The 72,089-nt window shown below is 33.3% G+C and overlaps 3 protein-coding genes and 1 pseudogene across 8 annotated transcripts; all 4 read right to left on the reverse strand.

Annotated features, from left to right (window-relative positions):
• Positions 1-8,086: 8,086 nt before the first annotated feature.
• On the reverse strand, positions 8,087-8,864 carry LOC143626129 (abscisic acid receptor PYL2 pseudogene; annotated as a pseudogene).
• A 4,288-nt stretch (positions 8,865-13,152) lies between these two features.
• LOC143626130 (calcineurin B-like protein 10) lies at positions 13,153-16,845 on the reverse strand. Of its 2 annotated transcripts, none has more exons than XM_077096289.1 (10): positions 16,819-16,845; positions 16,548-16,731; positions 15,683-15,765; positions 15,452-15,511; positions 15,307-15,374; positions 14,260-14,300; positions 14,116-14,168; positions 13,952-14,032; positions 13,748-13,860; positions 13,153-13,213 (listed from the first exon to the last, which is right to left on the reverse strand). In XM_077096289.1, exons 1-10 carry the CDS (start codon positions 16,840-16,842, stop codon positions 13,153-13,155), a joined length of 768 nt encoding a protein of 255 aa, XP_076952404.1. In that variant the 5' UTR covers positions 16,843-16,845. The 2 variants fall into 2 exon arrangements, with proteins under 2 accessions (XP_076952404.1, XP_076952403.1); XM_077096288.1 differs by having other exon boundaries at positions 15,683-15,761; positions 16,544-16,731.
• An 8,176-nt stretch (positions 16,846-25,021) lies between these two features.
• LOC143626132 (protein REVERSION-TO-ETHYLENE SENSITIVITY1-like) lies at positions 25,022-28,285 on the reverse strand. Of its 4 annotated transcripts, none has more exons than XM_077096294.1 (4): positions 28,095-28,208; positions 27,133-27,252; positions 26,681-26,976; positions 25,022-25,589 (listed from the first exon to the last, which is right to left on the reverse strand). In XM_077096294.1, the coding sequence occupies exons 3-4, from the start codon at positions 26,963-26,965 to the stop codon at positions 25,167-25,169; spliced, it is 708 nt and encodes a 235-aa protein (XP_076952409.1). In that variant the 5' UTR covers positions 26,966-26,976; positions 27,133-27,252; positions 28,095-28,208; the 3' UTR covers positions 25,022-25,166. The 4 variants fall into 4 exon arrangements, with proteins under 4 accessions (XP_076952409.1, XP_076952406.1, XP_076952405.1 ...); XM_077096291.1 differs by having other exon boundaries at positions 26,681-26,991; positions 28,095-28,205; XM_077096290.1 differs by lacking the exon at positions 27,133-27,252 and having other exon boundaries at positions 26,681-26,991; positions 28,095-28,285.
• A 3,793-nt stretch (positions 28,286-32,078) lies between these two features.
• LOC143626196 (putative serine/threonine-protein kinase SIS8) lies at positions 32,079-41,125 on the reverse strand. 2 transcript variants are annotated; one of them, XM_077096343.1, is made up of 13 exons: positions 40,754-41,125; positions 38,481-38,921; positions 36,370-36,473; positions 35,290-36,131; positions 34,715-34,755; positions 34,531-34,599; positions 34,331-34,431; positions 34,177-34,255; positions 34,004-34,102; positions 33,818-33,886; positions 33,636-33,685; positions 32,618-32,794; positions 32,079-32,536 (listed from the first exon to the last, which is right to left on the reverse strand). In XM_077096343.1, the coding sequence occupies exons 1-13, from the start codon at positions 41,123-41,125 to the stop codon at positions 32,446-32,448; spliced, it is 2,535 nt and encodes an 844-aa protein (XP_076952458.1). In that variant the 3' UTR covers positions 32,079-32,445. The 2 variants fall into 2 exon arrangements, with proteins under 2 accessions (XP_076952458.1, XP_076952459.1); XM_077096344.1 differs by having other exon boundaries at positions 40,761-40,975.
• Between the last annotated feature and the right edge of the window lie 30,964 nt (positions 41,126-72,089).

Below are 72,089 nucleotides of genomic sequence, written 5' to 3' on the forward strand. Positions count from 1 at the left end.
GCCACAGGTAGAAATATAGAAATCGTCTAATAAACACATATAATTTCAAACGACAATATTTCCCATCCTCGAAAGTAAGTTAATAGAACTTGTCTAAATTCGAAGGATAAACAAAGTCTATTAAATCATATATTGGATATAATGAATTGTTAATTAGAAGATCATCGGAATTTGTACATTCATCTGTCGTCATTTGAAACCCCCCCCCCCCCCCCCCAACATTCCCTTCACATATATCCAATAGTCAATTCGTAAATTATTTTATCTCTTCAACATGTGAGGATTGACATTTAATTGTGAGCCTCGTGTTTTTTTATAGTTTAAGTACCTTGTGCTTTTACAAGGTGTAGGAAGAACTACTTGAAGTGTAATTTAAAATAAACATGAAGAAAATTCTATACAATTTAACTATTTATTTAACAAAAGTATCATAAATTTAGTATCTACAACTTCCTAAATGCTTCCTTGTATATAAGGTTTATACTTTAATTTGTAGTTAATCAATTTAAAGGTCAAAATTAAATTAACTATGCAATTGATGAATATAAAGTAAGAAATTACCTTGTATTCAAATTCCACTGTCAAGCTCCTGATATGTAATTATAATAAAAAAATAGTTTATAAAGCTTTCGATAAATAAAGTAAAAAGCCTTATACAACAAACACCAAATAAATTAAGGTTTTTACCTAACACCCGATTAGAGATTGAGCATGAGATGATAGTTTATATAGCCTTTTGATATCTTATTTTCCATTAGTAAGATACAAATAATTTTTAGCGGTTCTTAAATATTTATTAGTAATTAAAGCTTACTATTGTTTAATAGTATTATTTCTCCTAATCATTATACCTCCACATGGGGCGTCATCACCATAAAACTGCCTAAAAAAAGCTTTTAATAATTCCTATAAAAGTCAGTGATATAAATTTAAGTAAATATAATAAGTAAATTAAATATGAAAATATGTATTAAGCTTGGTACCAAATGTTGTGAAACTGAATCTCTTAATTTCTTAAAATTAAAAAAGTCAACACATTTTCCCATTTGTATAGAAAATAATTAAATATTTTAATTACAATTAATTCATAAACTGATGATTTTGCATAATTATGGTAAATTGAATGATATGTGGTTTTGGTAATTGAATGTGATTTTAATCCGTTTATCAAATGATTTTGAATTTTGGGATATTTAATGATATTAGAAAAGTTAGTCTCACAATTTTTATTATAGAAAGTAATTAATTTTGATAAATGACTATCATAAAAGTAAATTAAGAAAACTATTAAATGATTTATCATAAAGTAAATTATCCCTTCTTTAGTAAATATCATTTTAATAAAGAAATATAGTATATACATAGGCTTAATTAATTGTATCATATCCTGTATAATAAACATCCTTTTGAAGTTAGTTTATACATTTTTTTTAATTAGTTGACTCAATTAAAATTTTCAATTTCATATCCCGTCTCTAGTAAAATTTATTTTAATATATAGGCTTAATTAGTATACATTATTTTTTTATAAAGCTAAACAAAGTTATATTCTAGGCTTAATTATTTATGTTATTGTTAACTGGGTCTAATTTTAGATGTATGGGAATTGACAATTCATACCAGTTACCAAAATTCGTTTAATTGATATGATTAATTATATTAATGATAATAAATATCAATTATTAATTTTATGCTCTAGCTTGAAATATGGTGTAGAGTTAAACATATCAATTTTAGTTATATTGTAATTAATCGTGTTTAAAACATTATATCACCTAAACTAACTAAAACACGTATTATAACAATCTTTATAAAAACGTAAATACATTAATTAATTAACAATAATAATTTATTGGTTACCTTAATTAAAACAAGGTAATTAAAAAATTACAATAAAGACATATTAAATTGGTTAAATGTATTAAAGATTCTATAATGTACGTGAGCACCGGATTATTAACTATATAACCTATTTTTGTAAGTGGTCAAGAATTCGAATTTCAAAATGTTTCAAATAAATAATTTTTATTATTCACTTAAAAAATTTAGTTGAAATTGACATTAAATTCACAATAACTTGAAATATTTAAAAGAAACTAATATTTTTTTTATTTAATGCATGAATATTGAATAATTATGAAGTGAGTTTATATTTATGGATGGTATAAAAAAATAAAAATGGTTGAAAAAAATTAGTCAAATTAGGAATGAGAATTATGTTTAAATATGTAAATTTTATTTAAACTTATTCAATATAAATGGTCAAATTGAGTCAAATCGTTAACTTATTCAAATTGTTGTTATTTAAACCTATATATATATATAAATATAAATATATATATATATAGGGTTGGTATCATTTAAGAACTCTAAAAAAAGTTAAGAACTCTTAGAAACTCTTAAAGACCAAACATTTTTTTAATTTTTTCTATATATTAACATTATTTAAGAGTAGTTTTATCATATTTTATATAAAAAAAATTATTACATATATTAATCACAAGTTTACATATGTGTAAGAAAAAACATAAATACTAATTTTCAAAATTGTAATCGTAAATATAGATATAAAAATGATTAAACTACACTCAAATAATATGTTTTGTTGTTGGAATGTAGAAATTAAATGGAAAATAAGGTAGAGAGTGAGTGGATCATGTTGTAAGTTATTTGAAGCCTGTGGTAGTGTTGTCAATTTTATTTCTAGCATATGCTATATGATGTGTATTTCTAATGTTTTTGTAATATAATAAACTAGTGTTTTCCCTGACGCGTTGCGTCAGAGCAGGTTGGTAAAACTCGGTCGGTAAAACCCAAGCATTGAGGCGGCAAGTCGACGCGACTCGGTTACCTGCGTTATTGTACCGGAACTAAAGCCAAAAATAACTCGGCACGTTGCGCCGGTGCAGCTGGCAAAACCCCATCGTTAAAACCCGGACGTTGGTTAAACTCAAGCGTTACTACGATGAGTTACACGAATTCGGCCAATACCAGCTGCATTCGTTACGAGATAGACACTGTTGGTAAAATTTGAGCGTTAAAACCCAATAAAAACAAATTCGCCAAATTAACATATAAAAACATTAACATATAAAAAACAACATATTGAAAATGATGTTTATTTGGTTGGCAAATCTTGTCGGTGGTAAAACCCAAGCAATGTCAGTCTCGAGCATTTGAAGGCATTTAGAAGGTAACTTGCCACGAATTCGATCGCTTTTAATTACGTACGTTACGATACCAGAACTAAAAAATGAAAAAAAATAAATATAAATTGAGGTGAACCAATAACCAAACAATTTTTAATTTTTTTTTTTTGGGGGGGGGGGGTCGGTAGGTAAACTTGTGCATTGGTAAAACCCGAGGGTCATAGGCTTTAAATAAGGTCGCGAGTCTGAGCGAACTCGGTATGTTTCTTTCAGGTTTGCTATGGTACCGAAACTAAAACAAAAAAAAATAACGTTTGGTCGGTTTCCATTACTATTATTACGGTTATTAAATTAAAAATTAAAAAAATAAAAAACTAAACTCACCGACCAATACGGTGCCGCCAAGCGGCTCATTGAGCAACTTGCGACACCAAAGTTTCTATTTATATATATTAGTAATATGTAAATGTTATTTAAACCTATTCAATATAATTGGATTTTGACCAACAACAATATAAGATTGATTATCTTACTATAGATAATTTAATGTATTATAGAATAATCAACTAAATTTCATTTCGAGATTATATAATAATCAATTAAATTACATAAATTGTGAAAAATAAATAAATACATGAATACTAACATAAATATAAATCAATATTAAACAAAAATAAAAGACAACTTATCAAACAATTCTCAATCCATGAAATTAGCTATACCAAGTTGGGGACAATAACCTGAAATGATAAAATTAAATATTAATATTAATATCACATAATAAATATATTACAAATTATGGAAGATTTGAATCATGTGAACAAATATAAAATTGATGTTATAACTTACAACCAGAAAATTTGAATCACGTTACCGGAAAAACGAAATAGTGAAGATCTCTATTGAATCTTCGTTTTTGATATATAACCTAAAAAGATTATAAGAAAAAATCATATAAATATTAATATAAATACAAACAAAAACGGATAATTATCAGTTTAATCTTGGATTTTGATATAGAAACTAAAGATATTATAATAAAGTTATATAAAAATTAATATAAATATAAAACCTTACCGAAAAACCTTACCGGAAAACCGTAATAACTTCAACATTTTTATTCAATCTTGGATTTTGATTTACAATCTAAAGAGATTATAAAAAAAATTATATAGCAATTAAAATAAATATAAAACATTACCGGAAATCTTACCTGAAACAATAGAACCTTACCGGAACTTATAACAAAATTGGCCATTACCGGAATATAGGAGATTATTGAGGAATAAGCAGAGGGAGAGAGAGAGAGAGAGAGATTAAAATGGTTAGGGATTTGTTAGTGTAAGAATTACCGAATGAATGTTAGATATTTATACACGAATTTCATATTGTAATATGAAACAAAAAATTAGGGAAACTCAATTAACTTAAAATAAGGACGAAAATTAGGGAATTAGGATTAATTATTTTTTAAAATTTCGATTACTAAAATGTAATGTTCATAAATTAAATCTATACTATATTTAAATACATAATTAAACTTATTAATGTAGAAATATAAATTACTAATTCAAAAATTGAGATCTTCTTTCTAAAGGTGAAAAATTCAAAAACAAAAAACAAAAAATTCATTTAGGAACAATAACACTTTTAAACCAAAAAAAGAATACAAAAATGGACGATATAAAAACAACACAAAATAAAAACCTTAGACACAAAGCTAATGGTGTTTGCTAAAGAGAGTTTGAAGGTGTAAGAATTATCGTATGAAACTTAACTATTTATACGGATTGAATTATGATTGACTAAATTGTAGAAGGAAGGTATACATGAAATTGATTAGAAACAAATAATTAGGGAATTTCAAAAAATTTAAAAAAACTTAAAGTAAGAACGATAAGTAAGGAATTAGGATTAATGGATTTTCAAATTTTAAATTTATTAAAATGTAATGTTCCAAATTTAGATTATTATAAATATAATATTATTTAATTTAAATTTAAATGTTGACTATATTTAAACAAACGAAAATAAACTTATTAATGTAAAAAATATAAATTAGTAATTTATTTATTTAGAAAAAAAAATATAATTAATCATCAATTATAACACCGTATATGTAATTAATAAAATAACAATGTCTATAATATATAAAATTACAATAAATTTTTATATAATGAAGTACTGAATCATATGATTGAAAGTTATAAAAATAATCAACATTTAATTATAAATGTAATTCATATAAGGTGTGAAAAAAGAAATTACTAATTTTGTTTTTATTAGTTTTAATTTTATATTCATGTAAAATTTATTAGTTCTAATTTTATATTTATGTAAAATTTATGTAAAATAATTATTAGTTAACCGATTGACTGATCATCCGTAATTATAGTAAAAATTAATGATGCTAAATCATATACTTAATCAAATAAGCTACAATAATTAATTCAAATTTAGAAATTCCGTAATTATACAATTTCCTTAACCACTTTCCTTAACCAAAGGGGTGATTCTTTCCTAAATTTTACGATAATGGTACAAACCGGTCAATTTGATAATTTTTTTTAAATAAAATAGTAGAACCATTTATACTAAAGTTAAATTCATATTCTCTCTATATTGAATCTTATTGATGAAATATATATTAATTATCTAAATTATATATATTATCTAAAAACCATTAAACCTGCTGAGAAGAAACAAAGAGTGTGAATAAAATCAATCATCTATCAAAAATAATAACATAAAATTAGTTTCAAAACATATTTATACTTATAGTATACATAATAAATAAATCGTAATTAATTATTAATTATAATTATTAAGTAGAAACATAATTAAAAAAGATTCAAAATTCAAAATCAAAATTAAACATTAAATAAAAGATGAAAGAGAATACTTTAAGAGAATTGATTAATCTTATTTTAATTTATTATTGATTTATTTAATTAAGATGAAAAATAGAGAAACTATTGATATACATGGAAACTCTAGTAAACAGGAAGGGAGAATTTTGACATAAAGCCTATTGCTTTAATAGTATAGTTAGATTGTTGAGTTGGATTTTTTTCTAAATAAAATAACTTATTACTGGTTCATTTGATAAGCCAATTTAGTTCTACTCATATTATGCAACTTTGTGACTTTATAAAAATGGGCTTAAAAGGGCAAGCGACACCTACTAGTCGTTGTCACCATTTCTAAATTGACTAGTTTTGACGGGAAATCTAGCCAATTTAAGGCGTTTTGACCGGACCAAACTAATACTTTTTTAATCATAATATGATTTGAAATGAACCAAATTCTACTTGAACCTATTTTGATTCAAACTCCATTTGACTAAAACTTTATGATTCGTTAAACCCGCCCATTTTGCTAGGCTTAACATACTCATAGACATTTCATTCCTTTCCATGTAACAACTCAAAAAGTTGAAAATATATTAATATATTCATATTAAATGCAAACTCATATGTATAAACATATGTGGAGGGGTATTGGATCATTTCAGAAGTTTTTTAAAGTGAGGAGTGCGAGAAGTGAAGATGTAACTACATTAATCTCTAATTTCACTTACTTTCTTATGTGTAGGTGTGTTGTGTAGGTGCATATGTATGTGTGTAGGTACATATGTTTGTATATGTGTATATATGTTTGTATGTGTGTAGGTACATAGGTTTGAATGTGGCTCGGTACATTTATATGTTTGTAGGTTGGTTTGAATGTGTAATTAAGACATAAATACAACCAACCTATATATGTGTATGTAACATCATATGAAATGGAGTGAAATTAGGGATTAATGGAGTTATACATTCACTTCTCGCTGTAATATTACTTCTCGCAAGATTCATCCCCTATGTGAAGGGTGTTAAAGCTTCTCTTATCGAATCATAGGAAGTGAAAAAAACTCCATATTCACATGTCTCTTGTGGTCTTGTACTTGTTCACAAGCTCCTCAATATGAGATCAACCGTTTCGTTTTCAACATGGAATATAATATTATATAATTTATGTAAATTGATGGATATCATTAAAATTTATGGATATCAAAATAGCAGCATATATTATTGAATTTTGTTTCAGTTTATAATAAAAAATTATCTATTGGTGTTTTGTATATTTGTATCACAATTCACAATCTCACATGAAAATAATTATTTACTTCGTGATCATAAATTGATAATAGTTCCGGTTCTCTCTTAATCAGGACAATCGAAGAGAATCATAAGATTACGACATCGTTAGATACCCTTACCAATAGAAAGCTTGGTTGGTTGTAGCCTTGTAGGGCTTAGGGATCCGTAGATTTGCCAAACTTGAATGGTCTATCTAGTTAAGGTTGGCTTTAACCAAAAAATAATAATAATAACAAAGAAAGAAAGAAAAATAATACACACATTGCGTTTACATTGAAATAACGTCTATTGGAGTTATAATTAATTGTTTTATATATTGACCCCAACAGGAAGTGTTGAGAGATGTTTGAATTACGTGAAGTTCAATTTACATAATTAAATTGATGATAAGTAATTAAGTACTTTAACATAGTTTAACATATATATAGTTGTATTTGTTATATTAAAACGTTGTTATTTAAAATGTTTGTACTACAAAATGTAAAAGATCAGTCCATAGACTGAAATTGTATTGAAATTATTATGTATTTTATGAGCCATGTAAGAGAACTCACATTTACAAATTAATGCATTTATTTTAAATAAAATTAGTATTTTATGCATGATAACACAACTAACCAAAGTACAAATTGCCAGTTTCATAATATATTGACCCCAAATGATTTATTTGAAATTACACCATCTTCAACAAAAGATAAAACAAACAACAATACCAATCAAAGATCATGCATGCACCCCTATCAAAATCTTGATTTATTTAACTTTAGATGTTAATGTAACCAACCCACAGCCACTGTCACCGTCGCCGTCGCCACCACCGCCATCGTCTCATTCATTTCCATTCTGAGAAGACATTGCCACAAGCCCCAACTTCTGTAGATTCAACTTCACAACCGTATCCGTAAACATCTTCGTATCCTCAACCGTATTCCCAGCAGGTATATCCACAATGTACGACTCCAACACAACCGTATAAACCTTCCCATCTTTCGCAAACTCATTAACCAAAGTAACCGAAAGATAGTTATTCAACCTATGCTCACCACCCACAACTCTAAAGCTCAAAATATGCTTCTCATCATCCAAAAGCTCGAGCCTCTCGGTGCTCGTGGAAGCAGGAAGACCAGAAATAACCGTAACCTCACGAATGCTACCCACACCACAGTCCCCAAACATGTTACAACTTTTTATAAAATGCTTGTAACGTTGTGGGTTGTCGAAACTGCGTACTAGAGGCCACACTACGTTAGTGGGCGCGTCGATGCGTTGGGTTATTAGGGATGTGCATGTGTTGGGGATCTTGTCGAACATGTGGTATGCATTGATCAGGAGTTGGAGTTCGGCGTATTCGTCGGCGGTGAGGCCTTGTGGGATTGGATTTCTTTCCATTTTAGGAGGATGATGGATTGATTGAAGGGTTACATATCAATAGAAAGTGTGATAGTTAATTATGAAAGTGAGATGGAGTTGTGTTTGAAAGAAGATCACATGGAAATGGTCGTGTGGGTAGAAAAAAAAGGTTTGTTATAATGAAGTTCTTGTGAATAATGAAAAGGACAGTCTTTTTAGAAAAAAAAAAATAATACCATTTGCCTTTGATACATTTGGTTTTCTGGCTCTAGAGGCTGTGAAATTTTTGAGTAGGGTTCAGCGCGTCGTACACAGAACATCTTCAGCTTCTAGGTCCCAAAGCTTCGTTTTTAGCAGGATTGGCTTTGCTGTTCAAAAGGGGGTTGCGGCGCAGCTTGTTGCCTGCCACTTTATTGTAATCGTTTTATAATAGTAAATTATATAAAACTTCGATTGTGATGGATTCAGAAAGAAAAAAAATGATACTTTAATTAGTGTTTGGTTTATTTTTATGATTAATGTTTTCTTGATCATTTTTACTGAAAGAGTTATTGAACTTTGAAGAATATACATAAAATCATTTTAAATATATATTAAATCACTCCTCACTAGTGTTAAGTGTGTTAAAAAGGCTCATGGATTATACTTTTCACGAGTTAAAAGGAACAATATGTAATAATTATGTATTAATTACTAATTGATTTGTTATTTTAATTATGGGTTAAATGGGTTAAACCATTTTCTTTTGATGACATAGAATGAAAGAGAAAAAAATGAGTTGACATATAAGCTACTTAGGCATAATTAGACATCACGTGCTCTAGCACGGAATGTAAAAAATCCTTAGCAAAACGAAATTCTGACATGTGTCATGATAGGGCTGCATGAACGCTTAAACGGCAATAAAAAGGCTATGAATGTGTCGGGTCTATGATGGCTACACGTTAGCCTGTTTTTAAACGTGTGTAATCCACAATGAGCCTAACCACACGATGTTTTTTGTTGGACTTAATTGGATCGAGCAACACGAACAACACCGATATTTTGTGAGAACTTCTCACGACTCTTTCAATATTATTAAGAATGAAAACCACACAAAATACAATAACCCTAAACCATCTATTTATACTAAAACTATGACTTACTCATCAAGAAACCTAATTAGACTCAAACTAGGAAACTAAATAAATTAATAATAATAACCAAAACTTATTCCTAATTTAATAAACTAAACCGACTCAAACTCAAACTCTTTAAACTTTAAACTTTTATCAAGATTAATCCTTCATTCACCCTCTTAATCTTGATATGGACTCGTTACTCTTCAAAATAGTGTTGGATCCAAATCTTCACGAACCAAATTAGTAGCCTCTTCTTTCGGTTTTGGACCCGGGCACTCATATGCAAAATGGCCATACTCAAGACAATTATAGCATCTGATATGAGCTTTACCTCGACCCATACTTTTCTCCTTTTGATTTTCACTGGGTTGGAACCGACCTCCTCTACCTCGTCCAACGCCACGTCCTCTACCTCGTCCACGTCCATCACTTTTCCCTTGTCCACAACATTCACAAACATCCTCTTCTTTCTTCGAACTTTCCTGTCCATCAGTTTTATTCAGCAACAACTTACCTTGTCCGCTATCACCCGTCTCATCTTTCTTTCTAATTCGTTCCTCATAGGCCTTCAACCTGCCTATTGCTTCTTCGAATGGCATGGTGTCAAGATCTGAATACTGCTCAATAGAAGCAACAATCTGAAGATACTTCTTTGGCACCGAATCTAACAGCTTTCGCACTAACACTTCATTTTCGAGATTTGAACCTAGACTAGTATATCTTGAAACAAATCCGGCTAACTTTCCAACAAACTCTTCAATCGTATCTGTCTCCTTCATTCGGAGTTGCTCAAATTCTCTTCTTAAACTTGCTAAACGTGCCCTTTGGACTCTGTCAGCACCAAGAAACCTTACACGTAAAGCTTCTCATATGTCTTTCGCACTCCGGTTCCTAGCAACTTGAAGGAGTATATCCTCTGGTAAAGCTTGATAGAGAATTGCTCTTGCAATCTTATTCTTCTTTTCATCAACGGCCCCACCGGTGACCAGTTTAATTGTCTCCCACAACCCTTGTGCATCCAAAACTGACTCCATTAGAATTGTCCAAGTGTTGTAGTTCGTTGTTGTCAACCTTGGTACTTGAAACGAGGTGTTGTTGTTTTCTCGAACCGGGATATTCCCTGCATTGTTTGCATTATCACCCATTCTTTTCTTCAAATCTTCTTAACGTCACACAGATCGTTTTCTTTGATCGCTCACACAGATACGATCACAGCGAATCGCACAGATTTACGTTGCTTCTTCTTCTTTCAACGAATCACACAGATTGACGTTGATTCTTCTTCTCGGTCGTTCACACAGATACGACCGTCTTCGTCTTCTACTTGATCGTTCACACAGATACGATCGTCTTCTTCAATGTTTGATTGCTACACTATTGCAATCCGTCTTCTCAGGTGGGTTCGTTCTTCTTCCTTGTTGATCTCTAGTGATGATACGAGATTTATAAACAAAACTCCAAATCACGAGACATACGAGACGTCATATTAATATACCCAAACTAGTTTTATCTAATTAATTCCTTCTGGTTCATAATTTTTTTTCTTCCACCCACGTGACTTTTCTTTAATTCCAAGCTTAAGTATATTGTGGTGTATGCTTGTTATTCCACTAACTAAGTTGCCTGCCTTCTTTTCTTTATTATACCTTCTCGATCCTTCTGTAGGCGCCAACTCTCTTGCTTTCTTTTTTTTTTCTCTCGATCGACCCACTTGTTGTCTTCTCTAATTAGATCAACTCTATTGTGGCTTCTTTCCTTCCCCCCAAGCTAGCCAAGCTCTGATACCAATTGTTGGACTTAATTGGATCGAGCAACATGAACAACACCCTCACGACTCTTTCAATATTATTAAGAATGAAAACCACATAAAATACAATGACCATAAACCATCTATTTATACTAAAACTATGACTTACTCATCAAGAAACCTAATTAGACTCAAACTAGGAAACTAAATAAATTAATAATAATAACCAAAACTTATTCCTAATTTAATAAACTAAACCGACTCAAACTTAAACTCTTTAAACTTTAAACTTTTATCAAGATTAATCCTTCATTTTTTGCGTCTTTGGAAATTGTCAAAGCTAAGAGAGCAACATATCGTCAGTGTACGGGATCCAAAGGAGCCTAACCGTGTAAACGTTTAGGCATCTTTGGAAACTATCTAGGCTAAGCATGTGCACAATCATCGGAGTGTTAATTGGATCCAGCTAATCAGGCATCTGTTTAGGTGTCTTTAGAAAATCTCTCGACACCTTCTTAGCCTTTCTCATTGTCATTTAGGCTCCTATGTAGCCCATCGTGACACATTTTAGAATATCATTTTGCTAAGTCATGTTTAAATGATATTCCCTGCCATGTTAAGACATAATGCCTTTTTTTAAAAGGGAAATAATTCCATGCCTTTTTAAAGAATCTTACTGATCAATTTACCTATTTTTTGGTACTAAACATAAGCATTGATTTTCATAACTACTTAAAAAGGTGACACTTTTACTAAATGAGTAAGTTCAACCCCTTTTGAAACCAATTAAAAACTGAGCGCTTCAACCGAAAATTACGCCCAATTTCTGCTTTTGGTATCACATGTTATTTATAAATTGGCCTTGTGTTGTGGGCAAACATTTTTTTTTATTTGGTTGCAAAACACATGTTAAGTCAAATTTCATTTTGATAGATTATGACCAACATGTCAATTTTGGCTATTTTCCCATGGTCAGTTACCATAAATCAAGATTGCATTATTTAAAACAAGCTAGAATACCTTGTATGGTTTTTTTTAAGTTGGAGTTGGCATTTAACTTTGCTTGTTGTCAAGTAGGTTTTACACATAAGGATTTGAGAAATGATCGGCGAGTTTAATCGTTGGAGTCTAAGTTGTTCAAAAAAATCATGTGTTGCTATATCACTTTGGATGGATCACAATCTGAGTAGGTTGCTGCTAATTAATAAGCTTGAATTATCTTCACATTATAAAGGTATTTGTTTTTTTAATCAATTTCTGTGTTATGGTGCTTGTATTTTGGAGATTGCTAAGCCTACATATACTGGTATTCATATTAACAAGGTCTCAAGTCTCAACATTTCACTAACCGGATTCATATTACATTCTAAACAACTAACATGTCACAACGAAAAACAGCGTCCATCTCTTGTCAAGTGCTTAGGACTTCTGAAACAAAATCACCGTTGAGCAAAATTTTCTATTTACAAGAATTTTGAAAGCTATTCAGGGTAATCCAAATATAAAAATCCAAAGTCGTTTTTTTTATGCGATAGGTTTTTATAGACGAGCCAAGGTGCTTCTAAACTTGCCTGTTGGAATATTCATCTCATTGTGATCAACACTTAGATGGTTTTTCCACTATGAAGAAATAAGTGAGCAGTTTAACTTGGATCCTCAACTGATGTATGGAAAACAAAACTTGGAAATGCTGTGGTGATGTCCCTGAATAATCATCAAAAGGTTAACAACAAAATCAGATCAATGTGATTTGCTGCGGAAATGGTGTTATATAGATGGCAAGATGGATTGAAGCATTTCTATTTCCCAATTTTCAGAATACTTACAAATAAATAAAAACCCAAAAATATTTGAATGGCGTTTAACATGTTCTACATATTTGACCCAATTAAGATAAAACATAACCTGAATCAACTCATGTATAAGTAAACGAGTATAGATTGCCATCTCTAAGTATTAATAATACGAGACAATCACATAAATGGTCCCCGTGGTTTGACAAGAATAACAGATTTGGGGTCAAACTTTGAAAAATAACATGCTTGCCTGTTTGGCATATGTGTGGTTTGGCAAGAATAACATGTTTTGGGTCTAACACTAACTTTTTTAAAAGTTCTGTTCTTTTTTTTTAAAAAATTGAAACCTTCATTAATACTGAACAAAAGTTCTGTTAAATTTTTAAAAATGACAATTTTGCCCTTTTAACGGTTTTTGTCAAACTTAACAGAATTTACATACACGAGATAAGGAAGCGTCATGCTCTTCAAAAGGTTAGGACAACGGAGGACAAACTCTTTCCATTCCTCTTTACTGATTTTACCATCTCCATCAGCATCTGCATCAATAAATGTCTGCAATGAACGCCACCATCGTCATTGTCATCATTATGACATCATATTGGCTACTAATGTAAAATACAGAACAAGTTACAGAAGCTCTTACTTTGTCTATAATAACCTCAACAAGATCGTCTGATAAGTTCATCTCGGATTCTTTTAATAGTGCTATCAGGATCTGCTTCACCTATTCAGTACATGATATTATTACCATAGTAATATAAAATCGAAATATAACAACTTGGAAGGTTAATATAATAATATACTCACTTCTTCTCGCTCAATATAACCGGTCTGTCTCAGATCATAGAGCCTAAAAGCAACTGCACGCAAACAAACAAGCAAATAAACTCAAGTCCTTTTAAGAAATATTATTTTATTATTTATATGCATTCGTTCAGTTTAACGGCTTACAGTCTATTTTATCTTCTACAGGTGCATAGGGGTGAAAGACACTGAGGGGGTGTTTGTTTTTTCTTCAAACATCTTCAAGGGAGCTAATGTCTGCAGGCGCGCAGACATTACCCTTGAAGACTGTTTGTTTTTTTTCTTAAAACAGATCTGAAGTTATCTTCTTTCATCTTAAAAGAAAAGCAAGGAAATCTTGCTTAAAACATCTTCACAAAAAAACCCTACTCTTCTCCCTTTGCAGCCACCCTCTCATCCACTGCTCCTACCACCGTCCGCCAACACCACCACCCACCGTACGCCGCCACCACCACCCCCGTACCCCGCCGCCACCGTCCACCACCATCCACCGCCACCACCACCGTCCACCACCCACCATCCATCACCACCACCGTCCACCACCCACCATCCATCACCACCACCGTCCGCCACCACCACCACCATCCATCACCGCCACCACCACCATCCATCACCGCCACCACCACCACCATCCATCACCGCCACCACCACCGTCCACCACCCACCATCCATCACCACCACCGTCCACCACCCACCATCCATCACCACCACCGTCCGCCGCCACCACCACCACCATCCATCACCACCACCGTCCACCACCCACCATCCATCACCACCACCACCATCCATCACCGCCACCACCACCATCCATCACCCACCACCACCACCATCCATCACCACCACCGTCCACCACCAACCAAAACCATCCATCACCACCACCCATTGCCCACCACCACCATCCACCGCCACTACCCACCGTCCGCCGCCACTACCACCATCCACCACCACCACCTTCCACCACCCACCAAAACCAAATCGGCATGGCAAGCAAAGACTAAAAACTAGATGTAACTTGAATAAATGACTTCTATCTTGTGAGATAAGTTTGACAGTTATGCAGACAGTATCAGCTTATAAAAACAAACAGTCTTATATTTTCAGCTTGCAGATCTTCAGACCACATCTTCAGTTGCAGACATGAAAACAGATGAAATCAGCTTGCAGACAGTTTATGTCTGCAAAAACAAACAGCACCTGAGAGAATGAACAAATTCTTCAAATTCAATTACACCATTTTTCTTTTCATCAAAAAGATCAAAAACCTACAAGTCAAAATGCCCATCTGTTAATTGTAAAATGTGGGATTACCTAAATTATAACAGACAGAATTAGCGTTTACCCGATCCAAAAATAAGTTCTCGGCCTGAGGGGTATTGAATAGTGCTAGTCTGAGCTCTTCCTACACAAAAGTAAAAATCAAATTGTAAGCAACTTCTTTCTAGACAATGGTGCAATAGGCAAACAAGTAACCATCATATCAAATATTATTGTTAAAATATTAGTTAACTTTTTTCTTTTCTAAAGGCATTTATATTTACTCTTAGATTTATATAGCAATTAGAACGTATACCTTGTGTATTAATCCATCATCAATGATGGAGGAACTCAAGCTCTTAAACAGTTCAAAAAGCGCCTCTACCTCGTTCACACTAACTGCAAAAGGTCACAAATTAAAGATAGTCCGTGAAACCTTCTTAACTCATGCACATAACTAACTTTAACTTAATAACATGGCCACATAACTTGCCAAAGCTGGAACCAATGTTGAGTGGCGGTTGAACCAGTGACCTGATTCAATAGTTGATCGGCTTTGAGTAATAAAAATTGATTGTTTGGTGTCTTATATTATTCAATTTTGAATAGCCCGTATCAATTTTGAAGGTAATGCTGCTATGCTAGTTCAGTTGACTTTTAAGTCAAACAAAATGTCTTTGGCATGAATCCTGACTGTTCAGCATGAGAAAGAAACTCAATACTCGGTTTTAGGTATCTAGGTGTTCAATATTCGAATCGTACTAAAAACTCTATATTCAAATTTGAACGTAATTTTGAATTTTCTTATTAAATGCAAATTCGATTCGAACTTAGATTTAGAATTTCACATTTTTAAGTTTTGATATGATTTCGACTCGAAATTTGAATTCGAATTATATATATATTTTCATTTTAATACATATAGTTCTAACTATAGGACCTTTTTTATTTAATTATATCTTTGTTTTATTAATTGAAATTGAATCAACTCGAATTCAAATCACTTTTTTCCAATCTAATTCAAATTCGAGTCAAAATTCTAACAACTCGATTTGATTAACTCGAGCAACTGGAAATCCAGGTCGGGAAATAACAGGTACACCGCCAGGTAAGTCAAGAAGATTAAAGTTAAAAGCTATATGATTAGACTAGTTCAAATCAAGCCAAGCAAACAAACTCGCAATTAGATCCAGCAGCAAGGCTAGAAAGCTGTTGATGATCAAACCGAAAGTTGTTACTAACACAACTTTTTGTCGGCTGGTAATCGAAGCATCCAGAGACAGCAAACACTATCATTTCAGCAATGGCCATTAATGGAACAAATGCAGCACAAAGCTTGTCTCCAATGGTTAATGAACACCATCTCTGCTCCAAACAAACATTTATATAATATTTAAAATACAAAGTGTATAAAACTATATATAAAAGTGAATTTAGAAAGAATCACTATACCGATGAATCATTTGCTGCGCTCATCGTGCACTAATGTAAAATCTTGAAACTGTTTAAAACTATAAAAGTGAGTTTATAAAGAAATAAGAAAGGTGATAGGAATGGCTGGCTGGCTGGCTGATCAGGTGAACCTCTTTACACCTCAGCTACCATGTTGGGTTCAATTTATATAAATCATTAAACATACAATTAATACGTACACATGATGATTTATACATGTATAACTTTTATACTTGTATATGAAAATGAAATTTGTTTATATATATATATATATATATATCTGGAACGCTGGAATAAATTAAGGCTTTGGTTATTTACGCACTCTTTGACCTTTTCACACGCCCTTGACTTCATACGAGTCGTATGAAGTCCATACTATCATATAAGATTCAGAACTCGTCAGACTAGAAGTACATACGTTGATATTATACCTATACAATCGTATGGGTGTCATATGATTGTATGTTTTGTTTTTCCTTTTTTTGTTTATGAAGTTTCTAATGTTTTTTTAAGTGTGAAAGTATGTAAAAAACTGTATATTTAAATTTTAAGTTCTTTTTTAATTGTTTTTACATGTCCTAATTTTAATTATACTTATTTAGTTTTTAATTCTTTTTTATGGAAATTAGACATGGAGCCAACCTATTTCGATATATATCTATCACCGTAACCTTTTGATCATGGGTAAATCTCAATAGTATACAACGAGTTCATGGTTGTGTGCATCATGAGACACAAGTAACAGCCAACGATTATAATTTTGGAGATACTTGCCTACTAATTGAAAAGTACAACCGGTTTTATTCGTACCCAAACGCCAGACTGTTGCCGTTCTCTTGTGTCGATTCAAATAATTGACGAAATATTATATCGTGTCAAAATACGGAAAATAGTATATATCGTATCCGGAATATTGTATAGTGCAATTGTGTAAACAGAAGATAAATGTGTACGAGTGAAAATTGGGTGCTTCTTGCTGGATCTTATGATACTTATATAATGGTTATATGACCAGATTTTCGTACGATCGTATGAGACACCAATCAACAACAAAATTGCAATATTCCTAGTATGGTCTCGGAGGGTTTTGTACAAAAAAAAAAAGTTGTCGGGTTGTATAGAGGGGGTGTGAAAATTTTCAAATTTGTGTGCAAGATGTACCAATATAACAGTTGAGATTACCATATGTTTAAAACTTATCACGTTATTAATTCCACATTAAATTTGCTCCTTAAAAGTTAATATTTTTTTATGATTAACTTGTTGAATTAGGAGTTCCTTAAACATCATTACCTAGTACTGTGATTAAGATGTTGAATTTGGAGGTTTCTCTTCAAATTATTACTCTTTATGATTTAAATGTTTATTATTATTGTTGTTGTTGTAAGTACAACAACTTTTATTTAATAGACACCAAAACAAAATATTTATACTTTTTTACAAAACAAGAAAATATAAGTTAATAAAAACAAATCTCATAAAAGTTATATATCTTAAAACTGTTCAAAGTGCGTTAAAAGAGTCTAGGTACATTTTAGATATTTTTGTTCTTATTTTGGTTTGATCATGTTGTTTCAACTACGTACCGGTTAATAGTTCTTTATCCATTGTTATAATGAGGTTAGACAAGTAGTTGTAATCAACATTGCATTTAACCATGTAAAAAAATGGTTTTTCAACTTATTGCATGTCAATCTTCCCTTATCCTAACTTGGTGACAGCCACAATAACATGGACACAAATCCTACATCTTAAAACGTAATCATTATTTTAAGAATCTAACGTCCCACATGAGACAGGACTCATTCCTAACTCATAGTTGGATAAGACCTCCATATTCGTTTTATATAGGAGTAATATATAATCTACTATTTCATGGAAGTGTCATAACATAAAAATGATAATACTAGATTTTCTTCATTTAATTATGTTTTTGTTATTTCATGATACTTTAAAAAGACAAGTTTGCTGATAATTTATGGTTTTAAACTTTTAATCAGTGGGAGGCATCAAATTATATAGAAGATTTTAAAAATAACTATAAAATTAGTTCATAAACTAATCATGTTAGCGGCTGGAAAAAAAAACTAATAATCATGTCATTTTGTAACATGAGTACGATTAAAAACTACGTTATGTCGTTTTGATTGAATACGATTAAAAATTAATTTTTGACAAAACCATTTGGTAAGCTGTCAAATGTTACTTCCTAAATAATCTCATTTTCTTCCTCAATTGGAACTTGCAGTCAATTTCTTATCTTTCCTTTTTGCAAATCTATCATTGCCCAAGTAAGCATCTATCGACGGTACCAAATAATAGGCCTTTGGCCTAGCGACTAGCGGTATCAAGGAGTTGGATAATATCTTTCCAATGGGGTAGGTTCTAATCCCTTGTTTGTTGATAATAAAAGTGTAATTTAAAAGTAGATTAGAGCGTGAGTGAATTGTCATTTAAAAAAAGGATCCTAACTGTGGTACTATATGAGAATTTGCTCAACATATATATTTACTCAATGAAATCATATGGCTTCGCATGTTAACTTAATGTGAGTATTTATATGGGAGAGTGAGTATGATGTTTAATACAATTAAAACTACATTATGTCATTTTGATTGAATGCTATTGTGATTATTAATATGCCAAGAAGCTTTTTTATACATGAATCTATCATATTATAATCATCATATTCATATAAATTAAGTTTTAAAATTTATATTTGAGTATCACCTCTACTGTATTATATATTATTATTAGCGCATGGTTTACGATTCATAAGCTTGTTTTTATCTTCTATATATACACGTTCACGATATCAACATATACGAGTTACATCTATCATTCATCAAACACTACACGTCCACAACTATATATACATACACTTCAAAACATCATAGGTTGTTCACTTGTCTTAAACCATTACATCACAACCAGTCACTGATGTCCATATGAACCTAATCCTCAAAACCTTAAAATCTAATCAGATTCCATGTCAAAACCACCTAAAAACCAATCACCCTAATATTCCAATAAACTTTTAAGACAATAAGTACCAACCACAAACCAGGTAACCAGAACAAAACAAAACATCAAGCCAATTTTAAGTATAATGGATAACACAAACCGACTTGGCTCAGGCTTGTATGTTTTTTTTAGTTTAAAATTATTACTTGGTTGCATAGATCGACGCCTTTTATATGAGCATTTGTTTTTATTTAATTTTATGGTGTTTCAAACTATTCCCAAACTACATGAACTAGTTCTGTCAAATTTTAAAAAATCACATCACCGTTTTTCTTCCGGCTACCCTACCGGAGCCGTTTTATATATCAATGAAATCGTTCCATTCATAGTTCATGAAGATGCTTGTAACCGATGCTTCAAACCGAAAACAATTAAGACACGTTATTATCATTGAAATCGTTCCGTTTAAATATGTATACATTGTTTGTTTTTTTATTAAAACAACTTCATTCATTAACATTTGCTTAGAATTAAAACGATGTATTAATTGCTAATGTCAATTAATGGAATTGTTTTAATAAAAAAACAAACAATGTATACATATATAAACATAACGATTTCAATGATAATAACGTGTCTTATTTGCTTTCGGTTTGAAGCATCGGTTACAAGCATCGTCATGAACTATGAATGAAACGATTTCAATGATATATAAAACGGCTCCGGTAGGGTAGCCGGAAGAAAAACGGTGATGTATAAAAGCGTTTAATTTGATGTTTTAGAATTTGACTGAACTAGCCCCTGTACTTTGAGAATAGTTTGAAACACCATAAAAATTAAAAAAACAAATGCTCATGTAAAAGGCATCGATTTATGCAACTAAGTAATAATTATAAACAAAAAAAACATACAAGACCGAGCCATGTCCGTTTGTGTTATCCATATTACTTAAAATAGGTTGATGAAAGATACCTTGCGGTATCTTGTATTAGTAATTTTGCACCATCTCTACACTTTATTCTTGAGGACGCTAGGTGAATATAAATTGAAATCCTTGACAATATAAGTATCCTTTAGTATGACACAAGGGCTTGTGCTTTCAAGTGTCACGCCCCACTCTCCCGGTGCACCTATTGGCTCTTGACGTATGGTGAGGTTGTAATCTTGACCGTAAACATCTATACGAATGCACACAATATATCAATGAATATACATGATCAATACATAAGATATAAACACAACGTTAGTAGTACTCATAAGTATACCTCTACACATGAGGCACACAAAGATAAGTAAACAGATTCGTTTCATGATGGATTTCATAGGTTAGTGGTATAGTCTTTGACACTTATTGATGATAAAAACGAACAACAAACTCATCTATATATAGACAAATAAAGTCTACTTTCTGTTTTAGAAAATGAATTAAATATTTTTATGGTTTCATATAAACTATTGTCCGTTTTAAATTATGTATTAAATGTTTTTATGGTACATATAATAACGTATAAAACTTTAATTGGGTTGGATAAACGTAACGTGCTTTGAAGATGGAAGAAAAATATCATTTTATTAATTAAATTTATTTTTTTAGTATCCAGGGTAGTTTGGTTATTTCATACCTTATTCACATATAAAATCTAATGTACGTTAGTGTATACAACTTTTCAACTAAATGATATTAATTTTGCAATTACAATAGGTAAATGACAACCTATAATTTGGGGTAAAAACGATGAAGAGTGTAGTTTACTCTTAAAAATACTGATGTAAGTTGCTTTGAATCAGTGGCGTCCTAAGGTTTTCGGAGGCCTCAATCGAACTAAAAAGTTGGGGCCCTTACTCAAAAACAATTTTGAAATAAACCCTTGGTCTTTCCTCAAGCTTAATACTTACAACATAGTTATTAGTATTCATTTTAACTATTCAACAAAGTTCTAATTTATAATGTTGAAGTTTTCTATTAAAAAGCAAAGATAAAATTAATAATGTTCTAATCACCAAGTAGCAAATAGAAAGTAATTCAAATTATTGAATAGATAATTAGATTTAGACACATTAACCTTAGAAAGGTTGACATAATTAGCTTTGAGGGTTGTAAATACCTTGGCAATTTTGGCAAGTGGACGGTTGATCCACACAACACAATAACTATAATTTGATTTGAAGGCTATTCATATTTCATAGTGAGAGTTTCCAATTCCAAATTAATTGCAACTTAATTTTGGATGATTAAATGCAATTTCCATTTCAGCCAACCGTATCATATAAAAAAAAACTGTTAATTATCTATATCTATACTATATATAAAGCATGAGTTAGTATCTCTTAAATTTTAAGATGTACTAAACTCATTGCTTTATATACAACATATCATATCATCAAAAATTTAAAAATTAGGGGTAGTAAGGTCTTTATTCACAATATATTAACTTTCATTCTTTTAAAATATATTTAAAACTTTAGTCCCTCAATTTCACTACCTTTTTGTAAAGTTTAATAATAGTTACACATATGGCCCCTAATTCAAAACTAACTACCCCATGACTTTTTTAACGGTCATAATTTTTTCACACGTTAATATTTTTTTTTAAAAAAAATACATCATAAAAACGAGCATTTTATTCTCTTTAATTTGATTATGATATTGTTATAGTTTTTTTTTTAGTTTTAAAAAGTTAGCATGTTGCGCGCTTACCATTTAGAACCGGGTAATAGGTCGAGTCAGGCGAGCTTGGGTCATTTGTAAAAGTACATTAGGGTCGGAATGAGTCGATACAAAAAATGGTTAATTTGGTTCGGGTTCGAGTAGAAAGGGGCCATGTCAGAACGTTGTCGAATCAGAATGGGTTTGGGCCAAAACGGGTTGGTTTAAAAAAATGATTTATTCCAAATTACTGTATATTTCAGGTTTTCCTTGTTATTTTCGTTACAAGTTACGCGGATACCATTGTTTACATGTACCGGGGCCAATGAAGTCCAGCACCACGTAACGCACATAACCCAATCTTGGTAAACGATCAACCCAGCACCCTACACCGTTAATCGCCATGAGTTACACGCGTGTTGTTAGTTATGCATGTTTTAATGTTGATAACGTGCATTCCCGTGTGGTTACGTGTGTTCAATCTTCGATTACACGCAACTGGCTTTGCACGAGTTACACGCCCAATTTCAGCCTACGTGCGCACTGTTATCAGGTGACGTATGTACCGACATGGAGTATTCATTCAATGTAAAGTTGCACGTGCGCCCCGCTGCATTGCGCGGGCACCTTACTTCTCAACAATGTCAGGCTAAACGTACCCCCTTCCTTGCTAATCATACACCCATCCTGAACTTTCATTTCCCCTTAACATTTGTAATTAACATTATAGTCCCTCTTATTTTATTTTATAATTATTTCAAAATAACAAATAAAAAACTATTAAGTTTTAATTTTTGTTCTACAGTTTTTTTAAAATATTTTTGTTATTGATTTTATTATTATATTTCATTAAGATCTTATTAAAAGTTTGTTTATTTTTTTACATGTATTAAAAAGTTTTGTATGTTTTATCTATCTAGTTTTTTTATTATTTTTTTTATGAAATGTATTCAAAACAATTTGATTTTTTTTTTGTTAAGTTTAGATACATGAGTTAATTTTACTTGAGAAAAGAGCCAAATTTTTTTATCAAGTTGTATGTTATTTAACCTTTTATTTATAAATATAATATGATTTTTTATAAAAGAATGTAAACTCTCTTAATTTAAAAAGAATGCTCTTCAAAAAGATTAAAACAAGTATAGAAAAAAAAACATTTTTTTAAAACAAGAAAAACAATGTTTGTTAGATAAGAAAAAAAAAATTTTTCTAAGTAAGAAAAAAATATGTTTTTTTAAAGAATTTTAAATATACATAAAAAGATAAATAGAAAAAAAAGTTCTTAAATAAAAATAGAATAAAAATGCTTTAATAAAAATAATAATGCTAATAAAAGATAACAAAATGACAAAAAAACAACAAAAAGGTCTAAATCGTATTAATGTAAAACCTAAGGGAGGGGGTATGTTTAGTAAAAATGGATGGGGGTGGGGTACGTTTAGCATCACCCTTTAAAAATCGGTATTTTACTTGCACCGGATTGGGTTAAAAAATGGTACAACCGGTTGACCGGTTGAATAATTTACCTTATAATTTCCTATAATTGTAACTTCAATCCAAAAATAACCCAAAACAAAATGATTCTTATAATAAAAAAATAATCCAAAAGTTAATCTATATTATAAAATAATGCAAAAGCAATCAATTTTAGAAAAATAGTCCTAAAGTTTACTCGTTTGAATGTTAATTGTTGGGTTAAAAATATTTTTGAAAAAATATAGGCCGGAAATATCAAAAATTTCTCGGGCTTAAAACCGGTATTTTAGACAAAAACCACCGATACGATATTCTAGCAAACCGGTCATAAATACCAGACTCAAAATATCTGGGTTTATGTTTTTTGTTAGTTTTTGCTTTTTTTCTTTTTGGGTTTATATTTGGCCCATGGCCTTTTTTGGGCTCATTTCGTATTGAAAACTCTATTTATATTCAGTACATGTAATGTGAAAGATCAGACTTCAATTTTAGATAATAAAGATTTTTCACTTCATTTTCCCATTGACCTTTTGGTGGGATTTGGGAGTTTTGGAAAGTTCTTCACGGGTATTCTTAAATCAACATGAATCGATGTTCGTTTCCGTTTTACCGCTGCATCAGGTAGGTTCTAATCCCTTGTTTGTTGATAATAAAAGTGTAATTTAAAAGTAGATTAGAGCGTGAGTGAATTGTCATTTAAAAAAAGGATCCTAACTGTGGTACTATATGAGAGTTTGCTCAACATATATATTTACTCAATGAAATCATATGGCTTCGCATGTTAACTTAATGTGAGTATTTATATGGGAGAGTGAGTATGATGTTTAATACAATTAAAACTACATTATGTCATTTTGATTGAATGCTATTGTGATTATTAATATGCCAAGAAGCTTTTTTATACATGAATCTATCATATTATAATCATCATATTCATATAAATTAAGTTTTAAAATTTATATTTGAGTATCACCTCTACTGTATTATATATTATTATTAGCGCATGGTTTACGATTCATAAGCTTGTTTTTATCTTCTATATATACACGTTCACGATATCAACATATACGAGTTACATCTATCATTCATCAAACACTACACGTCCACAACTATATATACATACACTTCAAAACATCATAGGTTGTTCACTTGTCTTAAACCATTACATCACAACCAGTCACTGATGTCCATATGAACCTAATCCTCAAAACCTTAAAATCTAATCAGATTCCATGTCAAAACCACCTAAAAACCAAACACCCTAATATTCCAACAAACTTTTGAGACAATAAGTACCAACCACAAACCAGGTTATCAGAAGAAAACAAAACATCAAAAGCCCAACCAAAAAGGGCCACCCAACAAACCCGACACCGATACAAACCATCATCGTGAATGGAAGAAATGCTCTGACAACCGACATGACATTAACCCACCTGCCGCTGAGAAACACGAGACCTGCCACATTGATCATGTTCCAATCCAAAGTGCCACCATACGCCATCCGGTTCAAACATGTAGCCACAAACGAGTGACAGTTACATGTGAAGAGGTTGTATGATTGGTGCTCAAAGTGGCGCCTGCTTGAGTTGATTGCATCGTCCCAGCTGATGGCAATACCACGTTCTGCGTGTTTGTAACGCTGCTTACATGTGTGACTCGAGAGGTTAGCCGGAAAGCAACACTGTTAATGCGCAAAAAAAACGTTAATTAAATGTTTAAATATGCAGTTTTAAAGATTTGGGTGAACACTTGTTATGATAATATCAGTTTTAAGTAATTAAGTTTATACAATACGGAGTTAACAATTATAGAGGTTGGTTTTGATAATAGCTCACTTTTGGTTATATAATATCATAACCATCGGTTTCTCAACTGGTTGGATTATTTCAGTTTCGTTTTTTGAGTTATTAATCAAATATTCTGTTTTTCTAATATGGCGGGTTGAATTGTTCAACAAATTGTTCAACCCAGACACAACTCGTATTTTATTCATGTTGAATTTATCAATCTAACCCTGCACGTGCTTAAAATCGTGTAACCCAAATACGACCCGTTTAACTCATTATCTAAGTGGGTAAATGGGTTGGTATGCAACAATCAAAATGTAAACGTGTTAATCTGGTTGGTGAGTTGTGAAAAAAAAAAATAAACGGGTCATAAATGGGTTAGTGGGTTGACCTTTTAAACATGTCAACCCGAACACGACCCGTTTTTAAACGGGTTATAGATATACCAACCAAAAACCTGATTATTTTCGTGTCATGTTCAATCGTATCAGAAACTGCCACCCCTAAATAAGATAGAGAAAATAAGCCAAAAACATGGGTCACCCAAAGTGAAATGTTAATACATATCATCATCATCGTACTTTAGTAAATCCCACCAAAAGCAAAGCTATGTAGGGTCTGAGGAGGGTTAAATTTAGACAGCCTTACTCTATCCCGTAGGAATAGAGAAGTTGCTTCCAGTGAGACCCCCAGCTCGTAATGTTAATACATACAACCTTCTACATCACTTAATTTAAACTATATACAAGTATTAAAAAATAACATGTTTTTATTCATATTTAACACATAATCCCAACCCACCCATTTTGCCACCTCTAAATTTAGTCAAAGTTTGACTTGGTCAATTTTTGTCCACGTCAAAGTCACTTAAATCTCTTTTTAAAAAAATTATAACCTTTTTTTCCATTAAAAGCTTAACTTTTACCCAAAATAACACAAATCTCGGTAGATAAATAGATACAGGTACAAATTCAAGAAAATGTACCTGTTTCCGATCAAGTTGAATGTATCGAGCCACGGAACCATAAGCAAACTCATCAACATTAACAAAATTGGAACCAGAAAAATCTACAATTGTTCCGTCCTCCATGCATAAACCAACATGCCCAATAAAAGGCGCCAACCACGAGACCACCGGAAGCGAGGTCCACACCAAACAACAAGGAAACCTTGCTTTTGTGGGGTCAATTTCATCAAGAGGCCATAGATCATGCTCGTCGCTTTTTGTATTAAATGGATCTTCAACGTCATCCATTTGCGTTAGCTTCATGGTAAAAGTATCTACAAAAACTCGACCTGTTAAATTATGTCAGTCACAAGTTTACTTGTATCTTGTCAAGAAAATTAAATTAATTTCATTAAAACAGATTCTGCAACAACAAATGATTATTGACAACTGACAAGATTATGGAATAAAATTAATCACATAATGTAGACCTTTTCTTAATCTCAAAAGGTTTAAACTTTTTCAGGTTCCGTCACAATAAAGTTGTATCTTCAACGTCATAAGAAGCGGTTAGCTCCATATTAGATAACTTTATTTAAAGATAAATAGACCTGTAGAAAACACATAACACGGTTGACACTCAAGTAAAAAATCAGCTTGGATAGCCAATAATAATGCATTAAATGTAGACCATAAGTCGACCGTTGAGACTTGTTCATGCATTCAAGCCCTAATGCATTGCATAATGGAACATGGCATGACAAATCCAGCTTCTTAAGTGCTTTTTATCAAGCTATTAACTTATTTCAACAGTGTTGTAAAACTCGCTAAGTGCTAGTCGGGCGGCAGTGTACCGACTAGCGATTAACATAGATAATTGGATTAAAATTTAATGTGTAATTTTTCAAAACCATATATATACACATAAACTTTCTAAATAAGTACAAATTTTAAAATACTTCAAAGATTTTGACCAGAATTTGACCGGCACCGATTATAAGGCTCGATTAGGTGAAATCGAGTCAGTAGCCCTCCGATTTCCTACTAATCGGCGCCTAATAGCGATTTTTACAACACTGATATAGTAACATTTTTTATCATCTATCAAGCTATGTGCATTGCAAGGTTAAGCATACAAAAAAATAAACAACTTTTTTGCTTTTCAATGTAATGCACTTATGCACAGTACAACAATGTTAAAAGTAACAGTTTACGTCATTCATAACATACAAAATTGAAACAAAATAATAACACAAGTGCAGTTTGATGTTAAACTTTGAGATCAAAGTGTGATTTTTAATTTGAATATCACTAATTAAAACAGAGAAAGTAACTAACAAATTCTAAACCAATCGAACAAAAATAAACCCTAAATTATACACTTAGATTGAACAAATACCCAGAAATCAAAATCGAATAAGAAGTAATAAGATTCGAGCTAAATAAACTTTACCTTTGGGTGATGAGGCGAATCGGAAGAATCAAGAAACATGTGAATTTAATTTAATTAAAGGGGAAATGAAATGAAATGAAATGAAATGAATCAACAGAGAACTATTTGTGAGGTTTATTATTATTATTATTATTATTATTTATTAATTTAATATTTAATTGGGATTGAGAAAATGGGAAGGTGCATGAACCTAAAGTAAAACCCATGGCTGTGTTGGTATCTTTGACTGTGAATGAGTAGGGTGGATTTAGATTTTGTTAACGGTGGGCCAGAGGGGTCCACTTTTTAAAACTTTGTAATCAATCTATTTTCTAGTTTTAAACTTTTAATGTTATTTTACAAGATTTGATTTGGTGTCCAATCAATTTTTCAATGTCTTGTAAAGTTAGGTTATGATTTTTTGTATTTTTATAATTTTGTTGGTTGGATTAGAAACCTTAATCCCATCATTTGGTTATCAAGATGCAGGATAAGGACATTGTGACAAAAGATTCAGTCTAGGAAATCAGGAATTATGATAATATATTAAATATTGAAAAGTCGGTGTGGGGGGGGGGGGGGGAGTTGGACGAGTACAGGAAAAAAAACGAACTATAGATATAAAAGCATACAAGAAGATCGAAAGATCTGTCAGTGTATGAAGACACTTTGACTGCTCGATAAACACCAAAGACATCTAGAAACATGGTGTTGGGTAACGCCAACGACACCACTAAGTGCACATAATAAACGGTTATTTTGTTGTTCAAGTAATCCTGAAAAATAATTGGGAGTGAATTGGAGATTTGAGCACTTTTGAAGACCAATAAATTCCTCGCATTCTGTAAAACCGTAAATAGTGTAAATAAGAGCATGATCGAATTTTGCTGCATGTTTTGTAATATGCCCATTTGGTTCCTCATGTGTGATCATGTTCGAAGACTGTCTTTGAAAAATCTTTACCTCACCTGGTGCTAGCCCAACACCATAAAACCTAAATAACTAGACGGGTAAGAAAAACATACTCGGGAGACTCTTCCTTGTTGGAGCAGAAGTGACAAAAGGGTAAGAGGAATTATCATATCCCTTGCCCCACAAGGATAAATGAGAGGGGATCTAATTTTGTGTTAATCTCTAAGAAAAGTAGTTAATCTTGATAGGAACCCACTTTATCCAATTGTGTTTTAGCAACAAGTTCTTGTCGAAGATTGATCTTGTGTAAAATTACCTAATGATCGAGCTAAGAACACACTAGAAGTGCCTCCAACCCATCTCCAATCATCATCGGTGGGGATGAAGCGATGATTTTCTAACACAACTAATAAATCAACAAGTGTGATGGCTATTTAGGATATGTTTAGCAAAACTAGCTGGTATGGTGGCTGGAAGCTGTAGCTGGTAGCTGTAGTTTTTTTAGAAATATTTAGGTGTTTGGTAGATTAGTTGGAGCTTTTAATAAAATTAGTTGGGTGCTCGCGCGGTGCTTCGTTCTAATCCGAAACCTATTCTGACTTGACCCCTTTCGACTCAAAACCGTACTAACATGAACCGGACTAAATTAGCCCTTTTTGCATCGACTCGTTCCAAACCTAATTTGGTCTTACACATGACCCGGGCTTGCCTGGCTCGACTTGTTGCCGATCCTAACCAATAATTACATAATATGTTAATTTTTTAAAGTTTAAGAAGTATAACAATATGATAATTAAATTAAAGAGAATAAAATGTTCGTTTTTATGATGCAATTTTCAAAAATAAATATTAACGTGTGAAAAAGTTATGGCATTTTAAAAAGTCATGGGGGTTAGTTTGTTTTGAATAAGGGTTAAATATGAAATTATTACATAAATTAACAAAAAGTGATGAAAGTTCAAGTACCAAAATTGTAAAATTTGAAATGTTAAAAGTTTGTAGTTTTTTCTAAACGGCTACTAGTTAGAGCTTTTAGCTTCAAGCTTTTTCTCCTAACCTAAAAGCTTCAAGCTACTCTAACCAAACAAGACTTTTCAATAAATTTGAATTTTTTCTTAAAAGCTTGTAGCTTAAAGCTCCTAAAAACTCTTTGCCAAACATACCCTTAGTGGACTTTATTTTCTTTCGTTCTGGTGTGAAGTAACAGTTCTTGTGTGAAATAGCAAGGAGAGTTGTGCTCCCTTTCACATGACACGATGAGACACGAGATAGAATTTTTACTTCTCAATCTTAAGCAAACTTGGAAACATGTCCTTTGAAGGCAATCTTCAACATCATGTTTCCTTCAAAAGGAAGTTCAATTACCACAATTAACTTTCCATGAAAATAAGAACTTACCCGAAACCCAAAAAATCAGAAAAACCCGGCAAAATACCCGACTATACTCAGTTGCGATTCCTACCCGACCTGATATAGACTTTGTTGATCATACCTGGAACCGGTTCCTAAAAGTACCTGGTTTGTGCACCTCTACCCATAAGACCTCTTTCCTAATATTTTAGAAAATAGTAAAATACCGACCCTTTCAAAGCTTTGAAAATAGAGGTCCCATGTTCAAATCTATGCAATATTCTAATTTATATTTGTTGGTGTAAGAATATCTCCAATGCATAACTTAATTAAGCTCTTGATGGCTTTTAACCATTGGATAAATTGTTCTTAGCAACCAAGCCCTTTCACAAGGGTTTTAGCTTTTGTTACTTTTAGAAGATGAGTTGGGCCCAAAGCAACAAAGAAAATAAATGTTGTGTAATGGGTGGGTACGTGGAAATTAAAAAGTGTAAGGATATTTATAAGGTTGAGATGAAAATGATTTTTTTTAAGAATTTGTAAAGATATTATATGAGAGATGACGTGATAATTAAGAGCGCCTAAAGGCACACATAACATTGGGAGATAGTCTAATAGTTTAGTATTAGGCTATCCGGTGTGGATCTCGGTTTGCTACTCAATGGCTGACGTGGCGAGCGGTGGCAAACACCGCCCCGCTGTTGTCGGTGCCGCCCAGCGGCGAAGTTATGGGTAAAATTTTACCGCCCATATCATCGTTGAAAGCATCAGACCTTGTTTCTTTCTTTCTTTTTTGAATAAATCAGAACATAAATTGGGGGTTTTGATGAGTTGTAAGATCTAAAATCTAAAGGAATGTTTGAGAAGAAGAAGATGGAGAAAAGAGGCCTGTGTAGAGAAGATGGGGAGTTTGAGAAGATGGGTTAGATGATGTTACAATTTTTTTATTAAACTGTATCTATAACTATATTAATATATTATGTTTTTTATTTAATATTTAAATGTATATATTTTGTAATATAACTATTAAATTTGACGTTTTTTTTTATTTTATATATATATATATATATATATTATGTAGGGTTTAGATCAAATACAAATGAAATTAGCGTAGATCAAATACAAATGAAATTAGCGTGCTAAACGTGAGAATCAAGTAGAGTAATTATCATAGAGTAATTATGTAATTACTCTATGATAATTACTATTTACTCTACTTGTATACATAATTACTCTACTTGATTCTCACGTTTAGCACGTTAATTTCATTTGTACGTTAACTTTTCCCTATATATGTATTATTTTATTTGAAAATGTATGAAAGTGGTAAACTAGTGACCATTTCCATGATATTATGAAAGAAAGTTGAGTGAAGTGAGGTATGATGTGACGTTAACGTGTCACTATTAAGTAAGAGGTAAAACGATATCCATACCATATAATCTTAGTAACATTCGTTCAAAATAGAATAAAGAGCATATAATTAAAGAAAAAGAACTTCCTTACTGACTACACTTTTTACGTTAAGAAAAAGGACTAAATAAGTACAAATAAATACAAATCTTCCACTAATTATAATTGTAAAAAAAAAAACGATAAGTGTTTTAACTGAACATAACATTAAAATATCAAAATCACTGTAGTGATATTTTCTTTAATATTATAAAAATCTGGAACCTCATTTATAATTCCATCCAAGATTAAATATTCCAGGTCCCAATAATATAAGTTTGCACTAGAATATTTTGATTACCATATTCATTATTCATCTGAGCATGAAAATTTGACAAATTTGTATTCCATGATTCCTGGGTTAACCCTAAAACATTTCAATTCCAAATAAATAAGTCGTTATCATATGTGCTTCACAAGAACAAAGAACTAGGAAAAGACACTTTTGCCCCCCTCGTAACTTCACTCGCCACAACAATGGAGTTGGAGGTTGTGGTTTGACTGTGCTAGGTCATTTCGATTGAACCAAACCCACACTTCCCAAACCACACCTTTTGTTTCTTTTTCATTTTCATTTTCATTTTCATTTGTTTTTTCAATCTACACAATCTTTGCTCTCCTTTTGAGCCCCCAATGTTATAGACATACAAGAATAGTGTTATGAACTTGTTTGGTTTTTTGTTGATAGATGCCTGAGGCTTCTTAGCCGGGAAATGATCTCTTTGAATGATGGTCGGCATTGTGGCTCCCTATACCAAAAAAGAAAAAAAAAAGTTTAACATGCGTGTAACCTGAAAGAAATACAGAGAATGATGGAAGATTTGACTTACAGATGCCAACGATCGGTTATTATTTGTGCAGCCACAGGGTCAACGTGTTCTGGGATGTCGAGGTGTCTGAACTTAAAACCAACAGCACCAACAACCTGCATTGAGTTCATCTCTGTCCAAGGTATGCGCAAAGTTGCTAACTCCCATAAAATCACACCAAAACTATATACATCACACCTGCATACCACCCCAAACACTTTTTTCAGTAACCTGAGTTTCAGTTTTTCGGTTTCAAATTTGGGCTTAAGAAAATTGGCCCAATAAAGAACTTCGGCCTAAAAAAATTGGCTTATGATATTTGTTAGCCACCTACTAATGAATTTGGAGACGAAACTTTTGGCCCAAATAAAAAACTTTGGCAACATTCAAAGTTCGGTGCGGTTTGGTTTTATAGTTTGGTTTGATTTTGAAAATCGGTTCAAAATGGTTTTGGAGCGAGACAACCAAAACCAAATGATAATTTCGGTTTTCAAAGAAAACAAAACTCAACCATTGATTATTAGTTTGGATCGGTCAGTTCTGTTCAGCACGACTTTAAAGCAAGGCATGCCCGAAACCAAACCACCCATTATTACTTTAGGTCGATTTTATTGGTTCAGTTTTTCCAGTTTTGGTTACGGTTAATCAGTTTTTGCTCACTTGACACCTCTAGTTAATAGCAATTTCGGATTTAAAGAAAACAAAACGGAACAGTCAGTTATAACTTAGGGTCAATTAATTTTGTTAGGTTTTTCCAGTATCGGTTAATCAGTTATTTGCTAACCTGACACCTCTAGGTACTAGTAATTTTCGGTTTTTAGAAAAACCAAACAGGATAGTCAGTTACTAAACTGAGTGGGGTTAATTCGGTTTCAGGGTCAATCTCAATTAATTGTTTTTTTGCTTGCTTCTAGTTTTTTTTAACAGAAAATGTCTTACTTCCCGGTACTTGAACCCAGCTCACTTCTAGTTAACAGTTCGAAATTACCTCTAATATAAAGTTTTCTGTCTATAAGAATATAATAAATATGGATCTTACTTCTCATTGGACGGTTCGTTCCTCAACACTTCTGGTGCCATCCATTCAGGCTGCAATAAAATGACATGCCATCAATACTTTCCTCTGAGAAAACTAGTGCTGGTTTAGTTTTAATTACTTTATTAAATTTCTTTTTGGAGAGCTGGTTATGGTCTTAATATGATAAATCTGAGATTACTTACAGTTCCAGCTGTTGATTTTGAAGACAGAAAGGTATGGTGTTTCATTCGTGACATCCCAAAATCACATACCTGCATAATTAAATAAACGATACAACAGATGTTTTAAGTCCCCTACACATGAAGATATTATGATTCTATATTTTGTACTAGGAGAATAGTAACATGATATACAAGAAAAGTTTTAACCTTAACAACCCAATTTTTATCAACAAGAAGATTTGGTGTCTTCAAATCCCGATGCACAATAATTGGATTGCTAGTGTGCAGATAGTTCATTCCTTTAGCCTACAGATATTTCTTAGTTATTACAAAGTTAACAGACAGAAACGTTGAAGCATGATACTCGACAAAAAATTTACCACATCGAGAGCCATACGCATTCGCCTCCTTTCATCAAGTTGAACATTAGAACGATGCAACAATTTAAACAAACTACCCCTGCATAAAAACAAATTAATAAACCGCACACATATAAATATCACAAACAAATATAAATCGATAATAGAACTCAACCTGGGTAGAAATTCTGTTAGTATGGAAAGATTTGGAGGACGAGTAACTGCTCCCATGAAAAGAACAACATTAGGATGCCTCAATCTCAACATGATCTCAACCTACAAAACAGTGCATCATGCACTGAATCAAATTCTTGTATACAAGAAAACCAGATTGTGGAAACTAAAAGTCAAAAGTGAAGATCATCAGGCACTTACTTCACCTTTAAATTGAGTCAGTGCATCCCCCGAGATATCCTGGTTCATAAACTTCTTCACAGCAACCTCCTGTAAGCGACCAATCACTAGATCAATCACTAGATTAAGTGAATTCGAACATGGTCATCATTTATTAAAAATATTGAGATACAACAATATTATAGAAGATTTGGATGCATCTTACGGTTCCATTCCGTTCTGAACGATAAACTTCACCATAAGAGCCTACAAGAAATAGAACAGAATAATATTATTGTGAGAAAAAGAAGAAAAAAAAGGTAAGAACAAATCACACTTTTCGTTCTATATGTATATACCAAATTTCTCTTTATGTCCTTAAACCAAGGAAATGACAGTAATCATCCGTTATGTTTGTTCATATGTTGTAACAGTTTACGTCCTGTACTCGTTTACGGGTATTAACTTTTTCTGTTAAGTCTAGTTATGTGCCATGCACATGAAGGAAATTCGATCATTTTATCATCAGACAGACTATTCTTGTAATTAAAGAATGAAAATACCCTCATGTGCATGGCACGTGTCTAAAACAGAAAATAATTACGCCCGTTGAGTAAAGAATGTAAACTCTTATAACATATGAACAAAAATAAAGGTTGATTTCTGTTATTTCCTTAGTTCAAGGAAAAACGTGAAACTTGGTATATACCTAAAGAACGAAAAGTGAAATTTGTTCAAATAATGAATTGTTATTATAGAAATATGAAAAAAAAACAAAGAAAGAAAAGAATATATTCTTACCAATACCAATGCGTGCTCCAATCTGAAGATCTTCCCAACGGATTTCCCACTCAACCTCATCAAGGCTAATTCCTTCCCTGTAATTGCTGCTAGAAGAATCTAGAATTTTGCTTTGTTTAATATTATCTGCTCTTGTCTCGTTTATTTCACTAACTACAAGCTGAGAATTGTCATTAGCATTGCTAGTTTCAGCTTCAGTAAAAGATATAAGATAGGGCTCGTTGCTAGACGTGCCTAATGATGGATCATGTTGACCACCAAAAGTCAACATGTCTGCATCTAATAAGTGAACCATCTCATGCCCTTCTGTTTCTCTCACTTCTTTATTATTTACATTTGTAAGTGAATCAGAAGATGTACCACCGTTTTTAGACAGCACTGCGTGAAGTTTTTGAGCGAATTCTGGATTTTTTGAAGCGTTTATGACACATTTAGATACGTCATTAAGCTGCGACTTCTGTGCAGGTGATGTTCTTCCACCACTACCACCACCTGAAAGTTTGCCTTCGTGCTGTCTAACGAGAGCCGGAAGCAGTTTGCCAAAATCATTTTCAAACCTCTTGGTTTGATTTCTCTCCACAGCATTTCCAGCTTTACTGCTCAACTGTGAGCTTATAACGGAAGCTACTGCCAAATCTGAAGAGTCAACTTTGGTCAAACTATCAAGCTCAGCTGTAACTATCAAGGGATCACTGCTTATATCAAGCAGTGGCAATGTGTACCCAAAATTAGCACCTCCTGTTTCATTCTTGATGCCTAAATCAATGCTTTGAAGGTTATAACACGAAACCTCAACAGGGATTAGGGTTCCTGGAGCACCCATTAGATCGATAATGTATTCGCTGCACAAATCAACAAAAAAATAAAGCATTAGTACAAATGTGCATATAACACCAAACACCTGTTCTCAACACTAAGATGCAAAAAAACGACTAACGCTGCAAATTCATAAAAAAGTTCCTCTGAAGATTCAAAAGACCAAATATTTGGAAGTACAGACACATATAACTATATCTACTTTTATGTCATATACAAGAAAAACACAACCTTGATTCAAAGAAAATATATGGAAAAGCATACCTCCCGTTATCAATCTTAATAAAGTTCACAGCTCCATCATCAGTGCCAGTATAGTAGCTCCCCTTGAACAGACTACACGCAAGGTTGATCTTATCAGCAAGTACCTAGCATCATATTTACAGATTTTTAAGCACAACTAGCATACAGTTTTGTTTACTGCACATCAAATACATGGCTAATTATACATATGCCAAAAGCACTCTCTTTGACCATATAACACCAATGCCGATTTTGGGATGTCCCCTTATTGATTTAACATTTCTGTTGTGAAAAACTTAAAAAAATTCACCCTTTGTCCATTGTAATCATCACAAAATATTGATAGTTATTTAAAAGTAATTTACACACATGACACATGACTGATAGTCACACTACACCTGAGCAATGTTTTGAATCACACACTGCAATGGCTTCTTATTTACAGATTTAAGTAGTAAGATTTTGAAGACTTGATTTATAAAATGAACACACGAATTGATACATTATGCATAATGAAAATTATGGATTGATAGTAGAGGTGGCAATCTTGACCCAAACCATTTCAAATGGGTCAATTTGGGTTGTTTTAAAAATCATATGGGTTGGTTTGGGTCATAGATTTTAATAAGATGGTCAAAATGGGTCACTTGAAATTCCACCTTATTTTCGGGTCAAAATGGGTCGACAAATTTAAAGAAATGGGTCGATGTGGGTTAGTGTCTTAAATAAAAGTGGCAGTTCGGGTTGAAACGGGTTTTGAATTGGAACGAGTTCGGTTTAGGTTTTGGATTGAAACTAATCCGGTTTAGGTTTTGGCTTGGATTAGGTTTCGAGCCGACACGAGTTTTCGCACTTGACAGGTTGGGTTTCGGTTTCTTTTCTTTCGTTTTGGTCGATTTCGGATTCGTTTTCGGTTTTGTGTTTCGTTTTGATCAGTTTCGTTTCAGTTTTTTAGTTTCGTTTTAATCGATTTTTCCGGTTTCGATCAATTCGTTTCAGTTTTGGTTTTTAGTTTCGTTTTCGTCGACTTTTCGGTTTCGGTTCATTTCTCGGGGTTTTTTTTAACGAGGACAACAGAGGAAACATTTTAGTGCTTTTACTTTTTTCGTTTTTTATTTATATCTTGAGTTATGATTTTTTTGAGGGATTTTTTTATCTTAATAAAAACCCCTCAAAAAAATATTCAAAAAAAATTAATAAAAAAAACATAACTCAAAATATAAATCAAAAATGAAAAAAGTAAAAAAACTAAATTGTTTTTTCCGTTTTTCTCGTTTAAAAAAAACGACCCGAAACTTGTTTTTGACTTGTTCCGACCTTGACCCATTCCGACCCGGACCCGTTCTGACCCGAACCTGTTGACCCTAACCCATTCCGACCCGAACCAAAACAACCTTTTTTTTAATTGACCCATTCCGACCCTAACCCGTTCCGACCCTAAACCCGTTCCAACCCAACCCAACCCATTTGCCACTTTGATAGTGACAGTGGCTTAACGTTCTATAATCAGTTACTTAGCATTGTCTGAACACACTAAAAGCAATCCAGGAGCCACATATACATTTCACACAGTTATGAGGCACTTCTGATTTAAGGTGTCACGGCATACAAATGACACCAATTTACTTAAAAATATACTAACCAGAACTCTCAACAAACTGCTACAACCATACGCTAACAGCTACCTAAGAAACTAAATACATTTGTGCACATACTTTCAAGCGCAAGTATAACTATCATGTCCCTGGACTCCAATATTTGAAGCAAAAAAGAACAAAGATATACATATCACTAGGAGAGAATTTACTTCTATAAACTACATAACCAAACATAACATCATCATCATCGTACTCAGTAAATCCCACCAATAGCAAAGCTAAGGTAGGGTCTGAGGAGGGTAAGATGTAGACAACCTTACCTCTACCCCATAGGAATAGAGAGGCTGCTTCCGGTGAGACTAGGGGAATATAAAGACAGATAACTTAAGATACTTAATTGACAGAAGAACTACAGACCTTAATCAAGATGGTAAGCATGCATCAAATTTGCACCATACGAAAATAACAGATATGAAACCCATACATGTAACCAACTAGTAAAATAATATGCTGAGAAGAGACAAAGACATTAACCTTAAACAACAAGGCCCGGTGACGAGAAAGTCCACAATCAATAGAACCAAGAGGAAGTACAATTGTTTTCAGAGTGTTCCTTAACTCATAACTTCTAGCAGTCCACCTTCTCAACATTTCATCTGCATCACTAACAGGACCGCCCATTTGTGCAACAACAATATTAGCAATTCTCTGAATCAACCTACTAACAATCTGACTCATCCCCGAAGCCTGACACTCCAACGAAATATTAGAAACTCTCTCCTCAAGAAGCTGCAGTTCCTTATCAATTCTTCTGTCCACTAAAATCACTTCATAATCAACATCAACATAAACCGTTCTCGCTTGCAGATCCACCAACGAAGGCAGTTTCCCTTGTGCCACAGTATTAGAAGCAATCCCATACACATCATAAAACCCATCCATCACTTTCTCATCATAGTTTACAACATTATTACTCTGCACATACCAAAAACTACCATTAACAACATTACAGTTCACAAACATTATACCAAATGCAGTAACACCTCCATCACTTTCTCATCAAAGTTTACATCCAAAATCCTTAAAATGTAAAAATACTTGTTCAACCATCATACAATAAGGCAATAAGGCTACACTACAAAAAATCAATCTTCTAAAAGTTTCATGCCATCCAATTTGAGAAACTTTATAACTATCATTAAACAAATCAATCTAGTAATACTTTAAGTTCACACCAAATGACACTAAATTCAAAATTTACGTCAAAAATAGAAACAAATACACAAGTTATCAAAATATCAAAACAAAATTACAGTAAAATGCAATTACTTATCTAACAAAGCCATAAATACCTAAAAACCTAGATATTAGAAATCAGAATTACAATAAAATGCAATTTCCCTTGTGTCACAGTATTAGAAGCAATCCCATACACATCATAAAACCCATCCATCACTTTATCATCATGATTTACAACATTATTACTCTACACAATCCAAAATCTACCATTAATGACAACATTACACTTCATAAACATCATTATTCTACTTTTACCAAATACAGCAAACACATCTATCACTTTCTCATCAAAGTTTACATCCAAAATCCTTAAAATGTCAAGACAAGGCAATAAGCCTACCCTACTCAAATTAGAATTCCATGATAAATAATCAATCCCCTAAAAGTTTTGTGCCATCCAATTAGCAAAACTTTATACCTCTATCATCATTAACCTCATTATTAACCAAATCAATTAATAATCTTATTTATACTCTACACATACCAAAAACTACCATTAACAACAGCATTACAGTTCACAACCCTTATTTCCCTTCTCATACCAAATACAGTAACACATCCATCACTTTCTCATCAAAGTTTACATCCAATCTCCTTAAAATGTTAAAAACACTTTTGTCCAACACCCATACTATAATAAGGCAATAATCTTCTAAAAGCTCTATGCAATCCAATTAGGGAAACCTTATAACCAACTATCATTAAACAGATCAAGCTTAGTAATACTTTAAGTTCAGACCAAATGATACTCAATTTAACAATTAGGTCCAAAACAGAAACAAATACACAATTTAACAAAACAGAATTACAATTAAATGCAATTACTTATCTAACAAAGCCATAAACACCTAAAACCTAGAAATTAGAATGTTTTACCCAATACCGAAGCGGGCTAACAGTTTACAACAATATTACTCTGCACATACCAAAAAACTACCATTAACAACATTACAGTTCACAAACCTTATTACTCTGCTCATACCAAATACAGTAAACACATCCATCACTTTCTCATCAAAATTCACATCCAATTTATTAAAATGTTATAACACTTTTGTCCAACACTCAAAACTTTAATAAGGCAATAAGCCTACCCTACAGGAATCAATCTTCTAAAAGTTTTATGCCATCCAATTAGGGAAACTTCATCACTAACTATCACTTAACATATCAATCTTAGTAATACATTAAGTTCACACCAATTGGCACTAAATTAAACATCTAGGTCAAAAATAGAAACAAACACACAATTTATCAAAACAGAATTACACTAAAATGCAATACCAAAGTGACAGAAACTGAGCAATTCCGAAAGCAAACATCCGAAACTCATAAAAGTTTTATGCCATCCAATTAGGGAAACATTATAACTAAACTATCATTTAACACATCAATGTTAGTAACACTTTAAATTCACACCAATTGACACTCAATTTACCAATTAGGTCAAAAACAGAAACAAAAAACTCAATATAAACAGCTAAACCCTAGAAATTAGAGTGTTTTACCCAATACCGAAGCGATAGAAACTCTACAAGCGATTCGGAAGGCGAACATCCCAAACTCCGTTGCTTAGCAGCTTTAATCTGAGCCGATTCGGCGTCAGGCTCACGCGGCTCACCCGATCCCGACGATACACTGATCGCAAGGGCGAGTTGCATCTGAAACTCCTCGTCGAAGAAATTGAAATCCACCTGATTCGAATTCGTATTGGAATCGTTGATGATAATATTATTATCAGCGGTTACGGAATCAATGGGTCCGATTGCAGGTAATGGAGACTGTGAGGGTGAAGGTGATGAGGTGTCGGTGGTTAAGCGGTTGTTGTGGTCGTTGTAACCGCCGCCTCCGATGTGGAGTTTACGGAGAAGGTGTTTCATTTTTGGTGATTGAGTAGATTTATTATTATTTAATATTGTTATTATTACATGGAAATTGACGGAAGGAAAGAAATTTATTTATGTGAAGGTTGATTGAGATGCAGCAGCAGCACCAGCAGCAGGGATTGGGAAATGGTAACTGGTAAGGTAAGCCGACACTTGTTCACCAAGCTATTGTTATTGCCCTGTGGGACGGGGAATTGATTATTATATTATATTATATTATATTATATTATATTAAACCCATCGGCCTCACCTGGCTGGATGGACTATTTCGGTTTATTAAGTTTTTGGTTTTGGTTTTTGGGGTTTAAGAATTATGATGAGTTGGATATATAATTTACTGGAATGAATTTAATTTAATTTGATTTGAGTCACATGTTTTTTAAAAAAATCATCAAAATAAACATTGGATAGATTATTTTTTGTTATAACGGTGACTTTTTGTGTGTTAGGTTAGTGTACTCTTTAAATTTAAAGAGTTTTGCTGCCCTACTATGATTATACTATGTTGTCTTAATCGGGCTCATGATGGCTTTACAGTTTGGGTTTGGCATTCCCCCGGAACTATACTGTCTACTGGATAGACGTTGTGACACAACAAGAGCAGAATTCTCTACGGAGGACGAAAACACGGGTAGGTTCTGGATTCAAACTGACAATCTTGCATGGCCTAATTCAAATCATTCCCTTCCTACCACTAGGCCATAAGGCTATGTGTAGTGGAGGGGCTACGAAATTGGACGTTTTGCGTCATATGGTGCCCAGTCAGCAAAGGGTGGGTTTTTGTTTTTAGGGTGTAATGGTGTTGTCTACCAATATATATATATATATAACTAACAATTATAATAATAATAAAAAGAAAACGGAAGCAGGTGACAAAAGGTTTGCGCCCCCCCCCCCCCCATCGCCACACAATTCGCCGGGGGCGGTGTTCTCGCCAGAAATCGCCCCCATTCGCCCCAATATCACACCCACTACACACAGCCCAAGTGAGGATTATTGGATAGATTAAATGTATTAGAAATACGGATAGTCTTTTTGTTTTTTCGCTTATAAATACTGACTAATTATACCAATTAGAGTGTGGCACCTGCAAGCTTTGAGCGCCACGTACACAATACGCCGCCACATGGACAAGCAAAAACGTCACTGGTATTACATTGACAGCCTTTGATCTTAGAATATTAAGTGGGTGGAAGGAAGATGTTTGAAAGTATTACTTCCAGGGTCTTCGATTGTGGTACGTGTGGAATGCAAAATACTTTCAAAAATCTTCTGTTAGCATAATACTTTTAAAGATCAAGGTCATCGTCATATGTAATACTTTCAAAGATGCCTACATTACCGTATGACATATTTTTGTTGATCTATTTGATGTCCTAAAACTAGACATATTAAGTTCTGAATAGTTTAATTAGTTATCCTTATTTTATAAATTAAAAAGTCAAGCCCTCAAGGGTGTATATTTGTTTTTGTGCATTTAGTTTTTTATTTATGACAATATATTATGGTGTGCTTTATTGTTCAATGTAACTATCAATGTAGCACGCCATTTTTTTTTCAAAATTAATATTTTAATATTATTAACTAATTAAGAAAACAAATCTTATCTCAACCAACTTGCCGACCATTGTCTGGCTATCATCATCATCATCATCATCATCATCATCAACATCGCCTGCCAACTGCATCCATCTCCAATTTCTGTCAACATGCGCCCTACAATAACGTTTATGTACGAGACTTTGTGTGTGGTATTGGTTATTTCAATTAAAGTCTTAACCCATTAACACTTTTAGTTAAATATAATGGGCTTAATTGATAACCCGTTTATTTTATAAATCTTTAAAAAAAATATTTAAAACAAATATTTTTGTATCAAACATAAGGAACACTTGTGTTGTTAGCTCTATATTTATAAACTTAGTGTAGTAATACATTTAAAATCAAAACATGGGTAACAGTTTGTTCTTTGTGTGTCAATATGTTAAAAAGGAGCCATAGCTTAGCATGATTTTTGAATACATGTAAAGCTTATGAGTTCGTGTGAATTTCGACTTGTTAATTTGCAAATGCTATTAGGTCTTTTCTATCTTCCTTCCAAACCCTTCGAACAAGCCTCCGTTGCACACAAAACAAAATATATCTTTGATTTTCCATTGATGGTGGTAGATTATACATGATGTCCGTGTTTATGAACGCTAAAAAGATGTTTAAAATATCACTAATATATATATATATACATTTCTAGAAGTAGGAAAAACCAATAAAAAAATACAATGTTGTCAGAAGTAGTTGGTTTAGATATACCACTTGTGCTTCTAGATTAACTTGAAGAAAGAAAGGTTGTAAAACTAAGAAACTCTTTACGTGGGAGCGAATTCATGACTTTTTTGACAAAATATCAGAGTCATTTACGTAGTAAGCAAATTCATCCAATTCACTTGCATAAAGAAAGGATTCAAAAGAATAGACAAATAGTTGCAAATTGAAATTGATCCACCTATTTAATTAATAAGCTTGAAACCATTTGTACTCTTTTAAATTCGCTCCCCAAAAGTAAATCAACTGGATTTTTCTGGCCACCTAAGGGTTGTTTGGCATAAAAATTTATGTAACACCGCGTCTTTTACCCTAAAAATTTAAGCCTAAATATACTAACTTAGAAAGTACAAGGACCAACAATGAATATTTTGAAAACTTCACCCGTCGCGGTACGCGACGGGGCACACATAAGCCCATCGCGTAGCGCGATGGCCTTGCTGAGTCAGTGGACACGTGTCCAATCACGTGTCAACACGTGGCATGATATGACAGGCCACGTGTCACGAGCTGGTAAGGCGGCGTTAAAATTGCGCCACCGCGATAAGCGACGGGGTAAAGGAACTCATTGCGTATCGCGATTGGGTCCAGAATCAGCCTATAAAAGGGGTGAACGGGTTTGAAGCCAAAATCATCCCAAAACACCTCTATTTACACACACTTAACCTCGAAAGACGTGCCCCATTGCCTTAACAAGCCGACGTACTGTTTTTCTCGTAATTCGTGCAAGGAACGAAGTTATAATCAAGCTAGCAATTGTATAATCGAGTAGATCAAGATCCTGCCTTTTTCTTATTATCAATCTAAGTATCCGCATTAAGGGTAGGAGTTATGTTTAAGTCATTTGAATTATTGCTTAGTCTATCAATCGAGGCTATGGCCTTTAACCTTGATCGTATTTTATAAACATTCATAATCAAGTTTTCATAAACGTTACTTCATAGAGAAGTAATGTCAACAAAAGATATATTTTGACGGGCATGTAGTAACTGTAAGGGGGATATCACTAGTAGTAAGTTTCTTGCCTAAGGAAAAGTAATTCGTATAAATCCCAATCAACCGAGGGACCCGTTTACTTACCTGGAGAAACTTACCAACGTGTTAGAACCTATTAAGCCAAAGCATGTTATATCAAACGTCACTTAAAAATCAAGTGTCTTCATTCACAATCAAAGATAAACGATTTCAAGGTTAAGCTTAGCAATCATAGCTTAATCAAAACATCATTTAAATATTTATACAAACCTATTATATATAGGTTAAATATCATTCACAATCAATCAGTCAAGGTTTCCAACACCGACGGTACAGGTGAATACGTTAACCTTTTCAATCAGTCAAAACATATTTATACTCGATAAGATGAACGGGTGTTTGTCTTAACGAGTCAGTCAATAAGTACATGAGATTATGTGATCTCTTAAACTTTCTAATACAAAGTAGAGAATAAAATCAACTCAGACCGAATACACATGTGTCTGGATCCAAACATAACCGTTCACCCTAATCATTCAAAGGCTACGTGGCAGCGGGCTAATGGTCATGACTAGCTTCCCATTAAGGGCTATGTGGCTCGGGAATAATTGTGTGTGTAGGGCAGTGGTACATACACCGGAAGTAGAAATGCTTCTGCTGAGCTTGTAGAGAAAACTATATTTGTATTGTAATGTCATTCAAATGTTTTATAAAGTCATACGTGTTCACCAGCATATAGCTGACGTATTTTTCCAACCCATTGCAGGTAACTAAGCATAAGTAGCATTAAACAAGGATTGGAGTCTTAATGAAGATAGAAGCGCGTACAAGATGGCTCCGTTTTTTATAACTAAAATCATTGTAAATGAAGCATGTATCTTGTAAACTAATACCCGGGAATTTAATTCCCGAGTAAATTTTCAATGTAAATTAATATTATATTCAAACCTAAAGTCTTCCGCTAAAATTAACCCATAAACTCTAATACATTTACAAAACAGGTACCAACTTATGATCACACGCCTAGGCCCTAAGTCGGGGTGTGACAATTTAGTGTCGAGTCAATATCAAGAACGAATTGATAACAAACACAAACGAGCACACAATATTTAGGGTAAACTCACGTATTATTATAATCAAGAAACTAGCACAAAACTTGAATACAATAATCCCTCTCACTTATACAAAAACCCTAACATGACTATGTATTTATAGGGAGACCCTAACTTGGTCAACAAGTAATTACCAAATATAAAAGCCCAATTGTAACCCCATAAACTCATTACATCATTAATGAATTCCATAGGCCCAATAGGTCCAACCCGGTCACCAACACGTGACGAGCCTATTATGTTGGAAATTACTTCCAACACAATAAGATGTCTGACTGATTAAGAGATATTATATGAACCATTAAACATATTTCTGAACTTAACCATTAAGAGGTTTAACCAAACACACTATACCCCAGATTGATTTAGAGTTAGCTTTTTAATGGAATTATTAATAGGTCATCAAATAACCTTAATTGAATCTGAATCTTGAATGTTTTGTTATAAAAACCATGAATGTGCTACCTCTCATAAGGAAATGCTTGGTTTTACAAACTCATTCAAGAAACACCTAGACTTACGAGTGTTTTCATAAACCACGTAAAGGTCAATTAGCAATCGTTGCTTAAAAGAATTAAAAGGTTATTGATAGAAGAATAATGTGATATATACATACTTTTTTTCATCCAATATGAATCATATGATTGCAAGTGTTCTTTCATACTCAATTATTCCTTCCCAATTTTATTTATTTTCATTCATGATACTAACACCATAAATATATATACTTGAATGAAAAACTGACCTTACTGTCATATTTAACACAAATAAGCTACATATCTTGAAAAATTAAGGCATAATATGTTGCCTTGTCTTGCATTTTCCCACCTATGTGAAGGGGTGGATCTACTAGTGAGGTATAGGGGTCGGCCGACCCCTGTGAAAAAAATTATTTTAGTTGTATATATACGTTAAAAGTCGGACCGACCCCTGTGAAGTTTTGACACTGACCCCTGTGAAATTATTGATGATGAAAACATAGAGTATTTTAGATGAAAAGGAGAAAAGTGACAGTGGTGATCAGATATTCCAGTCAGCGGCGGCAACTGTATGCCAAGAGTTGTTTCAACCGAAGCTAGGTAGAAGACGACCTAGTGTTTATTTACAAATTGTTTGTTTTGGATAAAAATCTGCTAAGGATAATGTATCCAAATCCGTAAAAGTGAGGTCTAGTTCTACGATGATAATAACAATTGTATGAACGAAAATGGAATGAACACGGTGATTTGTTGCGAGGAAAAACCTTTTGACCTTGTTCAGATCAAAAGAAAAAAACCTCGGGTGATGACAACTCATCGATCACCGGTTTATTAATATCAAAAAATGGGTTACAAGTGTTGTGGAGACTAGATCGATGTTACAGTAATTGCTAACGTGTATAGAGAGAATAGTGAGTTCTGCTCTGAGTGTGTGGAATACAGTGATCTCCTTAATCGATCTCATCTCGATGTATATAAAAAAGAAATACAACAATATGTCCTATCTATTCGCCACTATCCCACTAGTCTTCCAACGTCCATTGACCACATGCTGGTAGCCTCCAATTTGCGATATTTAAGGTGGACCAAGTCACATAGCCGTTACTTCTGTTGAACATTAACCTACACACATGAAACAATTGTTAACAATACTAACCTCTGAGGATCCTTGATCGTTGACATGGTTCTGGAGCTCTTCGGGAGGATAACGAATCCAGACATATCTTCAAGTATAATATATCCTCAATAGAGAAAATATCAGTCCTAACAATTGCCCCCAAAATGGCGGGTGATAGTGGAACACAGCTGTCATTTTGAATTTCAAAATTCTGCGAAAACTGGATGATGGGACGGTTCGCCAGACATATTTACCATTTGGCCCCTGAGATAATCATAACCGCTTATATATGTGCCGCCCTATATCTTGCTTATAATCACACATCCAGGCGACGCATCAGGTATCCATCCCTTTCTTTTCTTATTTTCTTTGTCTCTGAATAATGTCTGCTATTTCGTCTTCTTCTTCCCCTTCTCGTCATTCCGACCAAGCGTCCGATGAATCTGGGTTATCTGAGATGCAACCCCAATACTTGATAGCCAACCCTTCCATTGAAATCTGCAAGCTAACAGATCCCGAAATAGATGAACTCCGAGCGTTGTTTCCTTCGGGAACAGTGTTCCGTCCATACGATGCCGGAATCCAATGCGACATTTACTCTCAGACCTGGATTTGTATGCCCGCTTGTCCTTTCTTGATTGGTTATTGCTATCCATTCCCTGCTTTTACCCAAAGCTTCTTCGATTCCACAGGCATATCCTATATTCAGGCTATGCCTATGGTATGGCGAGTTCTCAGCACTATAGAAAGAATCATCGAGGAACAAAAGATCGACTTCGGTCTTCCAGAACTTTCACATCTATACACCCTTGCTACTCACGGTCCTGCCCGCTTCATCTTGAAATCCAAGCCTCGACAACCCCACCCGATCTTGAAAGTGACTTTAAACGATCTCTTCTGGAGGAACCAGTTTTTCTATGTAAAACGTGGCTCCATACCTGGGGGATTGACCTTCCTTCAAAGTGGGTTAGAAAGGGTAGGATCCTGGATCCTTATAAAATAGCAGGATCCTTGATGCTTTAATTATAATTCTGAATCTTCTTTTTGTTTGCAGTGAACAACTTTGCTTCTTTGGGTAAGTTACCTGGTACAAAAGAATAAACAAAACGGTTCCTTGCACTGGATACCGAGGTTAGAACTTTTTAAGCCCGCTTTGTTGAAGCTTTCTGTGATATCTCCTCAGGTTCCAGCATGTCAAGTAAGTTTATTATAGTAATTTTAAGGTAAATAGAATTAGAAGAAATACTTATCTGTTTACTGAGAGTTTTAAGAAATAATTTTGAGTAAAAAATTCTAGGGTAGAATATCCTTAAGAAATAGCGATTATAGAAATTTTTGGATATAATATCCTTAGAAAAATAATTAAAAATTTTAGGATAGAATATCCTAATAGAAATAATTCAAAGATGTTAAATCTTTAAACAAAAAGATTTATAAGGATCCTAGCTAAACCAATATAAATTTAAAAGTAGAAATCATACCACAAGGTCTAAGTAGACCTAAGTTACCACAAATAATGAGCCTTCAGTGATCTTTGTAGAAGCAATTTAAGGATTTTGAATCTATAAGTTTTGATCTTCACAATGAACTTACTAAATCTGTTGCAAACAACTCATAATGTTAATTGGGTTAAACCCATTAAGCTGGGGACAAGCCCATCAATAAACTGGGGACAAGCCCGTGCAACTGAGGACAAGCCCGTGTACTGGGGACAAGCCTGACAAGCCCAAAACTGGGGACAAGCCCAAATACGGATGTTAACTGGGGACTCGCCCAAACCGGGATTTAGCCCAAACGTAAGACAACGTGAAAACGTTATAAACCGGTGGTATGGTACGTCTACCATGAATCGTAGGATCCTTCATATAGCCGAAAGCAATGAAATTGTCAGCCACTAAGCATGTACTGGTCCCGCTGCCCCGGACTACACGTTGGATAGCGTGCGTTCCAGGCGAGAGTGTAGAAACTCTAATTTATAAGAAAGATGAAAACCTTTAAACCTTAGGGGATATGACCATCGGGGGTCATATCCAATCGTGGGCTAGGCCAAAGGAAACAGTAAAGTACCTTGAATGCAAAGGAGAGGTGGCCAACCTCTTGGTTATTACACATCTTATTAATATCCTGCACTGATACTTAAAACTTGGAAGAAACAAAAAAAATGTTAAGATATTATCCTTAAATAAGTAAAAAGAATTTAAAAGGATAAATGATCAGATAGATATTACCAATTTTGGGGATCCTTGATCCTTTAAGGATATTCAATCCTTAGAGGATACTTGGTCCTGATTACAAAAAGTATTTCTTGAGGTGGATAGCATTCCATGCTCTTGGTAACCTATTGCCTTCCATAGTGAGCAAATGATATGCCCCCTTTCCTGCCTCCGACTCGATCAGATAAGGACCTTCTCATTTGGGTGCTAACTTCCCATCAGCCGGATTGGTTGTGTTTTGAAAGGCCTTCCTCAAAACTAAATCTCTCTCTTGAAATCTTCTAATCCTGACGTTCTTGTTGTATGCTCTAGCTACCCTTTGTTGATAAGCTGCCAATCTGATTTTTGCCAGGTTTCTAAGTTCTTCAATAGTATCCAAGTCTTCAAGCAGGATCTCTACATTGGCCTCAGGATCACGGATTGTTGTCCTAGCTGTGGGAACTACCATTTCTGTAGGAATAACTACTTCTGATCCAAACACCAGTGAGAAGGGTGTTTGGCCTGTTGCATTCTTGGGTGTTGTCCTGTCGGCCCAAAGAACATATGGCAGTTCTTCAGCCCATTTACCCTTTTTGGTTCCTAACTTCTTCTTTAAATTTTTGATGATGATTTTGTTACTAGACTCCGCTTGACCATTAGCTTGAGGATGCATTGGAGTTGAAGTAATCATCTTTATGCCCCAGCTGTCACAAAAGTTAGTTGTTCTTTTCCCAATAAATTGGGAACCATTATCACAAATAATTTCAGAAGGAATACCAAATCTAGTTATAATATTCCTTTTAATAAAAGATATAACTTCCCTTTCTCGGACTTGTACGAATGCTTCTGCCTCAATCCATTTAGAGAAGTAGGTGGCAAGCATAAAGACCTTTCCACCTTGTGCCTTTGGTAGCTTACCAACAATGTCCATTCCCCACTTCATGAAAGGCCATGAAGAGGATATAGGATACATCGGTTCTGCTGGCTGATGAAGGATATTTGCATGCCTTTGGCAAGCATCACACTTTTTCGAATATTCCACTGCATCCTTTTTCATCTTCGGCCAGAAGTACCCAGTCCTAAGTATCCTGGAGAATATTGCTCTTCCCCCTGTGTGGTTGCCGCAATCACCTTCGTGAAAGTCTTTAAGTACTTCTTGGATCTCCGGATCCTCTATGCACCTTAAGTATGGACCTGCAAGAGATTTTCTGTATAGCATATTATCTAATAAAATATATTGTGATACCTTGAGTTTGAAGGATTTCGGATTCTCCGTAGCTGGGATGTCTCCAGTTTGAATGTAGTTCTTGATTGGGAGGATCCAGGATCCTTGGCTGGCTGAGGATAATGGATCCTAAAGTACAATCTGCTTATCACTTGTTATCTCCCCAACTTCTTGCTCTCCTATTGCTGGCGAGAGTATATGGATGATTGGGATCCTTGTATCTTCTGGAATTTTAAAGTATGAGGCTAAATTTCCTAAGGCGTCTGCCCCATCATTTTCCTCTCTTGGTACCTGTACTATACTAAACATTTCGAAGGATTTTGCTAATTCCTTCACAATTTCTAAATACTTGATCATATTCTCACCTTTTACGGTATAAGAACCGTTAAAGTGGTTAGTTATAAGTAAAGAATCCATATAAACTTGAAGATACCTAATCCACATGCTTTTGTCTAAAAGTAAACCTGCGATGAGTGCTTCGTACTCTGCCTCATTGTTGGTAGCTTGAAACGCACATGCAATGGACTGGGGTATTATGTCCCCCTGTAGCGATTTTAGTAGTATGCCCAACCCTATTCCTCTCACGTTGGATGCTCCATCTGTGAAGAGGATCCAAGGGTCCTTGGTTGCATCTAGTTGCTGAACCTCCAAGTCGGCTTCTTTCTGCATGTCACTGCTGAAATCAGCCACAAAGTCTGCTAGCGCCTGTGATTTGATAGCTGTTCTTGGCTCATACTGAATGTCATATGCACTCAGCTTTACAGCCCACTTAGTCATCCTTCCTGACAATTCTGGCTTTCTAAGAACATTCTTAACAGGATAATTAGTTCTCAAAATAATAGTATGAGTCTCAAAATAATGTCTTAATTTAGTAGAAGCCATAATTAAAGCAAGGATTAATTTTTCAAGGTGAGAGTACCTGGCTTCTGCATCTAACAGACTCTTACTTACATAATATACGGGGTGTTGTTCACCTTCGTAATCCTTGATAAGAACAACACTCACTGAATTACCTGAGACTGCCAGATATAAATATAAGGATTCTCCATCCATAGGCTTCATCAAGGCTGGAGCTGAGGATAAGTAATCTTTCAAGGATTTGAGCGCAACCTCATGCTTTTCTGTCCATTCAAACTTCTTATTCTTTCTAAGAATGTCGTAGAAGTCTTTGCATTTCTCGAAGGATTTTGAGATGAATCTGTTGAGAGCGGCTATTCTTCCCATTAGCCTTTGAACATCCTTGGCGTTTGCAGGCGACTTTAGGTTGATGATGGCTTCAATCTGATCTGGGCTTGCGTCAATTCCTCTTTTAGTCACCATATATCCTAGAAACTTTCCAGCCTTAACACCAAAATGGCATTTTGACGGATTCAGTTTCTTGTTATACTGGTCAAGGATATTGAAAGCTTCTTCAAGATCCCTGATGTGATCCTCAGCTTTCTTTGACTTTACCACCATGTCGTCTATGTAGACTTCCATGGTTTTGCCTAGCTGATCCTTGAATATCATGTTGACCAGTCTTTGGTATGTTGCCCCCGTATTTCTTAGTCCAAATGGCATAGCAATATAACAATATATGCCGGTAGGAGTCATGAATGCGGTATCCTCCTGATCAGATTGTTCCATCTGAATTTGCTGAAATCCAGAGGAAGCATCCACCATGGAGTCTATATGTGGTAACGGAAAAGGATCCTTGAGGACATGCCTTGTTAAAATCTGTAAAATCAATGCATACCCTCCACTTTCCATCCTTTTTTGAAACTACAACCACATTAGCCAACCATCGAGGATATTGAACCTCTCTGATCATACCGGCCTTAAGAAGTTTTTCAACTTCTTCTTGTATGATCTTGTTCCTCTCAGGAGCGAATTTCCTCGCTTCTGATGGACGAGTTTAATAAATAAATCAAGGCCGAGCTTATGAGTGATTACCTCCTTTGAAATACCTTTCATGTCTGAATGTTTGAAGGCAAACATGGATTTTCTTCGTTTTAGGAAGGATATCATATCCTCCTCAATTCTGCTTGGGATACTGGATCCTAGGAACACTTTCACATCCGGATCCTCGGGGTCCAAGGATACTTCCTTTAGGTCCTTCTCCCGAGCTTCCAGCACGTCCCTAAGATGTTGTTGTGGTTGCTATGCTATAGTTTGCTTGGTTGTCGGCTTCATTGATGAAGAGTAATAATTCTTGGCCTCCACCTGGTCACCGTCTATCCTTACTACTCCCCAAGGAGTTGGGAGTTTAATGCATTGGTGGTAAGTAGAAGCCACCGCCTTCTATCCATGTAACCAAGGCCGACCTAAAATAACATTGCAACAAGAAAGGTTATCTATAACACAAAATTTTTTATAAGAGTTTAACCCTTCAATGCATATTGGGAGTTTGATGCCCCCCAATGTCTTCTTGGTTACTCCGCTAAAACCAAATAGCATTGATGTTCTAGGGACGATCTCGGAATATGGAATATTCATCTTCTTAAGGACATCATGATGGATGATGTTGACCGAGCTTCCACCGTCCACTAGGATCCTGCGTACATAATGGTTAGCGATAAATAAAGTAATAATTAAACCGTCATGGTGAGGACCCTGGATGTTTAGTTTGTCTTCCTCATCGAAGAAGATCCTTTTGTTTGTCGTTAAAGTGGTGGATACTATTGGTCGGTCTCCGTTATCCAACTTGATCTCTTTGGCGAGCCTTTTTGCTGCGGAGAAGGAAGATCCACATATGTCGGATCCTCCAGAGATAAAATTGACCATTCGCACGTCCAGTTCATCCTGGTGAGGATCCTGGATACTCGAATCGAAGAATATTCTCTCATCAGTTATTCTAGTAGTGGGGATGAGTGGCCTTCTTTCATCGTCCAACTTGAGCTCTTCTTTAGGACAAGAAGTTTGAAATATGTCGTAATCTCTAGAGACGAAGTTGATCACATGAGCATCTGGTGGTGGTGGTGTTGCTTTTTGTGGAAGATATTCAGGATCCTGGATTTTGGACTTCTTCCTTCCCAAGAGCTCTTTGAAGTGGCCCTTGCTTAGGAGGTATCCGATTTCCCTCCTTAAGCCAATGCACTCATCTGTCATGTGGCCCAAATCTTCGTGGAAAGCACACCACTTAGACTTATCTTTGAAGGTGGTTGTCTTCTCGTTCTTTCGGGGTCACCTTGCTTTTTCCCCTAGATCCTTCATGGAACAAATTAAGCCATGGGTATCTACGGAGAAACAATATTTTGAAATGCTTGGGTAATCCTCATCATCATCCTCTTCTTCAATAGCTCGAACATTTTGATTGTTGAATTTGGAGTAGGGCTTCGAGTTGTTGTTCTTGAACGAGAATCCTTGCTTTTTGTCAGAGGATTCTTGCTTTGTTTGGTTCCCCAGACGATCCTGGATCCTCTTGTCATCTTCCAACAGTATGAATCTGAGTGCCCTGTTTCTCACTTCATCTAAAGACCTGCAAGGAGTCATCACAAGATCATCATAAAAGGGGAAGCCCCTCTAAAGTCCCATCTTGAATGCTTCAACAGCAGTAGCCATGTCAAGATTAAGGATTTCTAGAGCTTCCCTGCCGAACCTCGTAACAAAATCTCTAAGGGATTCATCACTAGGTTGGATAACTCGGTATAAATCACTAGTTAACTTCTCAAATATCCTACTACAGGAAAATTGGTCGTTGAACAAGTTAACTAAATGTGAAAAAGAAGTAACTGAAAAGGGAGGAAGACTTAGCAGTCATTTTAATGCTGATCCTGTCAGGGTAGATCCAAAGCCTTTGCACAAGCAGGCTTCCTTGAGTCTCTCAGGAATAGGATTGATCTCCATTCTTTCTCTGTATTGTGCCACATGTTCTTCAAGATCAGTGGTCCGGTCATAAGTCTTCATGTTGGGGGTTTGGAATCGCTTCGGTACTTCAACATCACAGATAGGCGGAGCAAATATGGATAACTTGTGACTTCCCTCAGGTATCTTGGGGATTGGTCGTATCACCCCGGGAACACTGGATATCATATCCTTGAGCTTCTGTAGCTCATTGGCCATAGCTTGGTTGATACCTGCATTCTGCATGGGACCACGGTTAGCGTTAAAGGATATAGGATCATACGAGTTACCTCTTTGATGGGTGAAGGTAGCATCCCGGATGAGTAGTTGGGATAAGAGGAGTCTGCAATAGGAGTTGGTCCTCCAGAAGTTATGGTTTGCATAGGGATTATATCTCCTTCATGGACTTCGGAGGATCGTTGATGTTGAACTCCTGAGGATCCTTGATTCTGAAAGAAGGATCCTTGAGATTGGGAATTATAGGATCCTTGGTGATACAACCTAGAGGATCCTGGTTGAAGGATGGATGATCCTTGTGGGAAAGTTGACGATCCTTGAGCTAGTTGACCCATGGACCCTGGTTGAAGGATAGATGATCCTGGCTGGAGGTATGAGGATTCTTGAGTTTGTTGACCCATTGATCCTTGTTGAAGGATAGATGATCCTGGCTGAAACAATGAGGATCCTTGAGTCTGTTGACCCATGGATCCTTGTTGAATGATAGATGATCCTTGAGTAAACTGAGTCATGGATCCTGGACTGGTGAAATCCAGCATCCTGGGTATCAGGGGAGTGTGATCCTCCGATGGCCTTTTAGTCTTCTTGAGATCTTCTATCTCACGAAGGATCCTCTGGTTGGTCTTGTTCTACTGCTCCATGTATGCTTTAACCTGCGAAAACATAGATGAAACATCATTGTTAGTACTAACCACCGGGGTGGCAGCAGTGGTTCTCGAGCTCTGGAAGACTGGCAACTGTGTCTTGCTTCTAGCAGCAGCAGACCGAGGTGCTCCCGTGATTGGCGGAGGCATCGGCGGCAACGTCCTTGATGAGAGAGGAACCGTAGATGGCATGGTTGATGAAGCAGATGTTGATTGAGAGGCCATTGATAATGATATGGGTATGAAAAAGTTGAAAATGGTAAGAATAATATGGATTATAGCACCAATTGTCCCATGGTGGGCACCAAATTGTTTTGGATAAAAATCTGCTAAGGTTAATGCATCCAAATCCGTAAAAGTGAGGTCTAGTGCTACGATGATAATAACAAATGTATGAACGAAAATGGAATGAACATAGTGATTTGTTGCGAGGAAAAACCTTTTGACCTTGTTCAGATCAAAAGAAAAAAACCCCGGGTGATGACAACTCGTCGATAACTGGTTTATTAATCTCAAAAAATGGGTTACGAGTGTTGTGGAGACTAGATCGATGTTACAGTAATTGCTAACGTGTATAGAGAGAATAGTGAGTTCTGCTCTGAGTGTGTGGAATACAGTGATCTCCTTAATCGATCTCATCTCGATGTATATAAAAAAGAAATACAACAATATGTCCTATATTCGCCACTATCTCACTAGTCTTCCAACGTCCATTGACCACGTGCTGGTAGCCTCCAAGTTACGATATTTAAGGTGGACCAAGTCACATAGTTGTTACTTCTGTTGAACATTAACCTACACACATGAAACAATTGTTAACAATACTAACCTCTGAGGATCCTTGATCGTTGACATTGTTCTGGAGCTCTTCGGGAGGATAACGGATCCAGACATATCTTTAAGGATAATATATCCCCAGCAGAGAAAATATCAGTCCTAACAGTGTTGTTGGACCTTTTTATTAATTAAGGCGGTGTTTTGCCTAGCTTATATTTTTGTGCTTATGCTTATATCTTTTTTGAAGCTTATAGCTTATTTTATATCATTTGATAAACTTTTTTTAAGTGTTTGGATAGCTTATATTCTACAAGTTGATTATACATCTTAATAAGTTGTTAAATCCATCATTTTTAATTTGTTATAGTAATAAGTTACTTCAATATTATTAATCCATCACCATTTGAAGGCAAATGAGTAATTTACCCCCTTAAACAACTAAGCTTTTTCAAATAAGCTAAAAAAATCATATTCAAATAAGCTTCTACAAATTATCTTATATAAGCTTATATGCCTAAGCTAAAAAAGCTAAACCAAACACCAAATGAAGTTTATTTTATAAAAAAAAAACTAGAAAAGCAATAAGCTTTGCTAAAAAAGCTAGGCCAAACACCCCTAAGTCATGGCCCAGTAATTCAATTTTTACATTGAGTTTGTCAAAGTCAAACTTCAGACTAAAAACGCATGGACCGATGGAATTCTACATTCAATTTACAATCACCATATAAACATAATCCAATAATAGTGATCTTTTTAAAAGCAATTCTAATAATTCGTTCATTTATTAACTAACTTATATAAAACTTAATATATGTAGAGAAGTTTATGATATGTTTTAATTTATTTTTTTAACCATAGATTTTTATTTATTAGTTTTTATAGGCTAAATAGTACTTTTACATTGTATAGATATATCCACTTCAAATTTTTTGATTTCGTTACGGGAGACCGACCCTAATAAAAATTAAAATGTAAATTAACATATTTACAAATATGATTTTTTTATTATCTTATATATATGTATATATGTATATATATATATGGTAAGGATCCTAAGAGAACCCTTTGTAAATTGAGAACTTTGAGAACAATTTTAAACCATTAAAAACACCTTTAAAAAATATTTAAAAAAATCATAAAACAAAAAATAATAAAAATTTTTAAAAAAAAACAAAATTCTTATATCTCATTCCGATTTCATTAAAAAAAACAAAAAAAAATGTCGTATCATACACATATGTATAATTTTATATAATCTTTGGTTACGTAATATATACATATGTACAGTATTATTTATCTTAAATTATACACATGTGTACAAAAAAAAACATGTAAATATACATATATGTATATATTATACATATGTGTATATAATTTAGCTAAATCGAGTTTTTTTTATGAATCCGGGATGATAAAATAAGAATTTTGGTTTTTATATATTTTTTTATTTTTGTGTTTTTTTTTATTTTTGGGTTTTTTGTGGTCCAAAATGGTTTTCATAGTTCTCAATTTCAAAAAGGTTCTCTCATGATCTTAATCCTATATATATATATATAGGATGAATATCATTTAGGAACTAGTAAGTTTTGTGAGAACTTTAAGAACCAATCTCAATCATTTGTTGATTTAATTAATGACTAAAATGCATAATTGTTATAAATATATATTATTATGGTTATCAACACCTAAAATAGATTGACTTTTTCTACAAGTTTTCCTCTCTTATATATATACTATATTGCATCTCATTTTAATACACACATATTAATGAAATCTATCTCTTTCTCCCTACATCTCATTGTCATATTGTTTTAGCTAGTAGGCTTGTTTCACAACACGTTATCAGCACTAAGTGCTTGTGGAGTTGGATCGCATTATCATAAGCCAACGTGCTTCTTATATTTTTCAAAAGCACCATCGTTGTTATGCCTTTTTCTTTTAATTTACGGTTTTGCGAAAGACGGCTACCACGTGGAATGAAATCGCATGTCATGGTCGTTGTTTTCTTTTTATGTGGACACCTGCAACCATCAATTTCAAGTAAGTTGGTAACTATTCGAAGCTATGTTTTTTTTCATATATCGAATATTGATTATTGAAAATCACATATAAAGAATCTGCCAAACCTTAACTGTCTATAGTCTATTGAGCTGGACGACACAAAAACGCATAAGAATCCGTAGATTTAAATGAAATTTTGATTTAAACTTCTCTATTATCTTTTAAACAAAGAAATCGATATAATATTTTTCATTAGCTATATGTGTATTTTAATTCAAAGATTTGGTTAGCTTCATAATATATTTTCAATAATTTATGTCAAAACAATAGCTACTTGTCTCTAGTTTGATATATAATCGTATTCAGTTGTAATCATCCTTAACATAAAGATGATAACATTATTTCTTTTGTTTATTAGTTTGAAATTAATAAACCTGCAACAACATTCTTCATAAAAGTGATTTATATTAATTGATTGAGGTTTCCACTTTTACTATCTATTTTTTCAACGGTTGATCATGTGATTGCAATTTCAGTATTTTGATTTAAAGTGGAACAAAATCTTTGATTGCTTTTAAATCAATATTGAAGAAATATAATATAATGTGTTATTGTTATGTTTTTATTCATCTACCTATCGTAGATGTAGGTATATTTACTGATTACATATTAATCTTGTTTTTAATACATATAAATTCATCATGTTTGGAAATTATATAAAATGTTAATTTAGATTAATAACTTGATCTCTTTGCAAGGGAGTTTCTAGTAATTATTAAAATCTATAATAATGAAAGATATACATGGAAGGTTTTTTTTTAGATGGACTTCCTAGTGGTTAAAAAGCTTTAAAGGAAAGTATCTTCAATATTTTTTGTATTAAATTATTTAATGGTTTAATTCATTTACAATAAAGATTGTTTTACAATTTTATAGTAACAATTTTTTCGCACAAGGTTGCCAAATTAATTACAACTTTCCATAAAATATATTTATGTTGAGGTTCACGACAGCTTTGTCTAGTTTTAAATGAATCCTTGTGTTAATTAATTAAGTTCTTGTTTTTTTTAATAAAAAAAATAACTAAGCAGGAATTATTAATTTATGTATGTCGTGGATATACAAATTAGTATATATATGGATGTAATCATATATACGTTTTATAACTTTTGCTTAATCAAATATAATTGAAACGTATGTATGACAAAAGATATATTTGTAACATTGAGATCTTCAACACATATGGAAAAGAATGATATGTTACGAAGATAAAGGTTTTTAACTCTTAGTAAAGAATTTATTATAGCATTAAAGAAATTCATTGAGAAATTTGTTTATGTTTCAAAGTGTAGTAGTATATATATGCATGCAACATATATATGTGTGAATGCTTATGGTATGATACGTGGATACATGACTTATATATTTGTTTGTAACGGATATAAAACAAACATCTTATTTAACAAAGTTTTAATAAAACTTGTTTTATATTGAGACATTGTATGATGTCGAGTATTGTAGAATCTAAATTTAGTTGTGTTCTATGTCTTAAGGAGTATTACATAGATCGATGATAGTATTGAAGAAAACTATATGATCAAAGATGTGGTTTCATATTACCATTACAAAAGATTATAAACGCATTTGAATAATGGTTAAGATTCATTTATAACACGACACTTGATGTATCAAACTATGTAAATCTCGTTGTTAAAGGTTATAAAATATTAGCATGATAAATCTTACATGACTCATTCATGTAATTACTTCTCGATGATTAATTATAAGAAAAAAACTTGATAATACACTTTTTCATTTGTCAAACCTCAAATATGCTCGTGAAGTAGCATATTATTCAAATTATGAATAATAAAAAAAAAGCTCCTGCATATAAATAAAACTTCTTAAAGGTAAATCATGAGAACGAAAGAGAAATTTTTCACGTTTTATTTTTACTTTTATTGTGATTACAAGTTTTAGACCCTAGCTTTTAGATTATTAGAAAAATCTATAATGTTTGTTATGACGAGTTTTAATATATCACTGAATAACATCTCATCTAATGATCGGAAATATATTAAAATGCTATATCAGAATATAATTTCTAATATTAAGAAATCATATTTGTTACAACTACATAACTTCTAAATTTGTTATGTTTGTAAATAAATAATGAAAAAATATTATTTCATATAGTTTTATATAACTTGTTTATATGGTGATATATTTGACTTAGTTTGAGCTAATTGATTAGTATTCAAAAGTAACGGTAAACGGATCTTGGGTTGCTATTTAAAAATGTTTTTGAAGTTATTTTATTTCAAGTTAAAAAATTTTCGATAGTATCGAATTTTGATGTCAAACCTAATAATATAGATATAGATTATGCCGTGTAAATACTTTTGAAATATAAGAGAACTATTTGTGATTATGGTTTGTTAATGCGATAAAATAATATTTTTATTGAGCAACTATTTTCCGTTATGCAAATAGTTATATTGTTGAGTAATTTATTGTTATCTTGTATCATACCGAATGTATATACTTTTATTAATTTGCTAGAATAACAATTATAATTTTCAGCATTTATCGTGTATGCTCGTTAATGATATTATCACAATATGTATTGTTTATTATTGCTTGGTATGATGTTATTAACAAGTAAAGCTATAAATTGTTGTATCACGTTTGATGTGTATGGATGTTTCTGGCATATCTTATTGTATTTATTTACTCTGTATAATATTGCTATATGCATTGTTGACCCCGTGTATATCATTTACATGAAAATAAATGTTATATAATTTATGAGCTACTTTATTTTAGCAATATAATAATGGGGGCACTGTACGTTTCTGATTAATATTCTGAGTTGAGTAACTAAAATTGTTTCTATTAAGTTTTGATTTATATGTTATCACTAAGATGAATAATATTAATATACTCTGCAAATCTCATTATTCATTTATAGATGGTCATATGATTCAAGATCAATAAATCTCAATTATGTTAAGATCAATAAATTTCACATAAGTCGATCATGTAATTATTTCTCAATTATGTTAATAGAAAGATTATTTGACGCTACTCAAATATGTTCTTCAAATAGCAATATTATTATATGAGCATAAAGTTTTAAAGCTACTTATACACGTATGTTTGAGGAAATAATAAAAAATTGTTGAATTTTCTTTGGGTCTAATCCATTCATTGAGGTGAATGTGACAATAAAAATGATCATCGTATATATGATGACCACGAACATAATTGAGGAAACTGTAATGATGGTCATGTTAATAATGAGATCGACCATCGGAAGTGGTATAAATATTGATCATATATGAAAACAAATTATGGCAACATAAAAGTGAAATCACATGATCACTTGAGAAGATGATATAATGTTCTCTCATAAATATAGTCATGTATTAAAGAAGCATAATACATATACGATCATGATGAATCTGACATTTATGAATCATGATTATCTAATGGCACGACCGGTTAGACCACACCGAGTCAATGATGTGAAATTTATTGAGAAACCAAAAGATTCTTTCTAATAATTATACATGTAATATTGCTCTCAAGGGAATTATTTATTTACCAACTGAAGAAGGGTGTGAATCCCTAGATGTTATGGAATTGAGAAAAGGATACACATATCCTAACATGATACCATTTAGTGTTTTGAAAATCGATGCATCGTCTAAATGGTTATCAAGATCGCAACTTCATGTTTGCATGATCTATGGCTTAGCTAATAAGATAGTAAGCATATTATTCCAGATTGGTATATTTACATTCGATTATAATAATGAATTTGATTCCCAAGTTGATAATGATCATTGGAATAAGTGTTGAACTTCATAACAGATTATGCTCTTACATAAATTGTTTTGTTAAAGATGATTACTCAACGTCTATAATTGGTTGCAAAGACAATTATCACGAGAGCAAATGTTCATGTTTGTATTTGAGTACATATGATTTTATATGTTTTAAAAGTAATCCACATCAAGCCAACAAGTTATGATATTTCCTTCCCATTGTAATTGGTTTTTGGTCAGTAACCAAGTATTTCTCATCTAATGTGTCATATACTGAAATTAATCCACCACAAGACACAAAGATGAGCCCACAAAGGAAGTTGGGAATTCATGTCGATATCTATGATAATATTAGAGTCGTTAATGTGATATTTGTTTATAGCTCATTAGTTTTCACTTCAGTGAATTAGCATTCCCAACATCAGGGGGAGAAATAAAGCAGTTGGAAAACGAATTTAGTTGGAATGAATTATCATTGATCCTCAAACTAAATTATATGAACTAAAAGTTCAAAAGATAATTCATGTATAAAGATTAGCGAATCAATTACCGGACGATTTACTGACCGAAAGAGAGTGTCTAACTAAGACACCTATAAGAACTGCTAATGCTCCAATTTAATTGTCCCGGAAGGGCAAACGCATATTGATAATAAGTCTAGCGCACATGTGTAGCGTGGTAGACTGATCGGTTCCAAAGGTAATATTTTCTCGAAAATTGGAGCAAGTAATAAAGATGGTCAAGTCGAGGTATAGTAAAAAGGTCTCTTGAAAGAGATTAGACATGATGGTTCTTGAAAAACCTTAGGTACCTGAAAACAAAGAGCTCTCAGTAAATTATATTGTATCATGTCTATAAAGATATATGGAATCGAAATAAAGTCGACGTCGTTATAATTTTATTTATATATAATTAGCGCTGGAAATGATTATGAGGATCAAGATTCTAAATCTGCCTATGAAAAATGATTGGCCAAAGTGGAAAGACGCAAACAAGGCAAAGTTGAATTCTCTAAATAACGGAAAGTTTGTTGGACCAGCAGTCCGTACAACTAAAGTTGTAAAATGTATTAGATACAAACGGGTATTTTATGTGAGTTATGAAAATTCAATAAAGTGATATAAGGCAAAATTGGTAGCATAAGGATTTTGCAAAGACCCATGATTAATTATGAGGAGACGCACTCTCCAATGGTTGAAGCATTGACTTTCCGATATCTAGTCTGGTAATAAAAAGAGAGAATTGATATGCGTCTAATAAATATTGTGATTCAGTTGATACTGAAAGTTTACAAGAAAGTCTTCGAAGAATTTGAATTAACAAATCATGTAAATTAAATTCTCGAGAACACTATGACTCATGTTGTATACAGATTCATATTTGAATATGTTACGATTATTGAATATGTTGAACATAAATGTAACTCCTAAAGAGTTTCCTAAGGTAGTTGAATACCTGAAATGTTAACTAATACATCTTAATGATGGAATTCTTGTGCATAAATAAGCATACACATAGAAGAGAATCTATATGATGAGTACAATATCTCAACGAACAAAGAAATGGTACAATATGGATTTTTGATATTTGATACAAAATTGATGTGTTAAATGAGCAAGTTTATGCAGCAAAAATCCTAGAAAAGTGAATACACATGCATAATTTGTCAAGTTGGAAAGAAGTTCATGATAGATTGGGAAATGCATAGAGTTATGCTTATTGCGTATGGACTAATATAGTAGGATTGAGCATGGTACAATCAATAATTATTTTGATAAGGAGGGAGATAAGTTGGATGTCATTAGTCATAATTTTATCAAAATTATACTCTTAAAGGTTCATATAATCACAGTTTACAGTGATGATGTACACATCATCGAAAGAAACTGCAGAACTTTTAGAAGGATAATTTTTGAAATACCTTGACACGATGTGATTATTGCTCGACCTGCGGTTTAAGTATATGTGTAATCATATGTTTATCAATCCATCAAAGTACATCTAAAAGATGAGACATTTTACCATGGACAAATTGAATCCTGTTAGCATGTTAAAGGATGTCTAACAATGACTTGTCTATCTAAATATGAATATTATTGGCTCGGAAATACCATAGTTAAATGCATTTGTGCATTATGTTGTACTGTTAGCTATATATGATTATTATTTTCTTTATTTATATTTATTGGTATGTGTTCTACTAGGAGACATCACAACGGCTTAAAACATATATTTCAGGTATGAAAGATATGTGTTTATATTTTACTAACCCATCAAAATAAGTTTGGTTAGTCTTGTTTATGCAGAGAAACACATCAAGGTCATAGTGTTTACTAGATGAAGCAATAGAAGTTTTCACGTGTAGATCATACAACATCATTCAACTTAAGGATTCAAATGTGAACGAACGAAGACGCAAATGATTGACTACAAAAGTTTGGGCAACTTTCCTAGAAGATCGATATTTACCATTTTGACGGATATATACATCAGGGGGAGACAATACGCGCTGCACTTTTTTTCCCTTAGCTATGGTTTTGTCCCACTGGGTTTTCCTGGCAAGGTTTTTAATGAGGCATCATCTCCAATCGTATTAAGTTGATAACCAAGGGGGAGTGTTATAAATATATATTATTATGGTTATCAACACCTAAAATAGATTGACTTTTTCTACAAGTTTTCCTCTCTTATATATATACTATATTGCATCTCATTGTAATACACGCATATTAATGAAATCTATCTCTTTCTCCCTACATCTCATTGTCATATTGTTTTAGCTATTAGGCTTGTTTCACAACAATAATGACAATTTTGTAAATACATAAAAGATTATGGAGATTAAATAAAAGATACATGGGTATTATTGGAAGTCAACCACACTCAATTTTATAACTGTCTACTTTTCTTCACCCATCCCCTACAAATTTGGAACCCCCATATTTCACTCAAATATTGAATGAAAATGTAAAATTTACATTTCAAAGATGGAGAATACATTAGTTTGGTGAATTCATGTTCATTGATCGAACCAACAATTAAATTTTGATTCAATGATAGAACATTAAAGATTCTATATAATTACATACATGTAAATAGTTTATTTGCATGTTATGTTGAACATTTACATATAAATATGTAAGTACTTAACTGACCGTACATGTAAAAAAATGTTACACATATGTAAAACTATGTTAATGCTACAATTTAAATAAATTTAGATAAATAAAAGATGAAACAATTAACAAATTACATATATGTATATTAAAAATATATATATAATTGAAAACGTATATGCATTATACTTTTATGTTAAAGAAATTCATCTTTTTAATATGTATTTTGATGAACTTTAAATGAAAAATTTTACAGAATTTAAGAAAGTATATTTTAAATTATGCACATATGGATTTAATTTAACAAAATCAACTATCCGTATTAAGTTGTTTTGAAACCGACATCATCGTTTAGGTCAAATAAAAATAAGGTAATTATGTGAGAGAATTAAGAAAATTCAAATAATTCAGAACTACTAATATTAAACGGTTATCTACATGACAAAAATACCCTTTCTTATTAAAAAGTAAAACAAATAAAAGAAATTAAATGATTGGTTGTTGTGGCTTCTCAAAGTTCTCAAAAAATAGTTCTTAATGGAAACCTTCCATATATATATATATATATATATATATATACACACACACTAGTATGAGAGCCCGCGCGTTGCGGCGGGGAACTCATTTTTGGATAAATTTCATATCAAAATGCAAATAAACTAAGAGCGTGACAACAATATTAACAATATATATGGAATTCTTAAAAAGGTGATTGCAAACCATAGACAACGCCATTTATGAACAAAAATGTGAAACCATGGAGTTGTTTTAGTAACTTGTATGTTTTTGTTTCTATGAAAAAGAACGTCGAAACGTACAAATACGACGTTACAACATAAATATAATTTACATGGAAAAAAACATAGTCTTGAAAGTGATAAAACAAAGCCACGTGGTCCAAGTCAAAAGTGACGAGTATTCAAACCCTATAAGAATATGTGGATTTTAAGAGTAAGGGTATTTTTTCAGCGTTTAGTATATTCTATAAAAAAAAACTTGGTATAATTAATGGCCTTGTTTATATTTTAACTCATCTTCAATCATAGATAAAATATAAAACATAATATCAATTATATTTAGGCGTATCTTAGATATAAAGAATAATTTTAAAAGCTAGTTACAAAAAATACATGAAAAAAAGTTAATAAAAGCACTTTTCATTAAAAAAATAAATAAAAAAAACACCCAGTTAAAACTCTAAACTTATCTCTTGCATTATATACATGTATAATTACTTAATGCCTCAAACATCATTTTATGGAAACATCAAAAGAATTACTTGAAAAAAAGAAAGAAAGAAAATTTGTTGGGGTGCACCAATACTCATGTACCCAGTTAAACCCGAATTAATTTGTTTTGATATATTACCTGGTTCACCCATTTTAAAAGTTTTGCTAATTCTGATTATGTATAATAAAAAGAAGACCGGGAAAGATATCTCTATGTCCAAACATTAAAAATAGATTCTTCAGACTTGATCTGAATTGGTCATGTAACGGTTCCAAAATACTAATCCAAACAACATATGTAAACATTATAATCAGATAAACCACGTTACCTGGTTTGTATGTGGCATATTATTATGAGCATGTTCTATGTTTAATGATATAGAAAATGGAGGTCGAGATATATACTTTGTGCTCCAACTAATTACACAATCACCATATCAACAATAACATAAACATGAAATATTACAATAGGAACCTACTAAAAAGTCAAAGTTGTCAAAACTTAAAAGTTTAGTCAAATCTAGCTATAAGAAAGCAAGTTCTACGAAAAAGTCAAATGTGTCAAAACTACAGGCGTTATCGGGTATAAGTAGGGCAACACAATTTGGTCAAAGTCAATCTTTTATCAAATAGAAAAAAACACACACAGTTATCAAATTTGTCAAAAGAATGACTTTAACCAAAATGTGATTTTTGATTACAGTGATTTTTAGCCCTAAAATCTGCTTTCCATCTTGACAAAGCTCGAGCTGGCCCAATTTAAACGAGCTTGAGTTGAAGCTCAGGCCTAAAAATAAGATCGTTTAGTATACAAGACTGAGCCCGAGCTTCACTTATAATAATTATTATTAATATACATGAAGTTATGAGAAAAATAAAAAAATCCTATATTATGTTATTGTTATATATAAAATTATAACTGAAATATATACGTGTGTGTGTGTATATATATATACATATATACAATTATTAATATGAAAAAAGAAACTAATAAAGATTAAACGGGATGACTACGAGCTTTAAAAATAGAGTTCGAAACAAGCCGAGCTCGAACTTTGTGTGAATTGAACAAGACGACCTCCAGCCTAGTCGAGCTTGGGCTCGTTTGCGGCCTTACTTCGTTAGCTAGTTAAAAGCCAAATTATGGATTACAATTACGAACACCATAAGGAAGCAAAACTAAATAGTAGCAAAATTTATGCTTACAAGGGTATTTTCTCTACTAAATACCAAACAACATCAGTGGGAAACAATAGCAGCAAGCTTTACCCTAATCAAAACCAACAGTAGGTATTTTGAGGCTGAAATCTATCTTAACATCGGTGCAACTGTTATGGCTGCAACAAAGGTTGCAAGTGGGCACTTGCAATCCTCCGATGCTGCGATGCCAAGTGACAATCGATTAACTGCAATGATGTCAGTTAGAGCCAAGATTATCATTGTACCAGATGCTTTGGACCATGCAGCATCGCTTGCACCTTTTGGTTCAGCAGCCAGGAGACCCGCATGACAGACTTCAGTGATTTGGCTCAAATCGCGACTCCAGATCAAACCACCTGCATATGCACGAATAAAAGAAAAATAACTAAACAAGTTTACACCATAACATCCATATATATAAATGATATGATAGCAGAATATACAAATTTACAAACCTCTTACTGAAACTATTAGAGTGTTGAGTTGTTGGAGCTGATCAAGAAATGCAAGCGACAATGTACCCCGACGACTGTTCATGGAACCAAAAAAAATGTTGAATCAACTATAAATAATTCTCAAAATTAACTCGGAGTCATTATCCAACCAAAAGAAACTGCTAACAGCATTATTCGAGTCCTATGTCATCATAACTCCCAAGTCTGTCATACATGAAATGATCTAGTTTAACTGAAAAATAATAAAAGTATTAAAACATAATTCTCACGCAACGCAACTTACTTATGAAGAAAAACTATGTGTACCATATTTGTCATCCCAATACATCGTGCACACAGGTTCGTTAACCGAGTTTTGTCTGGTTTTGAACAGCCATGAAAAATTCACTTACAGCTTTCCCCTAATCCTGTTGCAGCCCCTATTCAGGAAAAAAAAATAACCACTGAGTTGATAACAATAATAAACCAATTATTACAAAAATAAATACCCTGAACATGTGATTACCAGTACCAAATGGTATTGAAAATTTTGCAGCTCCTGTAGATGGGTTTGTTGAAAACAGTTTTGAAGACATTGAAGTTACAGCAGCAGCATGGGTCGAAAAAAAAAGACGATGGCGTAGCAGGGAACAAAGTAGTGAAAAGTGCAGTTCCACTTGTTGCAAGAGAGGCAGATGTTGATGGAGTTGCTGGTGTTGCTGAGTCGGCAACGGCTTGAGCTGAAGGCTGTGAATTGGCAGGAAGATACACAGTTGGGTGCACACTGCAGGCCACTGCCACTCACTCACTTGGTGGTTTCCTTGGTTTAAAAAGGCGTTCATGAGGCGTGAGTGAAGCGGTTGAGGGGATTAGAAAAACTCCTTATTTTACGTATAAATAATGTACAAAATTACAAAAAAAATGTCCTTCATGTTTATATAAATTGCAGGTTTCATCTTTTATTTTAAAAAATCACACCAAGCATTCTTTATGTTAACATTTCTTAACTAACTACACCTTAACTATCGTTATAAACTTCAGTTACGTTTATTAAAAATGACAATTCTACCCTCACCCCAAAAAACCCAAATCTTTATTTCAAAATCGTTTCTATTTGATTTTTCTCTTGAATAAAAAAAGAACGAAAACAATTTTGTAAATCACTTATTTGGTCCTTTAAGGGTAGGGTATGTTAAGCTTGATTTGTAAGATAATCAACAATACCGGCCATTTAATATTAACATAAACAACACTTTCTATAATTGTCTAAATAAAAAAAAAGACTCTGATATGTATTGGTAGCAGTAGATATCAAATACTCAGTTGGTACAATATAATAGAAGTAGCTAATGTGGTTTACATTAAGTTTAATAAGAAAAAAAGTTTGAAATATAAGTTCATAAAAAGTCAAAGTCAACTCACCATGTGACCCAACCTCCACCACAAACAGTGTACCATGTAAAAGATAGAAAACTTAGAAAAATATTCAGGAACCAAGAACAAACAATATGCAAACTGAATTATAAGGTATTGAAAGTTGTTTGCATTTAGACCATGCATAGTGAGACGCTCCCCTAACACCCCCTCCCCCAGGGTGCCTTGGAGGGTGTGGGGGCACTTTCCACATAGCAAATACTTAATATGCTGAAGATAAAAGCGACAAAAGATTAAAAGTAAACGAAAAAAATATCAAATAACCAACGAACATAACGACAAACCATATTATTTGTTATGTATATACCAAGAGATAGTATTAAACAAACCAAAAGGCTGCTGATTAGTTTACCTCTAACTCCGCCTATGCAAGAGCGGTGCGAGACAAAAGACTCCAATGAATTGGCTTTCTCCCTCGATAGATGAACCCTTTAAAACCATAACACTTCAATCTAAAAGACCAAAAGGACAAAGAAAAATAAAAATGTCAACAACAGAGATTCAGCCTGGAGACGATAGTAATTTAGCTTAATTACCTGAGCAACTTCTTCTTCCGGATCAAGAGTTAGGTAAGGGTTATCCCATTCAACCCATACTCTCAACAAAGTTAAAAAACTTTAAGTTTAACCTTAAAACACCAAAATTTTACTGTAATCTAGTGCCAATTGGCACTCTTCAAGGAAATTAGATTATGTAACATATAAATACATCTGAAATAGAGTTAAAATTATGTTATACATGTTAGCAACAACTCCAATAAAATATTGTATGCATATACAACATGAGGAATACATTACTCATGAGTCATATTGGCATACATTACTAACAGAGCATCATGATAACAATAGTCATACATACACCAACACATCACCTTCCATTTAATTTAAACTCAACGAATGAGTGTAAGAAATACAAGGCAATGTTTTATTTCACATATGCAAAAACAATCAGACAAACATAACCAAAAAAATATTAAAAAAAAAACATCAAACAAATACCCTAATGTCCACTTTCACACTTTTTCCAATTACATATTCAAAAAGATATAACAATCAGTCAAGAACTTATAGTGAATCAATCGAATCGATTTACCATTAAAGTGTATCGTGTAAAAACTTGCCATCCAAGGAGTCAACCAAATGATTATAAATCAGGGCCAATTCACAAGCTTGAATCCACTAAGCCTCTGAAAAAAAAAATTAGGTAATAAAGCAATAGGAGCATGAACCAAACATAGTTTCAGAGGACATAACACAACTCATCGAACAAATTCTCAATTGGAATAAACTTGATGTACGAGCATCCGGTCCATTAAGTTGGCCCGGCCCGGTCCAAATGTTTATTTTTATTTATAAATAAAGTTGTTAGATCTTTAGTTTCATTAGTTTTTGATTGAGTTTTATATTAAAGAACTTTGTTCTTGGAACCTATGGTTGGGTCATCGGTCTTTGATTAACTAAAGTGTCATGAGCCATTTGAATGCTTCCGTTTCCGCATCATTTGGTATCAAAGATTTTGGTTCTCGAATGACTTAACATGAAGATGAATACTTTCTTGTTCGTAGAATCGCCGACAGAGGAAATGAAAAGAGGGTTTTCTATTCATGTGCTCGTGGAGAAGATCGACGCCCTATTCGCAGACTCGCCGACCGAGGCAGCGGTGGAGTCTGTTCCAACCCACGTAATCTTAAGATTAAAAGACTCCAACAACAATTACGGGACCTCGAGTTACGACACGAGACTCGGCGACTCAAGAAACGGATCCAAGATCTTAAGGCATCATCGACTTGGAAGGAAACGGAACCGGAAGAACCTGTCGGGGACGAATTAACCGATCCTCCCAGTGGTGATACTATCTATAATTCTTCGCCCGTGTATGACGATTACCGGGACGAGGATTGGTGTTCTTGGATGTATGGTGAATCTTTGGATAAGAAGATCGGAATACGCGAAAACATCTGCCCTTTTTTGATGAAATACTAAGGGGTGCATCGGCCGATAATGGTGTTGTAATTAATATGACAGACGATGTGGTTGCTACGTGTGGTTCTCGAGTGGCTGCGGGTGGCGTAGGATCGGTTGTGGTTTGATGGTCAAAACCCGAGGAACAAGGAAGGTCAGTCGGGTATTTTGGTAAGTCAAAACAATTTGAATTTTAAATATAGTGTTACTCACATTGAAGATATGGATGAAGGTGATCAAACTTTTGTGTATGATGATGGTGGTGGAAGTCCAATTAATTCAGAAACTGACGAATTTAGTGGGTCAATTGAACTTAATAGTTTGAATAATGATAAGGAAGGTGAAAAAATCTTAAAAATAAACCATGTTAGTGGGGAGGTTGTAGGTCCCATTAATTGTGGAATTAAATTCAATACTCTAGATATGCATAGTGATATAAGTTCAAGGCATTTGAACAGTTTCAATGCATTAAAAGAAGATGGAACATATTATCTGTGGCGGGTCGTGATGTCGTTGAATAAGAATCGGGTTGATTTTCCTTTTTGAATTTGGTGGCTTTCCTTTGAAGTTTTCAAGTTTGTTTTTAAAGATTTTCAAGTTGTCTAGTAACAAGAACAAATTAGCCGGCCTTTTATCTCGGGTTTCCAATGATTTTTTCGACATTCTCAAGACTCGAGGACGAGCTTTTTTCGAAGACAGGGAGAGGGATGTGAAGAGACCCGGTAACCCTTGCGATCCAGGTGGCTTTTTCAGAAAACAAAACACGAGGAAGAGTTTTTCTCAAAGAGGGAGAGTATGATGCAGGAGCATCCGGTCCATTAAGTCGGCCCGGCCCGGCCCTAATGTTTATTTTT

The sequence above is a fragment of the Bidens hawaiensis genome, unplaced genomic scaffold (genome assembly GCF_021521415.1).
Source record: "Bidens hawaiensis isolate Kalapana, Puna unplaced genomic scaffold, B.hawaiensis_p1.1 tig00004283_1, whole genome shotgun sequence".
Lineage (NCBI taxonomy): Eukaryota > Viridiplantae > Streptophyta > Magnoliopsida > Asterales > Asteraceae > Bidens > Bidens hawaiensis.

Coding starts and splice junctions, on each gene's coding strand:
- LOC143626130 (XM_077096289.1), bottom strand. CDS start 16,842: ATGAGCGCAGCAAATGATTCATCG. Junction 14,169..14,259: donor TGTAGAAGATAAAATAGACT/GTAAGCCGTTAA, acceptor GTTTGCGTGCAG/TTGCTTTTAGGCTCTATGAT. Junction 13,861..13,951: donor TTGAGGTTATTATAGACAAA/GTAAGAGCTTCT, acceptor CGTTCATTGCAG/ACATTTATTGATGCAGATGC.
- LOC143626132 (XM_077096290.1), bottom strand. CDS start 26,965: ATGAAGCTAACGCAAATGGATGACGTTGAAGATCCATTTAATACAAAA. Junction 25,590..26,680: donor TTCAACTTGATCGGAAACAG/GTACATTTTCTT, acceptor GCGCATTAACAG/TGTTGCTTTCCGGCTAACCT.
- LOC143626196 (XM_077096343.1), bottom strand. CDS start 41,125: ATGAAACACCTTCTCCGTAAACTCCACATCGGAGGCGGCGGTTACAAC. Junction 34,600..34,714: donor GTTCAGAACGGAATGGAACC/GTAAGATGCATC, acceptor GGTCGCTTACAG/GAGGTTGCTGTGAAGAAGTT. Junction 33,686..33,817: donor CAAAATCAACAGCTGGAACT/GTAAGTAATCTC, acceptor ATTTTATTGCAG/CCTGAATGGATGGCACCAGA.